The sequence below is a fragment of the Pseudopodoces humilis genome, chromosome 3, assembly GCF_049639895.1.
Source record: "Pseudopodoces humilis isolate 2021_Gansu_Grassland_sample_001 chromosome 3, ASM4963989v1, whole genome shotgun sequence".
Classification (NCBI taxonomy): Eukaryota; Metazoa; Chordata; class Aves; order Passeriformes; family Paridae; genus Pseudopodoces; species Pseudopodoces humilis.
The window spans coordinates 75239405-75311493 of NC_142202.1; the positions used below are offsets into that span (position 1 = coordinate 75239405).

The following is a 72089-nucleotide window of genomic DNA, read 5'->3' on the forward strand; positions in this document are numbered from 1 at the left end:
TAGATAATCCAAAGGGCATTTTTGTTTTGTGAACTGCACCTCTGATTTTTAAGACAAGATTACTTTTCTTTCCACATACATTCCTCCTAGGGAGAGGAAAAAAACCTGTGAATTAGCAAAATTCCTTTTCTTTCTCTTTCAGATGTTATACTTCTATATCATAAACTAAAGACTGAATTTCCAAATCAAGAAAAATTCCTGAGACACTTTTCCAACCATATCTCCTTGAATTCTGTTAGTAGCCAGAAGATATAGCTGAACTGTAGTGCTTCCATTGCATCTACTTCAAAGAATCCATTTTTTTAATCCTTCTTATAACATAGGCTGGAATATAGCAAGTTCAACACATGATGAAGTAAATTCTGTAGTAAGTTCATTATAATAACAGCATAAAACTGTATCAAACAAAAATACAGGAACACTCAGAACAGTGTGTTAAGTCTAACTGTGCATATTACCTATTGCTGTTTGAAAGCTGCAAATTGCAAGATGATCAAACACTGGTGAAGTCAAAAGAATGCTCTTCAAATACTTCATCATTTAATGTTATTAAAATAATTTCTCATTTGCATACAGAATTTCATATAGCATATTATTTACAAGAGAACTCAATGTCATATAAAATTGTTTACATTCATGATAGGAAATTATTAATTATTCTGGCTAAATAACACAAAATCAAACCTAGTCCCTGTATACAAACTATTTTTTAAAGTTCAACAACCTGAATATTTTCCACCTTTTCCTCACTCTCTTTTACTGTCAGCTGTTATAACCTCCCGCCAAGGAAAGAGAAACAACTTTTTTTGCTTGTGCCTTACAATTCCAAACTGTTCTTGCCTTATGGATGATTAAAGATCAGCATTGGCATGAACATTGTTAAACGTGAATTACTGCCTTTTAAATATGTGCAAAACTCAATTGTTTACATTACCTAAATTATCCTAACATTTGTTACTCTGTTACTGGGGTTCCATGCCTGGCCTCTTCAACTTTCAGTAGCTGCAATTTCAGGCTTGGATATGTTTATGATTAATTCATAATATGAACAAATAACAATTCACACATAATATGTGAATTGTTGGAAAACAGAAAAATTTCAATGGAGCAGAATTTGCACAGAATTTGCCCTCTTTGGGCATCAATTTTGGCAAGGATGGGTGAACATTTTTGGTGAAAAGAATGCTTTTCATCTCTTATTAATCAACCTTGATGATATGCAAATACCCTGAAAGTACATGCATGAAATCAATGGGTATTACTGAATAATAGAACTTAGATTATCTATTTCCAGTTTGAAAATTATCTTCTCTTAAAAATAAATTAGAAGCCTATTTTTCAATACAAGAGCTATGGCATTAATAGTGATAGAATTCCATTTTTCACATTTTTGCACTGTCCTGAAGACATGAAGTACTGTTAATTTAAAAACAAGGCTGGCAAAAAACTTGAACAGAAGCAATACTTCTGTCTACGAAGTTTATGTAGAAAGATCATGAACTAATTATTTTCAAGGAACTCAGGATAAATGTTACAGCAAAAGTTCTCTCAAGAGCTGACAGAATGCAAACATGCTTCTATCTGCTATGGGAGCTGGACTAAGCACTCAATAAGGCAGCTGAATGAACAGCTAGCATGTACTATATGGCAAGTGTAACAGGATTTATCTGTTCCCAAAATGCCAATGCAAAAGAGTGTCACCTCTTCTGAATGACAAGCTTTAAATGAACAGCTATTTCAGATATTAGCAGCATACATCAGTAGTATGTGTGTGCTGATGTTCATGAACTTTCACTACATTTTGAAACTTGCATTAGTAGTGGGTCACTTTCTTTAAGTTTGTCAATATCCACTTGTACTCAAAATGCTCTTACTGTTGCTGTCCAGTGAACAGAAACTGTAAACATCCACTAATGATACCAGAACAAAGATAGCCTTCACTGGTGTGTTATTAGGTATCAGAGTATGTTTCAAAATCAGTATATGACATTAAGATAGACAGGCTTATAAACACTTATATGCAATCCTTATCTCACTACAAATCCAAATCAGAGAAGTAAAACTATCAGCCTGTGTGTGTATGGAACAAAATACACTGTTATTTGATGAGTAATTTCTTGAGGTCTCACATGAGGATGCCAATTAAAACCCACTGGTTTCACACCTGAAGTGTCCACAACTGTGTCTGCCACATCTACATTAATGTGTGTAATAAGTACACTGTAGCAGTAACAAAATTCTATTTGCCACCATCACCCAGCAACAGTGTTCCCTGGCTGTGATTTGAAAACAACTAGAGGCCAAATTTAAAGTCTGTCAAGCATTTTCTGTCATCCCTTTTTTTCAGCATAAAAGAAAATAAACTCTGACTCTATCATGGAAGTGGATGCGCCGAGTAACAGTTTTATTCCTCTGTTACAGAAAATTTCCTAGGTCTGAAAATAAGATCTTTGATAGAGGTAGTGATTTCCTGGAGCTCTTTTCGAATGCTTTCTGCTCCTTCCTCCTCTTCCATGTTATCTTTTGTGTCACCATCTCCATGTTCAGTTTTCTTAGTTTGGCCGGTCAATTGTTTCACCACTAGTCCTTGGTACTTGACTATCAGTGAATGCTGATCCTGAAGGCAAAAAATGAGAACAAATCCAGGGGATGTCAATGTTACAGAGAAGGCAGACAGTCCTATAAATTAAGATGTAATTTTTTAAAAGCATTCTCCCATTCTTGGGCAAAAAGATTTAGTGATACAGAAATATATTTCTAATGAAGTATTTGACAACCTAAATTCTGAGAGACATTCAACGAGGCAGAAAACTGAAAGTGCATCCACGCTGCAAAAATAGGAAAATTAACCACTGAAGCATGAAAGCAATGTAGTTAGTAAACATCACCAGTTTTGGCAGTATAAAATACAGAATTTCACTGTATTTGCTTTTGAAGAGGTACATCTTTCTTTAAAACTAGATTAGAAAAATTTAAAAACCAACCATACTTTAGCTCAGAGGAGACATAAAAAAGTTCAGTTTTAAGAATTGTTAACATCCCCCAAGACAGAACTGTCTCTATGGTTAAGTCAAAGGACTAACAATAGATTGATTTTTAATTCTATAAGAAAAGAAAAATTGATGATAGATACCTGAAAAAGTAACTTTGCAATGCAGTACGGATAAGAGAAATTGTATATTCTGCACATAAAGTAATGTTTAGACATGAAACCAAATGGTGCCAGGTTTATGCAGCAAAAATAGTGTAAGGCACACCTTTCTGTCACAGAAAAAAGGTAATTTCCCATTAAAAAGCTATAGAAGAATACCTCTGGGATCTTGCCACTTAGGAAATTAATGATCTGTGGTACTGATCTTCCTGGTGCATGAAGCATGCAGTGAGTTGAAAACTGAAATAACAATACTGATGTCAGGTGCAGAACAAGAGCTGGGTCTTCTGTGACTTTGAGCTGTTCAATCAGAGCTTGTCTATGCTGAAACAGGACTTGCCTAAGGAACAAGAATATATTAAACAAAAATATGATTCGGTAATTCTCTTAAATAGTAGTTGGTCACATATACTAAAACTTATTTAACATCCATTAATTTTAATTTTCTTGTCAAATCATTTATGTGGAATTCCAAAACATTAATTAAAAAACAAAACAAAACAAAAATCCACCCAAAAGCAACCAACCAAACAACAACAACAACAACAACAACAACAATCACTGGCACAGCTCAGATTTTGAGAGACCCCTAGGGAATTTACACACTATATCAGAAAGTAGTGAGCCAACAAAATCAGCTAAATGTGAATTCTCTTCTTTCTCCTTCTCCTATGGATTTAGAACTGCTTGACTTTCTATTTTTAAGTTAAGCAGTTTGGAAAGAAGGACTGCCTCTTACACACTGAGTATGACTGCTCCCATATTAAGCATCCAGCATTTGTGCAGCAATATAGCCACATTTCATTCAATAAATAAAATTGAAGTACCTTTCCTTCTTTTTGTCTCCTTTTTTCACCATAATACCACAAATATCCACTGCAGAATCAAGGCACGAAAGAAAATCTTCTATACTCTATTAAAAAGAATAAAAATATTTAATCTGTGTTTGCAGATTATAAAAAAGTTTAACTACTGTTCACAATTAATCACACAAAAGATGACTGTGAATACACTTGAAATAAACTACACAAAAAAAGAGAAAGTAACATGTATTTAGTAGAAATTACCTTTGTTTGTCCTATAACAGTTCATATACCTAAATACTAACCCAAACTGTGATTCATTAGTCTTGGAAATAAAATGAAAAACGAATACACGTTCTACAATTATTTACAGATACACTTTTTATTGAGAAACACCTCAGTATGGTCATTTGTATAAAAGAATTAATAAATAGCTCTCCTTGTGCCTACACTGCCACAACCTGAAGGTTTGGGGTATTTTTTTAATATCCGCAATTTTACTAGTTAAGAAATACCTTGGAGAACAAGCAAGAACTCTGGGAATAAAATCCAACAAACATCAACCACTTTACACTGGAGCTTTTTGCTTAGTTTTCACTCTTCTCACCTGCCCATGAAAAGCACACTGGATTCCACATGGCAGCAAAGAGCCAAAGGTGACTATCAGAATCATAATGTAAGATCACCTTCTCATCTCTGAAAATTCAGATACAAAAACACACTTTCTCTCACTGCCTTAGACAAATACAGAAGATTATTCTGCCTTCATTCTTCACTGCAGCAGTGGTCATATATTACACTATGTGTAATTAACATTGTATCAGCATTATTAGCATTCTATCAGCAAAACAGAAAATCTGAACTAGATTAACTTTACCTTGCCATTCAGAGAAGTATGCAGTTTAGTTAAAGGACCTTTGGTATCTTCTGGCAGTTTACCTAAAATCTTGATTCTACCCTGTATGGGACAAGAATGGAAATAATCTGTAATATTAATCATCATTTTAGATGCAGGCATATTTCAGGTGAAGCAATTACTTATTGAACAAACATCACTGATCTACTTGAGACTGTTAGAAAGGAACTTTCATTTCTGTACCTCACTTGTGATTGTAGAGTAATTTTCTACTGTCATCATTGACTCAGATGCCAAGAAGTTGAAAACCAGATTTGTAATATCTGTACACAGTGTCTTCAACAGGTGTTTGGCAAGGTTAGTCTGAGTATCATCTGTTAAAAGAAATAAGTGATTAAAGAAACTTATTATAGTTACCTGATCCCTATGATATTATCACATCACCTTCATCACTGTGGACTCTATCAACCATGAGTAGTATGAGTTATCTGGATATGTGAAAAGAAAGTCCCTCATTTGCTGTGACGTTCTTGTGGAACATTGTTCAGTGAAAAATGTGAACTTTCAGGTCTGTAAGAACATTTTAATGCATTACTAGTAATTCAAAGATGTATCTGTATAAGCAGTAAACTACTCCCTGTACAATCCTCCTGAACCACTGCTACTGATCAAGTCAAGAGTATACAGAGGAAAATTCTGCAGGACAAGCAGTTAAATAGAATAACAGCCATGTGACTTTAAGACTGAAATATTGGAATTTGGAAAAATAAAAAGAGGTTACAGAACATATGTTCAAGAACAAAGGCTAATTGGAAGTAATACCATATACTCCAAAATACAGGAATATCAGGTTGTTTTGCTAGTGTTTCCTTCTGCTAAAAGATTTCCACAAGGAAAATTCTAGGAGAAAGCTAAATAAAGCAGAGAATCTTGGAACTTGGAACAGTATTTTCCTAACGCTAACTTTTCTGCCACACCTTACAGAGTAACCCCCTACAAAATGAATCGGACAGACTATCCTCAAGCAGCAGCTACTTTCAGAATTAAACCTATGAGGTTTAAACAGCAGCTTCTTAGAATAAGGTGCCATTCAATTTTTTCATTAGTGGCACAACTGGGAGAATAAAGTGTGCTTATCAATATTTTCCTTTTTTTTTTTTTTTTTACCTAGACAGTGAAAAATTGGAAGGAAGGCAAACACTTGGAAAAGAAAGACAAGAACACAGTTATCTTGACATAAGATAAAACAGAATATAGATATGAAATAAAGAAAATGTATTTCAATTACTATGCAAAGCAATGCATTTCAGCATAAAGGCAGTGCTAGGCATACTAAACACATCTCTAGTTTTCTCTTTTTCAGAATTTCCTTTTTAAACTTTTGCTCCTGTCTGATCTTTAACGTAGATTCTGGAATGAATTTAACATCCTTGAGGGAGCATATTAATTTTTCAAAGTATATATTTTGTACCTGTGAAATGCTTTGCTCCCTTTTCAAATAACCGGATGTTGTTGTACAAGTTTGAGAATTCTTCCTGCAAGTCCTTCATAGCCTGTCTTCTGTTGGCTCCAGAGGAAGACGTTGAAGACGTAAAAACAGAACGCACAACTTCCTGGTAAGTTTTTGTCAAAGGTCTTAGAACAGGAAAGAAGAAAGGGGAAAATATTGAGCAAAGTGTGAAATTGTACTAGGTTTTCCCAAATATATCAGCAATAGAGAAAATGACCTCATTATGTAGTAAATGATAGGGACATGTCTATCAACAAAGCACTCTTTTCTAAGCAAGAAAACAGACTGAAGTGTAGGTTCATGTGAAGTGAATCACAAATTTTCTAACTCCACCTGAATTATTGAAATTACCTTCTTAGATGTTCAGCAATTTCTGTAATAAGCTCTTCAGGGCAATCCTGCATGCGGGTCTTTAAAATATCCTCAATTTCCTCTTGTGACATAAAAGAGAACTCTGGCTTCTTATTCCTACCTGCAGTGGCCATAAAAAACACTCACTGAGAAAACATTCCTTTTAGTATTGCTCTAATTACTCTGTGGCATGAGACACTGGAAAGCTTCAAAGTCCAAATGCCATAGAAGAAATGGATTATCAACAATGGAAAAAAAGGGAGGATTATACATGACAGTTGAATTTTACACATATGAAAAACTGACAAAATTTCTCTTTTGATCACTTAGAAGTTTCTGTAATAGACATCTGAAGTAGTGTATGAGGATATGCGTTTTTGGTGACACTTTTTTTCAGTCTGTTTGGCCGTTTGGTTTAGGAACCATAGTGTCACCAAGACCAAATGGAATTTAAAGTGCCAAAACTGAATAGTGCTCTGACTTGACGGATATCAAAAGGCTGTTGTTTTTATTTTTATAAACTTCATTTAGCAAGGTACACAATCATGTAACAGTGTACTAAACTTGAGGTTACAGCATAAAATCTGAAACATGAGAGATTAAATCAGACAAGGTGTTCCAGTAATAGAAGCAACTTATACACATACAATTTAGTGCATCTCTATTTCGGCTTTGCACAAAACATGAACTTTTCCCAGGTGTAGTAGATTTTTTACATATAAGAATGAGATCAGAATGATGACAGAGAACCAGAAAAGGACATGTTCCAGATGCACCTTAAAACAGGCTTATTGTGCACATAAGTACGGAGATCAATGATGTTCCTTGTTGTGTCACAGTAGTAATGAACATACAGAGTTTACAAACACGTGAAAAGGGAGGCTAAATCAGGTTTTAAAAAGGATCGTATTTACATTTGAATGGTTTCATCTGAGTTTACCTTGAGATCATGGTTCAAGTTATTAATTATAACACAGTAATATATGCAGTAATAAGGGCAAAACAGAAAGCCTACACCAAAACCCTCTGCAAACCACAAAAAGTGAAAGTCACTGAACATTGTTTTACTCAGTAACTGAATAGTCCTGAAAAATAATTCCATTTACATGAGTTATGGTACTCTGTGAGAGCAATATCAAACAAAATTACTACACTGTATTTCACACTTCAAATATCATGTTTAAAAGTATTTTTCAGTCAGTATTGAAAGTCTGGACACTACATATAAAACGGAAGCACACATCTTCTGATTCTCCATCGAACAAAAGAAAGAACACAATTGCTTCATTTACAACTACTATTTGCTCTAAATTTAACAGTGCTGGCTTTTACTTAGAAAGCTGCTCATGCTCCTTCTTGCAATAGTGGAGGTAGAGAAATAGGCACCAATGAGTAGCGATATTGAAACAAAACATTAGTTTTGAGTGTGTATTTTATTCCTATGAAGAAAAAACCTGTTTGACTGCTATGATTTGTTAATTTAGGCCATTCAGTTATCATACACTATGCAGCAGATGTTACAAAAACAAGCGTAAAATTCACCCCAAAATCTACAGTATTTCCTACATAAAATAAAAGATAAATATAAAATGGCTTTGTTTCCTTGACTTCAATTTCTCTTTTAAAGATTAAGTTACACTGTTTGGGGAACAAGTAATGCCCATTTAATTTAAACAGCAACATCAGATCCACTGATACAATTTTACCTACATAGTATTCACATCTTCTTGACATTTTAGCTGACCTTATCTACATAGTGGGGGAAGAACACATATGAAGAAAAAAAGCAAGTAGTAAAACCATGTTGAGTAGATATGAATAGATAGTACCTAAAATAAAATGACAAACCTGTGCCAGTCCCTTGTGACTCTTCATCACTGTCAGCATCCTTTCTTCCTTTTTTCTTGGTTTTCTTAATCTTTATCTCTCTGGCATTCCCACCACCTCCTCCTCTCACGCTTCCACTGCCCTCTGGTGGGGAATTACTTGCTTAGTACACAGGAAAGTTTCAGCACTTAAAAAGTTTACAGTACCATAGCAATTTATAATGCTGGATTGAAAAACACAACCTGATTCTAAACACAACCTAGAACACATATTTCAGAATCTCGGGGCCATAAGTTTCATTCTTAAGAAAAAGAAGCAACTGAGGCAAAGCTTTATTTAAGCTAATGTCATTAATAAACACAAACACTAATATTAAATGCACATATTAAAAAAAAAAAAAAAAAAAAGAGCAGGGTCTTTCTTCAGCTAAAAGCAGATGAGATACCAGAGTCCATAATGTAATGGGGGATTTCCTGTCGGCTGCAAATAGCATCTTAGTAAGCATTTAGCATTTTCATTAGAAGATGCTAAATAACTGAGTTTGTCAAAAATATTCCAGATAATGTAACTTTGTTAATTTTCAGAGAAAGAATCCTACACTATAAGCATTTATCCAAAATGTTCTTGGAAGCACACATTCAGCTAACTAGAGCACTCAATCTTTTTCAACTTTTCCTAGATGACTATAGAGCAATGGGATGTTCCAGTTCTGACACACATAACAAATTACTTTCTTCATAAGTCCTGCAATCAACGTATGCAATGCAGACAGAATCTCAATTTGCTATACAGTCCCTCTTCACAAGGCAAGCTGTTCTTCTCCTTGCTCCCCTTTTCACAGCCTCTTCTGCTATTTTTTCACTTGGAAGAAATATAAACTACATGGTGCCATATACACTATGCCTTGAGAAAGCAGGTGTTTTTTCCATTTAAATATGGTCCAAGATTTCGAGTAACTACATTATGTAACTACTATTGTTTAAGAAGGAGAAACGCAAAGACAAGATGCTATTACTTAAAAAGCTAACTGCGTCTGTTATGTACCATAGATAGATTTTTAAGCATAATTTTGCAGGAACAGCCAAAAAAGTAAAGCTTGTGCTTCCCACAAGCTTATTTGAAATGCGACTGAATTACAGTAATTACATTACATAAAACTGTTATGTCGGTGTGTTCTTAGGTAATGCACATAACAGTCCATAATAAAACATTTCAGCGTAGCGCTTGCTGATGGTGCAGTATGTTACCTGGGGGTATGAATTTGTCTAGACACCTAGTACAGGCTCAGTTGAGTCTCACTCCTCCAAGGGCTGGAAACCGAAGCCATTCTATTATGACAGTTCAATTAAATTCCAAGCTTCTCTACCTTAGCTATGGCCTAGAAAAATCTGCCATCTCTTGTGGTAAAAGTTAGTTTAATTTCCATGTCAACTCAAGCCTACTCATGCTTTTTTTTTTTTGAGAGTAGAGTGTTCTATTTTGGAAATGAGTATATTCAACCAAGCCATATCAGTGAGCATCAGTGCTCTAATTCTCTTACTTTCAGTAGCACAGTAACAATCTGCAAGTCAGTTCAACATAGATTTCTCAGCTGTCTTGCAGCAGCACAAGAGCCACACAAAGTTTTTGAGATTCACAGTCTTCAGACTGAATACTGTTTTAAAAATCAGAAAGATTTCAAAGGGTTAAACCCACACATTTTTATTCTTCCTTCATCTGAAATCTATTCCAAACAGTCACCACACAAATGAATTAAGGTTTGGGATTAAAACAGAATATACCTCAAAGTAAACTGTCTTAATGTCCAAGTAACTGTTACATGTGCAGACAACAGAAAATTCTATGGCATGGTTTTCTCAGAAAAGATGACAAGTATTCTTCAAAAAAAAACCCCAAAACCTCATTCTTGATTTAGACAAAATTATTTTGTAATTAACATCTCAAGACTAATAATAAGAAACATATTCGTTTTCCTGGATCCCTGAAAAATGGAGACTAAAACTGAATCTATACTGTGTAATAAAACATGGCACAGAGTCCCTAACCTAATACTGGTTTTATTCAGTCTGATGTGATCATACTGTATAAAATAACAAATAACAGTATTCCTTGCTTCTAAAAACAGTTACCTTGTGTTGAAATAACTCAAGAGACCTTTATAGTACTTCCTCTACATTTCTAAGTCTGAAATTAGTTCTCATGGGCATAGCTGAGATGTATCAACATCCACAGTATAATGGTAAGTGGTTAGATTATTTCTTAATATCTTAAACAATGGACTGGAAATATTTAATGGACTACAAAGTATACTAACTTTTTATTTGAGTATTTCAGAGATAAAACAAGTTTGTTTTGTTTTTTTTTGCTTTAGCTGAATATTTATGTTTTACCTGTTGCTTTCTTTCTTCTTTCATCCTTTTTGTCTTTTTTATTAGCGTATGAGTTCTCTAAACAAGAAGCCTGTTTTAAATCTTCTTCAGTGATTAAATTAACAGGGTTGTTTTTAATTTCCTAAAATGAAGAACATGCACATCATAGCAAAAAGATATACACAGCAATGGAAGAAACATTTACGCCATTTGGCCATTTTCAAGTACACTAATCAAACATGTTTTCCAAGTGCAACACATGAGACTGGGCTTCCTGAGTGCACCAGAACATAAATTACACCCATTAAATATAGAAACCTGTTGTTCATTTGTTTTGCTTCTTTTCTAGTTGTATTTCAGATGAGATGTGCGGACATTTTAAGTGACTAGAAAGTCTCATGAGTTTTACTCCAAAACTCAACGTGCACTGCACCTTGAGCAATAAAAAAACCTACTGTACCTTTTCCGCTTTCTGTTGCATCAGATCAGAAAACAGGTCAGCACAGCTGCTTAAAAATTTCTCACTGACTGCAATGGTGTCACTGAAGACTAAACCTGAAGAGCTTTTGTTTAAAGATCTCATCACTTGCTGGAGCAAAATCCCAACATCTTCTACTGACAATGAGCTGGGCAGAAGAGTCTAGAGTAAAGAAAATTAAAATACAATAGCCTTCTAAGTGGGTAAACAGAATAGACATAGACCATTTGACATCTGCTAACTAGTTAGAAAGCACGGCACTTTTCAAATTAAGCTAGTAATTTAAGAGTACACTCTATTTAAATTTAGAACAAATCAACATTGATCTAGGAATATGTGTTACCTCTGGGCAAATGCATGGCAACTTCTTCAAAATGAAGCTCAACAGCTACAGAGCAACACCAAACACAGAACAACAGCAGGACTTAAGAGCAACAGTTAGTGCTGTAAGGCCTAAAATTAGGACTTAGCCAGGGATGTGGCTAACATACCTCTGTTCACCAGAAGTGTTGTAAGTATTTAGTTTCGACATTTTCTCAAAAAACAAAAAGAAAAAAAACCAAAAACACACCAACAGAAATATATTGCTGTCTAGCAGAGTACTTTCACAGTAGCTTTGAAATGAAAGTTAGTCTTGGATATCTACAAACTGAATGCCAGTATGTCCTTCCCTTGTTTTTATTCAGATCAACTCAAAGGCAATTAAAGCCCTTTTACTTGTCATTTTAATTAAACTGAATTTTCTTCTCTGACAATGTAAGATTTCATTATACATATATAATATATATTGTTTCAATAAGTATCATTTGACACAGAAATAAGAAAAAATAAATAAATCCAACAACAACAACTGAAAGGACTACTTACTGCTACATCTATCCAGCTTCCAGAGCTGATGGCTTCCTCCACAGAGGCTTCAACTTGATCCACCATTTCTTGACCAACACAAGCTGCTCTCAGAAATAAGAGTTGTGCAGACTTGTATCTTTTTTTAATGTAGCCTACTGGGTCAGGGATGCCAAGTCTATACAACGCATCAAATTCTACAAAATAGATAGATTTCTGTTAAAATTTTGTTCCTTCATGTACATGTAAGAGCTTATGGGATGACTGTATTTTGAAAGAAGGAAATGAAGAGTTACACATATTTTTTATACTAGTAAGTGCTAATGCTGACCTAAAACTTAGGTCAGTACAAGTTATGTCTAAGTGTTGTTAATAGAAGTATGCATATAGATCGAAGTCACATGCATGATTCAGAGTCTAGAAAATTGTTTTTTTCAGATTCTTATACTGTTAAGTTTATATTTGCAGTCATATCTTTCCAAAGTATTCTAATATAGCATGAACGAAATTTACAATACATACTGCGTCCAAGTGTTTTGTTTTCAGCTATTTTGCAGTTTATACTTAAGATGTGGAGAGAACAGACTGACAGACACTCCATCAGTCAACCAGTATTACAGAAACACTTAATACTATCATTTTAAGTTATGGTGTAAGTATGGTCATGGTAAGTTAAGGTATTTTCAATCTGCAAGAATAACTGCTACTTAGGGCCTGACCCTTTGTGACCATAAGGGGACATTCCTCTCCTTGTTCAGATCCCTATTTTCCCACAGCTCATGGTGTCTCAAAACACCATCATCCAGCATCACTCAGCTTGAAGTTAAACAGACTTGTCTGGATTCAAATCAGCACACTGGAGTGCTACTCACTCCAGTTCTACAAATATTATTTTGAAAAAAAATTCTTCCTGAGCACTGCATATTTGGACTATTAGCAGCCAAAGTCTGGTTGTAATCTGGACACCTGGCCTGAAACTCCAGACATGATAATCTGAAAAGTCTACAATAAACAGGCTAATCAATGTCTTCAGAGCAGTAATAAGAAGAGTATTTGTAATTGTTATTGAGAAATAGTTACTGGTTAGCAGTATGGCCCCCTCCACTGAGATACAGTTAATTGTGATAAAGTAACACACATCATAAAGAGCAAGATGGTCTTTCAGCAAAGGAGTATCAGCCACTGCATTGATTTCCACTTCTCCTTGTGAGGCTTCACTCTAAGCACCAGCTATATTAAGGTAAGACCAATTATCTACACTAGTTTTAGAAAGCTATTTTATCTGAAAGAACAAAGATTAATTACCTAAGTAACCATTCTGCTTGAAAAAGGAATCCACCCATTTGTTCTGTGTTCTGGAATAGATGTCTGGAACAAACACAGCCTTATCCTGTCTCCCACCAACCACGGTGCCTTTCAGACGACCAGCATTAACAAGTTCTTCCAGCAAAGCTACAAGAGGAAAATAAATGAAGAGATGTTTCCCAAGTTAGTATATCCATTAATCCAAATATAAATACTTTCCTTGGTTTGTTTCTTCTTTATTTCTTTCCAATTAGTTTGTGCTAGTTCTGGTGAAACATTGCCGACCTCTGTCAATTATTTTTAACATTTATGAGAATTTCTTCACAAAAGCCCTGGAAATCAGAGAATGTTTCTGAAGAGTAAGCCACAATGGCAGGATCAAAATGGTTTTTATTGAACATTTGGAAACCTGGGCAGTTTTAGCTTTTAATTTAAAACATGCAGACATAGAAGAATCTTTCTCTGCCAGAAAAATAAAACTTACTAGCATTTTATTAATAATTTCTCTTTGAATTCATGGCCTGCATGTTAACCAAAATGGAAAAAAAAGAGATCTGAACACAGATCTTTTCTTTCTGAACACAGAAAATGACATGGAAAGTCATTATCTAAACTGCATAACACAGTTGCCAACAATAACCACTTGAGAATACACAAATACTGTTGACAAAGAACATATTGGTAACTGGTAGTACCAAAATATTAAGCACTTTCTCAATGCTAAATAAGATTTTTTAAATCCACTTAAGTTGCATGGGAATATCTGATTTGCCTCCTATGCTCTGCTTCTGCCTTTTTGTAACACAAGAGATATATTTTAAAATATCAGTGACTTCAACTGCTAACTCTGCTAATTTCCGGAGCTTTGCCAGACTTTTTTTATACTCAGTTTATGTTCATTTCTATTTCATTAAAAGACAAGTTTTGCTCTGGAACAAAACATTAAATGGTATCATATGGCAAGGCTTCTTCCTCATTAAATAAAAGCAGCAGTCAGCACTACCACATGCTTAGTACAGCACACAGAGGTTTAGCTCACTTATGCAGGGAAGCTCACCTGAAAGCCCAGTTCCAGAAGAAACAGTGCATAGTGAATCATGATAGTTTTTGTCAGATATGCCCATAGTGTAGGAGAGCTTCTATAAGCTAGCAGCTATTGAACACAACTGCCACTAGGAAAGCTGAACAATACTTACACTGAAAAAATGCAGTGGATGAGAAACTGATTTAAACAAGATATAGCTTTATGTAATTTAAGACAAGAGCCAGAAATCATGTTCTGCCATGGTTCAGTTACATTGAATAAAATGGAACTTGTAAGAAAAATTCTGTAAATAAAATAAGTTTTTTATACTTCCTAAGATTTTAGTTGCCCTAGAAAATAGAGTCAATGTGCCTATTCCACTTAAGCAATCGTCAAAAAATACAGATTGGCTCTCTGTTTGCAATTTCAACTTCTTTTTATTCAAAGTCTTTAGAAAAAAGAATTAGACTTTCTTGGAGCTCCACAAAACGGGTTGAAAAATCTATTCATGAACGACAGTCTTTAGGGAAAGAAGATGTCAGAAGAAAAGAAGTGAAATGAAGATATCAATTAAATTCTGTATTTTATCAAGTGCCAGTTCTAAAACTCCAGGGCAGAGGAGGTGCTCTCAGAGATTTCACAGATCATTGCTCCAATTATTTCTAGACAATATTTTGTTTTAAAACAACAGGATCCCTGTAGAACTACCGTAAATTCTCATTTATTTTTAAGAGTGACCAAGTAGTTTGTACTGTCCTTTTAGGTCTCTGTCAGTCTGAGAGATGTCTCAGTGTCAGTCCTATGTCAGTCCTACACCAGTAAAATAATAATCAGAAATGAATAACATCTGTGATTTCACTGTGCTTTGTAATTAGTGTTTTAATCTGAAGGGTTTCTCATTTCTAAAACTACTTTTTATCCTAACTTTATGAGAGCTTAAGATGAATAGCAGCATATCCATGTGAAAGAATCAAAGAATAGTATTTATCCTGTCTAAACCCAAGTATTGATTAAACAGTTAGCTGCTTGTAAATGATACAAATATTACATTAAACTTACATTTTTATTCTGGAAAAAAATTTGTAATCAGGAAATTTTTATTCAGAAAAGTGACAAAGACCACTTTTAAACACATTGCTAACAGCAACAGACATAAAAAGCTAAAAAGTAACATTATTAAGGTATTTTTCTAATTTCCAGTATTTGTGAAATTGAAATGGTATCTTAGCAAATGAACACAATAAAATCTGGCAGTGAATAAAAAGATAAAAAGGTCTTTGAAAAATAGAAACTGCAGAGGTAATGAAAGACAGTAAGAAAAACTAAAGAAAAAGATGAACAAACTCACTAAAAAATCCCTTGAAAGTACTAGAAGTATGTATTGTGATGATCACTAGTGTCAGGAAAACACCAGAACTCCAATTCACATTAACACTGTACATCATCAAAGCATGACGATGTACTTGAAAGACTTATCTGAAACAGACTCTAACCAAATACTGAAATTTGCTGGGTATCGAGACATTATTATAATACAATTTCACAGATTTTCCCTTTAATCTATGAAAACCTGGATGGTACATGAAAGAAAAAAAAGGTGGAAATTTTAAATTGATTATGTGAAAGTAGTGTTTATATGAATTTACTTAAGTGCTGGGATTTTAATTTTTAATGAATACGCTTGTGGCAGAGAATAGCAGGATAAGCAGAGAGATACTACAGTGGAACTAAAGTGAGCAATGCCCTGAAGGCAAGAAGACCCAATCAAGAGAAGCATTAAGGTTCATGAGAAGAGATAGAAACCATTAAAGGATTTTAAAAGACCAGCAGCACTTGGTCAGCCAGCATAGAAGACTAATGATGCTTGAAGCAGCAATTTTGAGACACAGGAGAGGGCACACAAAGTGACAAGTAGAGCCTAAAGATTTCAGCAGCTGAATAGGGAATCTTTTCTATTTAAAAAAGGAATTGCAGAAAATAAAAGCAGTTTAAGGATATGTTTTATCTCTCAGCACATAAGTCATTTAACTAAGAGTATAACAAAAGCTTAGCCTCCATTATCACAGAAAAAGTCAATAAATAAAATCCTGAGCAATTAATGCCATTTGGCTACATAAAATCTGTCCCCTTTTGTGTGCTTCACTGATAAAACTGCTAGTAGCTAAGGGCAAATAATGAAAGAGATGAATAAATAAGTACTGTACTTCTTGCATCATTGTGCCCCCAGAGGCATTTCGTCAACAAATGTTTTCCTTGCTTCAGATACAGGGAACATCCCTTCAGTTATGGATAGCACAAAGGGTTTAATACTTTCTACACTAAAGAGTAACAGATTGTTCTGTATTTCAGAATTAAGGCTATATGCTAAAAAGCTTCTTTGAAAGCACACTTTTAATAATGAAGAATGGACTTCCTAACAAACACACGAAATATTCTGAATGAAACTCACAGTAAAGCAAATGTTCTTGAAATCCATACCGAGTGATCAAGCTACTTACAGGTGTAGGCCTTGGAAAAAAAGAAAAACAAAACAATATAAATTAATGATACGAAACTGACGTGAAGAATCCAGAAATAAAAGAGGTTACTATAGATGAACAGAACCACATAGTATCCTAGCCTCAGGGTACGACACTGATGTTTAAAATAGCTTACAAGATCTTAATTCTGAATTACTGTGAAGTGATAACACAAAAGCTATGATAATTATTGTAAGCAAACTTCTGCTTTGTTAAGTTTTCCTCTTCCTACAAAGTGACACAAAAATTTATTGATTTAGTAAGAAAAAGTTATTTATAATCACATATAGTTACATCAATATGTAACTGACTAAGAAGCAGTGGAGCTGAGGACAGATTCTACAAAGTAACAAAAGAACTATATAGATTACCATTTCCTTCAGCCAAAACACTACAGTATGTTGTATATTGTTATACTTCCCTTGTTTTTCAAAAGAGAGTTTCTAACAAGTAAGTCTAAGATAACTGAGAACTGGTCCCAGGAACTGAACTACACTGAGGGGAATCTATCCATAGGTCTTTTTTTTCTCTTCCTTTTCAATCACAAGTGAATCTGGCCCATAAAGACCTACGGCAAAAATATTTTAATATGTGGTTGCAGGCATTGCAATTTACCGAGTAATTGCAGTGAAGAGCCCACGAATGCGTGCTCGATGGCGGGACACAAAGGCTTCTGTAAAAATCACCCCACGGTTTTCCTGGTCTAGTTGTCCATGAATAATTCTGCCCAAACGCCTGGATAATGCCTGTAAATAGAAGAATTGAGCTTTTCTAAGCATGCCTTCTTCCATCAGATATATAGGTAGTAACGACAGAAAACATTGCAGAAAACAGAAGCATGATTTACAGATGCACCATGAAAATTAACATTTAATCTTAACATTAAGTTTGTACAAAATAGTGACTTAAAGCCAAAGATAAATGAAGAAGGTGGTCACAACTAATTCTGCATTTGCCAGGTTGGTGGCTTTCATCACCTGTATCAGAAAGTCTCCTGGAAGGTCGTACGTCTTGCAGAGTTCTGATATTGTCACCTGGCCAGTTTCCTGTAGTTTATCATTTATTTCTTCTGCTAATTGATCCAGATAACTCCTTTTGTAAGAATGAGAAAAAGAAAAGACAACACATTAAGTGTGACATTCAAAGTCAGCCTCAAGATCACATAATGAATAACTGACCTCTTTTAATATATCTCCTGTTACATCTTTGCAAAAATAAGATGAAAATTATTTTAAATGAATAAAGTGTATGTGAAAATGTGTGTTTTTTTTAAAAAGCCTGATAAGCAGGTAGTGAGCATTAAGATGGGCCATTTATCTACTTGTATGGAAATTTCAAGCAAGAGAAAGAGGAAAACATGTCAATGAAAATTGGAAAACAGTGTTAGTAAACAAGACAGGTCTTAACTATTTCAGGAGAGCCAGGGACTTCATATTCTTTGACAACAAGAACAGATCCTGAAGCTCAGTCAATAGAAAGGACAACCTCTTTGTTGGGTTGAGTAAGAATAATATTAAGAGTACTACATCAGTGGTTGTTAAGTGTGCTGGAAACCATGAAATAACTAGCTCAAGCATCTTAGGCTTGTGAGGTAGAACAAGAGGTAGAAGGTTTGTCAACAGCTGAGGCAGACAGCAAAGCCAGAGAGCAAATGAGATTTGGCTGCTGTACACAAAGCCACTGGGTAAGAAATGAAGCCTCTTAAAGGCAGGACACTGAACATAGATGATCAGTAGGAGCTTTACATTGCGGATTCACCAGATGCTTTGCTGGGATAGGCCTCACCTGCCTAAAGTAGCACTGATCACCACCAACCAGCTCTAAGACCAACCAAGAAAAATGTATTTCACTTCAGAAGCAACAACAGTTGGACATTATTTTTAGTCTGCATTTTAAGAAATAAATACGGTATGAATTATACATACTGCTCCTGACAGTACTCACTCGTTTATAAGCTGTCCCAGTACAAGCTGAATACCTTTTTCAGATTTAACAATGTCATTAGCTCTGTTTTCGATGTGCAGAAGGTCCACATTTATTACCTAAAAAAACACCTCTTATCAGAACTTTAAATTGAAAATCATTCTCAAACACTGGAATATTAGTTCAACATTCCTACATCTTGAGGAAAGCTGCTTTTATTTTTTTTATACTATTGCACACAAAAACACACTAAATCTGTGTTTTGGAACAAAGCAGCATTGCTTTAGGGAAAAAAGAACAACCTCTCTTTGCAACTGTTACAAGGTTAAAAGAAACATATATAATAAAAAAATACCAGAAAGCAGCAAGAGAAAATAGAAAACTGGCTTTCAGAAACGTTTTCTGTTTCCAAGTAATTTTGCTCAAGCCTGAAGGGAAAATTAGCCACAGAGGAAGAGTACTGTAGGACAAAGATTAGTGGAGACAAGAGAATAAGGAAGGAAGAGGGAAGATTCAAAGAGGCATGCAAAGTTAATTATGCATGCTCCTACAGCTTTAAATTTATATGGGCATCATATTTCTTTTCTGCCTTCCTTAGTTTACAAAGAAAGAGTTCATAAACAAAAACTGTATATATCAGTAGTGATTTCAGAAGTCCTAGATTATCACTTAACAGAGACATTTCAACAAAGCAATAAATGGACAGATTAAGTAATCTGCAGTACGTTGACATGAGCTACCAGCTATTCATAAAATTTGTACTGTTTTAAAAAAATAACTTAGCTGGAGTATAACTAATGAACTCCATATCCACACTATGCATGGTGAAGAAAACAAAGAAGTATAAAGTTTTCATTACAAAGTTACCTGTTGTAAGTCGACAATGTTAACTCGACCTTTGAGAAAAGTTAAAACACACTTTTAGTACATGAAACACATTTCAACAGATTTAGAATATAGTAGAGCTCACTATGCACACAGTATTTAATTACTTTTTCTGTAGACCAAGTAAACTAGTCCATGATTACCCAGAGATTGTTAAAACTCTCTACCTTTGCATGAAGCTACTAACAAAAAGCCCAGAAATTTTAATTCAGTCCAAGCTGTCCCGCTGGTATGATACACAATGGCAAAACACAAACAGAGGCAAACCTGTGGTCACAGTGAGAAAATGGCTAATCTGTATGGACATAATAAGAAGTTAATTTCTCTAAACATATGATGCTGTGAAATTCACCCCTAAGTATAACTTAAAGTACACTGCCTGTTCATTAAAAGCCATTGACAAAAAGCTGTCTGAACAGTACTTGCTTCCTAAGTCACATCTTCCAATACAGGTGGCTCTTCACATTGGTAAAATAAAAGACCTGTCAATGACAATTTACAATTATTATTATTACTATTATTTTTACTATTATTATTATTATTGTTACTATTATTACTAATGGTGACAGAAGAATGACTGAAATTCCAAGACAAGGCCAAACATCTTGGCCATGTACCAAACTATATTAAAATGCCAAATTTCCTTCAAAAGGATTTTTATACAACTTTTGTGGCAGAAATTCTACATGAGTGAAAATAAAGCAATTAACATATCTTATGTAAAAATCCAAAAGCTTGACCCAGATCTGAAATGAAAATAAAAGCAGGTGAATTAATGTGTAGATGAAGCAAACTGACTTTTTCTGAAAGATTAAGGATACTGACAACTTTCAAATTCTTTCTGTAGCCTTCAAAATTAACTTCTAATTCCAAAGGAAGAAGGAAAATGCCACACTTACCACCACAAACATGAAGCTCATCGTGGATCTCCTTACTAATCTGTGCTGGCGTGACATACTCCTTGCCATCAAGTGTGTGCACTACTTCCAACTGTTTTTCTGCGATCAGTTTTGTGACAATTTCTATACAGTTCCGTTCTGACAATCTATCAAAAGCAGGAGTCAGTAGTTATTCTAAGGAAGTACTTCCTAAAACTCCCTTTAAATTGATATTTCAAACATACTAAGCACAAGAAGTACAATGAAGACCGCTCGCAGTTCTTTGAGAATATACTTTTTCGGACAAAGAAATTAATGTCTGCATCCAGCTTATCACCCACCAAATCATCCATATGGCTTCACTTAGGCGGGTCACCTCTCCAAAACTTTTACTCTCCTCATGAAGAGCTATCAGCCCTGTCAGCTGTGAGAACGCACCTGCTGGCGAATATAGGAACGCCTGTAACTAAAGAATTCGTGTCTGTGACACTTCTGTGCGCTTTTATTTTACTTTTACGCTTTTGCGATTCATTTTTCTTTAACAAAAACAAGTTCTGGGCAACGATCTCAACTGGTCAAGCAGACAGAAGGGAGAAACCGAGCACTGGAGCCGCGATGATTTTGAGCAACTCGAACTTAGTTGTGACTACACACTCAGTCGCTTCCGTGGGCCTGCCCGTGCTCTGGGGTCCCAGAAGGGCCCGCGGGGCTCCCTCAGGGAGAGACTCGGGGAAGGCAGAGGGGCCGCGCCTGGCTGGGCCCCGCGGGGCAAGGGGGGCGGCCGGCGCGGGGAGGGGGCTCGGCAGGCGGGCTCGGCGGCGGTGCCGGCGCCGCCCTGCTCACCTGTGGGCCACCTCAGCGAACTGCGCCCGCTGGAAGTCGGCCGCCAGCTGCCGGATCTCCTCCCAGGCCGCCGCCATCGCGCCGCGACACGTCAGCCCCGGCCGGGCGGCGGCGGGCAGCGAGAGGGGCCGGCCTCCGCCCGCAGCGCCGCCCCGCGGCACGGAGGGCACGGAAAACAAGCGGAGCAAAAGCCAACTGCAGAAAAAGGAACAAAAAGCGGTTTCCGCAGTAGGGGCTGAATCCCGGCGAGGCGGGAACGGGAGCAGATCTCTTGTGCTGCCCGCGGCGGCCCGAGAGCGGCTGCTTCGGTCAGGCCAGGGCTATCGCCGCTGGGCCTGGGCAGTGAGCCCAGCTTTCAGCGTGAGCCGCGCTAGGAACTGCCGCTACCTAAACCTGAGGTGAAATTTAGACCACGAGTTGGGTATGACGCCAGTAGTGTCGCCAGTTAACGGGACTGCTGTTACGCAGCGAAAGACAAGCTGAATTTATTTAGCTGTAGGCCAGGGGTGAGCTCCAGGGACTTAAAGGCCTTTTCGGCGCTTCTGTGGAGCGGACTGGCCTGTGGCAATGGAACAAAGCGCTGCACAGGGAGTGCTCCCGCACCACCAGAGCTTGGCACCTCCCAGGCGGGACGGCAGCAGGACACTGAGAGCTGCCCAACACCGGGAACGTGGTCCGTACTGCTGAGGCTCTGTCCTTGTCCTTCCAGATTTCTTGCTGCTTCCTGCATAGCCGCTGGCTTCACGGACCCTCACAGCCGCTCTGTGACTCTGCCTTCCAAAAGTCACAGGGAAATGTCTCTGGCAGGGTTGGTGTCGTGCTGGGTGCAGTTGAAATAACATGAACAAAAGCTTTGCAACTGGCATAGTAAGTTGCAACAGCATCTATAGTGGGATAAGTATGTGGCTTCAGTTTTGCTGGTCGTTCTCTTTGAGATAAAAAATTAGAGGCGGGATTTATTTTGCTTGGGCATCTGAGGTTTGCTCACTTAAGAGCAGCTCTTCCTAAAACACAGATCTAAACCAAGCTCACTAATTCAGCAGGGAGGTGTCTCTGCTCCTCCGCAGGCAAACAAGACAGCAAGGGAGATTACTTAGTCAGGTCCTTGATTTAGGCATATTTCTGTGAATTAATAATGTAGTGGAAGAATAGGGAAAAAAATGTGATAGCAATTTTGGAAGCAGTTTTTATGAAGATTATATAGAAATAGGCTACCATAGGGGAGAGATCAGGAAAAAGAACTAGGGACTTAGAACTGTATTCCTCCTACCTAATCTTAAATGAAGTCCATTAATTATATGTATACTCTACCAAGCAATAGAGAATACCTTTCAGCTAAAATCTGAATCACTGGACTGACCAAACTGGGCGTCATAGTTAAGATCCCAAAGTGATGTGTAATGGCTGGGACCTTCACTTGTCTGAGTATGACTTGAGTTCAAACCACAGTTCCCAGATTTTTGGAAACGGTCATCTGTAAATAGTGCTGAGTTATTGTTCTTATTTGTTTGTTTTTTATTATGCTAAGAGTTATGTTCCACCAGCATGCAAAGGAACAGATGAATCATAAATAACCAATAGTTAACAGCATTTGATATTTCCAAATTGTAAGTTCTGAGTCTGTAATCAAAGAAATTTTATAAGGACCCTTTTCTTCTGAAATGTATGTACACATGCACAACAGATGCATTATTATTTTCTATACCTAATTGCTATTCAAGTAGCAATTCAGACTTTTTTTCTGTAGAAATCAATTTTCTTTAGACAGCTTTTAAGTTAAATTTTGTTTTAAAAATAGAGTAACAAATTCATTTTACTATACTTGCACAAACCTCTTGCAGTTAATTGGGCTCTAATGTTATTAGCATCTATTTTATGCATGGGTATGATGCTGAAAAATTAACTTGATACCATTTATTTTTCTGCAGTTCTTCTGAGTTCGCTGATTCCAGAGCTATCAGAGTAGCAGAAATGTTTTTGCTTCATTATGGTGGGTATATAAAATAGGTGTGAAGGTTATTGTAGCTATAATGATAGTGAAAGTTTAAATAAACTTTTACATTATTGTTATAATATGGATTGATGGCTGTATTCCATTGACACAAAGCAAATAATTTCTTATGAAAGCCATGCACAGTATTGCTTTGATTCACTCTAGAAATATCAATTACCCTGTCTTAATTGGGGACAATAAAAGCAAATGATGAGGTTCTTACTCCTGTCAAAATGAATCAATGCAGTCTGTATGACATAAAGTACATTATGAAGGTTTGCATTCTAGTATTCATGTAATCATATAATAGTGATATAGTGGGTGTTTTTTTGACTACATGAGATATTTTTAGGTGTACATAGAAAATACATAGAAAGGATGAGTAATGCAAAATAGAGAAGAACAAAGTTTCTAAGAGGTGTGGTTTGTCACAAAACTTTTTGCTTGACATAAAAAATTAATTGAAGGAATTCTGATATACACAGTATATTTTCCTTTCCCTCAGAAAGAGCAGAGTTACACCTTTTAATGGAATCTTAGCTGATATTTACAGGGAATTGGATTGTGTGCAGTCTATGTTTTTGATTCAGGGAATTTATTAAGACAAAGACAGTAAATAGCTGTGTAACTACTGTTTTGATGAAAAATTAGAAATTATGCAGGTGGAAATGAATAAATAATTGTGTAATAGGATATCTGAAAATGGTTTGTAAACTGAATAAAATGGAGTATAGTATAAATTAGAATTTTTTTAAATGGTTCTTTCCTTTCGCATATGCCATGATATTATCTTTATAGCTTGCTGGACATCTTTTCCTACCAAACAGGTGAGTGTGTGAATTTGAATGGTTTAGCAGTCATGTTTTGCTCATTAATGTGTTTACTTTGATTTTAGCAATCAAAAAGGTTACTTCTCATCTCATTTGTTTTTTATTGTACTGGTATACAAAATATTAGTAACAATTTTGATGTGGTGATTCATAAGGTTTAGTCTGAAGAAGGAACAGGTGCTTAATGACCCCTTCCTTTATCAGAGAGAGCTGGCAGGATGAAGCACAAGCTTTTTTTAAATGGTAACTGGCTATTGGACTTTGATTAGAAGAAGGGTTTTCACCCTGGCTGTTTGTTCCACGGGTAGCTTTGGCTTTTTTCATTTTCACGGTTCCTTTTTAATGCACAGTTATAAATAGCATTATGTTTTGCTTTTCATTGCACTCTTTTCTCTTTTCCTGTCATTTGCACTGTGGCTGTGCTAATGGGAGGGTGCTTAGCTCAACCTCAGGCAGCCTTTTCTGCATAATTGGTTCAGTTAGGAAACAACACATTTTCAATTAATTAGTGTGATTGCCTACCTAACAGTAGGTAGGGGAAATTTGGTACTCTTTTGGTTCTTTCTCTGCAGTGAATATTCATAGCAATAATAAAATCTTCCCTGAGCAAAATATTTTTAGATATACATTCTAGAAATACATTCTAGACGAACAACACATGTATGTGGAAAATCTCACAAGTAAGAGTACTAAATGCATCAGCAGCTGCCTCATTCATACACTTTATTAATGTGGTTCAGACACGTACATATAAAATTATATTCATATAAGTACTGTGGGTTTTTTACTATTTTAAGTAGCTCTTTCTGTTAATATATGTATAGAGCTAATGAATTTTTCTAAGCTTTCAAGTACTGAATTCAATTTATCTCCTTGTTTGGAAAGCTAGTTTCTCTCTCTTTGGATTAGAAGACTAAGTGTACTGAAGTGTTCAAATGAGCAAATTCCCACATTGTGTTTGACAAAACTGCCTTTGATCTTTTCTGAGGAATGGTTAAACATAATATGCAGAATTTAGAGTAACCATTTTTTTGACCTGATCTGTGAATATAATTCAGGGAAAGAGACATGTATTCCTGCAGTTTTCAGCCATATGGCCAGTTAAAAATTAAATGTTTGTAGAAAAAATTATAAAAAAACAAAACCCACTATAAATACCCATATTTTGTAATTCTTAATGATAAATATGAGCTGAATATTTTGATTAATGCTAAATAGAGGATCAGTTTATCAGTAATAGCATATCATGTCATAGTGAGACACTGCAAACATTAAATATATCTTCCTCTGATTTAGTGAGCTATCATTGAACAAGTAGTATATAAAATTTTTATTCACAGTGTGAATAAAAGTGTGAAATATTGCAAACTATACAAAATATATATTGCTGCATAAATAAACACTTATACTATCAAAAGCAACTGAGAAAATTTTAGGGAGTTTGTTGACAGAAGGTCTCAAAATCCAGTGGAAAGCAAATACTTAAGTAGCACTTAAAACCAGAGAATTAAAATAAAAGCCCTTAAAGATAGAAGGGAAATACAGATTTATTGTTGACATAACTTAAAAATGCAATGTGGACAAATAGGCAAATACAAAGAAAATTAAACATTTTTTGTCCCCAGAGTGCTTTTTTTCCCAGTGGTATATTTTCAAATACCTTAATGTGATGCTTCCTTTGAATGAGGATTATGTTGTAGTTGAACTGTCACTAATCTCCTCCTAATGCAGGAAACTGAGATTTTGCATATTCTTGACAGGCACTGAAACATCAGCAGAGGTGCCAGCTCAGAGCATAGCGTGGGTTCAAGTACTAAAGGTGCTGGAAATCCAATGCCATAAAATGGGAGAGAACTTCATAAAAGCATAGAATTCTGTATTTCACACAGGAGAGGGAATTTTAATGGAAAGGAGAGAACCAGGTTTAAAGGCTACCTGTCCCTCTGTCATGTCTTGACCTCTGAAATTGCCCCTTTGAACCATGTGGTTTCCATCACTTTACAGGAGAGAAGGATTTTGACTGCAGTTTCTCTCACTCTCCCATCCTCTTTGGGATATTTTCAGCCCTGAATGACAATAGAAACTTGAGATCACTGCTTTTGCTCACATCACTTCACAGGACACCACATGTTCCTCATTTCAAGGGATACGTACTAACTGTGTTCTTCCCCGTGCTGTCTTCCATCTGGAAAGCTGTTTTGGAATCAGTCTATCTAGATGATTTAATCTAATTTCCAGATTGACTTAATGAGCATTAGTGTTTGTGTCACTGTAGCACTTTTGTTGAATTATTCTGCAGAATCAGTGTGGCCTAAAAATGTATAACATTAGTGAGAAGGATTATTATGATGCAAGGATGCTTGGGGTCAGATGTTTTTGGTAAAGATGGGAGTGTTAATGCCCTGGTGAAAGACAATGCTTATCAGAATCGTGTACAATTCTAACTGTCCAAGTTAAAAAGGAAAAAACCTGTAAGATGTGTAGGTACAGTTTATGACAAGGGAATGGAGGGTCTGTTTTACAAAGAGGATCTGTCTTTGCTTTTAAAAGCCTGATATATGATTGAGTCTTTTATCAGAAGGTGAAAAACTGATCTATAGGGAAAAGCTATAATTAGGCTAGAGGCAAATTTGGTTTAACAGAACAATGAGGTTCTGTAACTACTTCAAGATGTGAGTTATGAGGCAAGCAACTGAACTGGTTTCCAGCTGGAATTTTCTAAGGGAGATGAGACACAGTTGCCTAAAATATCCAGGGTGTGGATCACTGGAGGAGATCTGTCGTACTGCCAGGTTGCAGTACCCAAATGCTTCTGGTTGTGTTCTTGCATACCATTTGCTAATCCATTTCCTGAGTGCTTTTTCCAAAATCTGTTTACATTTGTAAGTGAAATAAATAATCCTACACCTTGGCTTTTCTTTTGTGAGCTGAACAATAAAATTACTTGAAAAAATTAATTTTAACGTCATTCCAAAAAACTAATAAAACAGATTAAAAGAAGTAGAAGCATTTTTCAGAGAAAATCTTCAAATAGTGATTTTTAATTTTCTTTTCTGTTTTTTTCAACTTAGAGCAGCAACAAACCTCTGAAATTGTAGGCATGCTCAAGCAGATCAACTCTAGTTCAGCTTAACATATTAATTCATGCAGTTCTGTGTTGTTTTGTTTGGGGGTGCATTTGTGTTGCACACACTGCAAATAGGTATTTTAGATGGATCTTTATGAAATACCAGTGCACACTGAATAAGCAAATTCATCCTTCTACTAGAAACAACACAGCTTAAAAAAAAAAATTAAATTCAAACCTCCTGCTAAATGTGCATCTGCAAATATTAGGTTTGAGGGGAAAAAAAGAATCTTCCTGTGCACCTGCAAAAATTGAGTAGAATAATCTTCCCAGTGCTCCAATGATAACCACTGACACTAAGGAGTCAGATATTTAGGGGAAAAATATGCCTTAGATTTTGGCATTCTGCACGATGTATTTATTATTGCAGTGTTTTTTTCAGGACCGATGTAACCATTAAATCTCAGAAAATTAGTTTGTAGAGATTTTCCTCTTCTGTTTTTTCCACATGGCATATTGTCTCATTATTTTGGATAAGTAATTCACACTTTCCCTACAGAAGTCACCATCTTTTAATGTCAGTCTAATGAAAGGGCACAGAGAAACTACTGCTGGTGAATAAGAGGAGAATTGAAAGCCAAAAAGAAAAAGAGGGACAAAAATCATAGTCATGAATTCATCTTACTCACCCCTTCAGTGTGGACTGGGAGATGATGTCAGGATTAGTAGATTGTATAATTGAGATACAATCTACAAAAAAAAAATGTTTATTCATGTTTCTGAGATTGGATTTTTAAATTTAATTTCAAATAGTGAAAAAAGCTTTTATATAAATTTTCCACCTATGAACTTTTAATAGAAATTTTGTTTTCTTACAGGAGTTAACAGATTGCCAGTGTGCAGAGAGCATTTGACACATAAAGATGTGTCATGGTTTCACTGGTCTCTATCTGCTGTGTCTTGTCTTGTTATTAGACTGGAGGTTCCTAGAGCAGAAATCTGCCCTTTTGTTGGCTGTATATAAATCTATCACAAGAAAATGGAGGCTTAGTTTGGGAAGAGTACCTAAACAGGTGTGACAGTACAAAGTAGCAAAACTACGTTCCTCAGTTTTTAGGATGGGTTTTAGAGATTTCATTTGTTAGATTGTTATCTAAGGAAGAGCCAGCAATAACACTGGTGTGCATTTGAAACTCTGTGCATAACATTGGCTCCATAACACAAGTACAAATTTTAGTCTTACTAGTAACAGTCTTCTTGATTAATGCCCTCAACTGAAAGTCCCCAAACATTTTATGCTTTTCGTTTTGTTTGGGTTTTTTTTTAAATTCTCGTCTAGTAACCTCCTCGTCCGTTAACTCTAAATATTAGATAATAAATCTTGCTTGGGATCCAGTCTGAGATTAACGTTTGTCACCTGTGTGGATCCGATAATATAACAAAAGGCCTGAAGGAGTCCTTAGCTTCTGAAAGTCACATGGAAGACTTACACATCTCAGATGGTATTAGGTTCTTATGCTTAGTCAGCTAAAATGAGCATCTAGTCAATATAGTCAGTGGAGCCCAGAGGAAGCTTCAGGTGACCAGCTGACAGGTGGTTGTACAGATATTGAGTGCTGTTTGAGATATTAAAGAGCTACCCTGCTGGCCTCTAGATACCACTCTAGAAGGCCACTGGTCTTCCCCAAATCCTGTGTCATGTTTGGGAGTCATGAGTCTGATCAGAAATAATACTAGGTGTCTACTGATGGGCAATGAAATCAAGCCATCGATATCTACTCAGTAAGCTGATGCTTTCTAGGCTCCTTGGATTATGCTGATTAGATCTTTATTAGTTGTAATGAGACCCTAAGTGAGCAGCATGACTGTAGGCACCCAGCTTTGGGAAGGATTCAGCTGCATCCTTTAGTATTATTTCGGTTTTGTAGGATATTTCTGCTCTCTCACAGTTCCTGTAGAAATATGTGTCTTCCTCAAGGATTGTGTCAGGTTTCCTAGCCCTATGCAGGTGTTTTGAATAGCTGAAAGCATTTTATATGCATTGGATGTCTGTACTTACTCTCCAGCTTTCTTAACCTCATGTGGAATCCCATCCATTATCTTCAGCTTATACACAGAAGAAAAATGTTTCCTAGGATAGCCCCGAATGCTGTGATCAGAAGTGGAATTTCTAATTCCTGCAGAGCCAAAAAGACTGGGGGGGGGGGGGGGGCGGGCAGGGGGTGGTGATCAACCTTTTAACAGAAAGGCTAACACCAGTTAATTGACCATAAGAAGTTAACAGCTTCAATCTGAGGTATTCATGAGCCAAATGCCTCACTGTTTCTGTAGCACCTCTGAGCTCTTTTGTTTTGTTACGTGTTTATTCCCTTCCTAATGACACATACTGCAGTATCAGTACTTTTGGCATTTGCTGAATAAGAAAACTGGACAATTACCATGTCTAATGTAGTGTATGCAGAATTCCAAGCATGATGATTCTAAAATTAATAATACATTTTAAATAGTAAAACCACAAATAATTTGTGCACTTTAAATGCTGACTTTCTGCTTTGTTTAGTTTTTCTAACTACTGTAGCCTTGTCAATACTCTCCTTGGAATTTCAGTTTTCTCGTTTCAGACAGGATATTTGAAAGGTCTGTTAGCAGAATTCTGAAAAGTTGTGGATCTTTTTACTGAAGGTTCATATATATAGTCTAGCACTTTATCATGTCTATAGGTATTAGTAACACCACACTATGTAATGACTGTGTTTTAAGTTCTGAAATATTCAGAAATATTCTGAAATACTCAGAATCTGCCTGTCATTATGGAACCTGTTTTTCTAGGTGTTTCTGGGCATGTATTCCCAACAAAAATGCCTGAAAATGTAGATATCTGATAAAAGAGTTCAGAAAATAGATGTTTTATGCAACCTTTATCCTAGCTAACTTATTATCTTGGAAGTTGTGTAAATTCAAACACCGAGTTTCAAGTCAGTGAAATGAATTACATGTCTGCACAAAGTGATTCATCTTGTCTAAAACACCAGATTTAGGGTGAGATGAATTACCCACTGGAGGCGCCTCATTCATTCTCTTCATACATATAGGGCTTAAGGTTACTCATTTTAAAGTAGTCAACTTTGAGTTGACCGAAGTTGATATTAATTGTCCCTTTTGTAATTGGAATGTGGAATGCTGTGAATGTGCTAACAAGCTTTTGAGTTTTTCGTCAAATCTGCACTGACACTGAACACTGAGATTTAGCTTACAGATAGATGTTTCTCCTGGTCTTTTGGTGTTGCCTCCAAAAGAGTATCACAGGAAATTGTTCAAGTTTGTCCATTACTCAGCTGTGAGAATAACAAACCTACTTAGAATAGCTTAAATGCATTTTGGACAATGAAAATATCTGATGCATTTAATTATTCAGCACTCACTGAGACTGTCACCCCAGGTAAAATTTGGAAATTTCTATTTGATTGGTAACCAATATCTAGTTATGGTTTTACTTGGGTTTGTTCTGAGGTTGGCATGGGCAGAATGAGCGTGTGGCAGTAATGGTGTTACACACACAGCTGTGTGAGCTGTGGCCATGAGGTCATTGGGGAGCATGTTTAGTCTTACAAGAAGGAGCCTTCTGGGGAAAGGCATCTCCCACAAGGTGGGAAATACCTGCGCCTGGCTTCTGTTTGCTTTTTAACTGGCATTTCAGGAAAACAGGCAGGCAGAAGCCACAGAGACCTGGCACTTAACTTCCTTGACAAATGGGTGAGCAATATTTGTCCCTAATGTTCAGCAGGACATGAACTTAACTCCAAAATGGTAAGTTTTACTTTTCTGTCTCTATTTTTAAATTTATTTTTTATTAAGGGAATAATTTTTTGAGTTTTTTCTTTGCCTTCTTGTTTTACAGCTTTTTTGGTTCACTTCTTATGTATTCTCAGAAGCTGTGAAGATTGAAGATATGGAGGATGATATTCTATCAAGAATAGAAATTTAGAATCATGGAATTAAAGTCTGAGTAATATGCCAGTTTTCATGGAAGTTCATCAAGGAATGTCTCCCATGGGAGGGACCCCACACTGGATCAGGGAAGGAGTGTGAGGAATTCCCCCGAGGAGGAAGGAGCAGCAAAGACAACCTGTGATAAATTGACCACAGTCCCATCTCCTGTCCCACCTAACTACTGTGGGGGAGGAGAAAGAGAATTTGGGGTTAAAGTTAAGCCCAGGAAAATGGGGTGCTTAGGTGGAAAGTGTTTAAAAATTTGTTTTTCTTTCTCATTATTCTGTTCTGATTTGTTTGGTAATAAATTAAACTAATTGATTTACCCAAGTCAAGTCTGTCTTGCCCATGTTGGTAATGTCTGAGTGGTCTCTCCCTGTCCTTCTCTTGACCTATGAGCCTTTTGTCAAATTTCCCTGTCCAGCTGTAGAGTGGGGTGACAGACTGGCTCAGTGGGCACCTAGCATTCAGGCAGAGTCAATACACCATAATATGGAGGAAAAATCATCTTGTAGGAATGGAATTTTAAAAAATTGAGAAAAAAGTGAATTTCCAGTCTCATCTAAGGAAATCAGGGATCTAGACCTTTCTTAAGGCAGTCATTCTAATTTCATATAGTAAGAAACCTCATGGCATGAAGTGTGAAATACCTAATGAAAGAAAATGTGTGTGCCAATGGATTAAATATGCTTTTGCAAACTTCTGATTATTCTGCAGTGGGCTATGAGGTGTGTAGGTTTCATACAAAAATGCAGCTTGCAGGTAACTGAGGCAATGACTTTTAAAAGACTGGAAAGCAGAGTGCACAGAAATCAAAGTAATGTTTATAACCATTGAGCCAATAACATCTGAGATGATTTAAAAGTAAGTTCCACTATTTTACTCTTGGATTTTGCACAGAAGAAATCTGTAAAATAAATGCCAATTAATTTGAGTAGCTGAGCTTAACACTGATAGTACAGCTTCTCATTCCCAAACATTTCAGAAACTCGAAGATCTGTCTTACAGAAAATAAATTCACAGTAGTGAAGACTGATCAAAAGTAGAGGAAAATTGACAAATAACTTATACATTTATAAGTTAATTCTGACATCAAAAGAATTACCCACTTAAACATGTTTCTTTTCTGCATGAAGTAACATCCGCAAATTGGAGTCGAAGCTTGGATTCTCACAATCCATGAATCTAAATTGCATTGCTTATTTATATAAAATGAAAGATCCCTGAGGTAGTGAACCTATTCCCTTCTGGGATTTTGTTTGCTGTTTTTAATTTTATTACGTTCTCCATGGCTAACCAGCTGCCTTAGAATGACTCCAGAGGTGAGCAGAATAAATGCCAAATCAAATGGCCTTATAAGGCGAATAGAAAGGGAAATCTGAGACCACAGATGCTGAGCAAAATGATACATGAATACAATGGAAATATTTATATCCCCAGAGAACAGATATTTTAAAATGCAATACCTGTCATAGAAGTTCCTTTGAATCAAAAGTTAGGATTTGTAATTCTTGCAACAGTGTCTTTTGCCCATGCTTCCCAGCGGGACTGAATTGTTATGGATCACGCAGTTTACTGTTAGCCAAGAGATGCTCCACATGCAAGTGCTGTTTGTTCCCTGTTTGTACTGCATTGTCAGCAGTAGTAAAGCTGTGAGTGTTGAGGAGGCACAGCTGGCCTAGAGCAGAAAGTTGGTCATCCTTTTTTATATGCTTCAGTTCTTGACAGAGTGCTTACTGGGAATTTTTACTGATCATCTCAGATCTCCGTATGGCAAGCCCAGAAGGCACTAACATTGTTCTCCTGTTCTTCAGCTCTCAGTTGAATAAAAAATCTAACCAGACAAAAATATAAGAATAAATTTGCTAAAATATTAGAATCTCTGAAATGTATGTCAGGTAATATGTCAGGTAAAGAGCAATTAAAAGATTTTAGTAAGGACACGCTAAGAAAACAGTCCTTTGTGGAGTTAGGTTGTGTGTGAATGTGTGTCCATGTTAAGCACAGTCTTACAGGTGTCAGATTATTGGGGACTAATGGCTCAGTAGACCCAAAATAGTATTTGCCTCTGCTTTTCCAGCCATTTGGGCCGTGAAGACCTTCCTTTGAGGGTAGAGCAGAGGAGTGTATGTCCATGAAATACCCTTACTACATAATGAATTGTCTTTCCAAAGAAAGAACAGTAATGTTTTCATTTGTGTGCCTGCAATCCTGCTGGGATTGCCTTCCCATCCCTTGAAAAATGCTGTCTGCTTCACTCTATTAGCTGAAAGTCAGATGTTTTTCAGCTTCATTGAATCAAGTGTAGGGTGCAAAGTCTGACTGCTGAAAAACCCTAGCTGTGCATCCAGTAAATACCCCACAGTGGCTGTGGGTTTAGTAGTTTTCAGCTGCTGGTGAAAAATATGAGAACACCAGAGGCTTTTAACCACCCAGAGAATTATAGATCAAAACTGTTATCTAGAACAGTGCTAAAAAATGATGTGTTGAAATAAATATGAGCCATCTGAGGTTCCAATGAACTTCATTATACTGCCACATGGAATACAGCAGCTCTGGCATTGCTCAGTGGAAACAGACAAATGTTACTGAGAACACGGACCTGATCCTGTTCTCTGATCCTGTAAGATGAAGGGAAATTAATATTTCTTCCAATATGCAGTCTTGGAAATACTTTCTATTTTCTCTAAACAAGCAAGCAAAACACCCTAACTCCTAAAGACCTCCCAAAACCCTCACCTAAAACTTGACTATATTCCAATTTAAAGCATTAAAACTTGTCTGTGAAAATAATTTATCACTGCTCATGAGCGCTGACATTTAATTCTCCCAGGCAGCTACCTTTTGGATTATACATGTTGATCTTATACCTGTCTGAATCATATTTGTACTTCCCTATTTATTAGTTTTAACTCTGGAGAAAAGAAAAAGAACATTTATATACAGTATAAATTAAAATCTTAGGAAATATGGGTTTGTGGGACTGTGAAAATGAAGACTGAATATGGCTCCACTGACTCTTGTTTTTCCCTGGTAGTACAGCAGTGCTAAGTAAGACAGTTTAGCTGAAATTGAACAGAAGCCATTTAAGGCATTCTTTTTTCAGTCTGCTGATTGCTTGATTTGCCCTGAACTCATTGGCCACCCAACATACCAGTCTTGCTCCTGATCTGTGAGTTTCTGACATCCTTCTCTTGGAGGGTTTCTGTCAGTGACCAGCAGGAAGCAGAGCAGTCTAGAGAAGGGTTAGAAAGTTGGGCAGAATGGAGGATCTGCAGGTCTGGTTTCAATTTCAGACATAAGGGAAACACCTTCTGAAGGAAATATTTTCAGTGATATTGTCTGGTCTAATAACCCTATAACTAATAACTAATAAATAACTAATAATAAATAATAAAATAATAACTAATAACCTTACTAAGACTTGTTTTGCTTATGACCTTTGACAATTGTGTCTAATGCACCTCTAACATCTCATGCTTTGATGATACTGATGATCATGCTTTTGATCCTGGAAGACGGCATAAAGGTGGGTGCTTTTCAGAAACATGCCTATAACTTTTAAATTAATTTCCCCTATGGACTGATTTTCAGGATAACTTAATCTTGGGTCACTGCAATTTGTCAGCAATCTGTCTTCCCATTCTCTTATTTGCTGAAGTTATCAGATATATCTGTAGGATATTGTCACCTCCTTTATGACACAGTTAATGGTAGTTCATCATGTGAGTCTGCTGTAAGGCTTTGGAATTGTTACCTGTGTTTCTTAATTTCTCTTGTTCTTCTTTCCTCAGTTGGTTTTCCATTTCTGTATCTATACTCTAAACTCCAACATGTCTTTTACAATTTTTTTTCTATATATTTCAAAGAATTAAATTACATTCCATCAATTAAAAGATTAAAAAGAAACTGAATAATCAGTCCAGGCTAAGCAAGTGCATATTTTTGTGCTTTTCTTTTAGAAAGAAGTTTTTTTTCTTAGTAGTGCGCTCAGTTCCATGGGTTGGTAATAGCTATCCAGAATACTGGAACTAAAAGGCACCAGATCTTCACCATGCTAAAGGATATAAATTAAATAGTTACTAGTGAGTAGAAATGTGTGAGTGGAATGAATGGGCAGAATTTGTCATATTTACTTTTAAATTCATCTGGTTTGGAAGACAGTTTTCTTTCCCTTGCAGAAGAGAAAGTTGGCCTGAATATTATGGCAGATGCAACAAAATTGCCGATACACTGCCCCATTTGGCAAAATTATAAGTAGTGCATTGCCTGTGAGTCATTTCCATACTGTTTGTGCCAGTGCACAGCAGTGTATGCAAACGGGGTTCCCAGTACAGCACAAACTGATGCAGACTGGTTCTGTAGGTTGGAATAAAATCTGAGCATGTGCAATCCACTGACAGATCATAACACTAACAGGCCAGATATCTATCTAATAATAGCCATCACAAACCACCACAATGATAGATAAGGAATAAAGTTAACTCTGCCCAGTAAGGAAAGGTGAGGCAAGATTTACAAGAGTGGGTAGTGAGAGGACAAGGGGGAATGGCTTCAAATTGAAAGAGAGTAGGTTTAGATTAGATATTGGGAAAAAATTCTTTACTGAGAAGGTGATGAGGCAGTGTGACAGGTTGCCTAGGGAAGCAGTGAATGCCCCATCCCTGGAAGTGTTCAAGGCCAGGTTGGATGGGGCTCTGAGCAACCTGGCCTAGTTGAAGATGTCCCTGCCCATGGCTGGGGGGTTACAGCTAGATGATCTTCAAGGTCCTCTTCCAACCCAAACCATTCGATGGCTCCGTGATTCTATGCTATTGTATGGGACTGAATAGATTTCCTGATGGCGTGCTTGTAAAACATATTAGAACCGTACTCTCTTGCCTATCCTAAGTGATTATTTTTTGTTTCAGTAACAATGCCCTTAGAGGAAACCTGGGAGAATAAGCTGCTTTATCTTGTTTTCACCTTTGCCATTGAACATTCTTATTTTTTCTTAGGAGGATATGGGCACTTACTTAAACCATGGTTAATGAACAGTATTTTGTAAACTGGCATCCTATTCAGAATCAGTTGCACACGTTTTTTCACTGCTGTCTTGAGTTCCTTCTTTCTGGGGACACAGACTGTTCAAGTCCAGGGCACAGATCCAAGTGAAGTCCAGCACTGTTAACTCTTTCTGGCATGATTTTAGCCCATGCCAGGTAATAGCTTTTCAGACTTCCAGGACATAGTCTGGAGAGCAGTAAAGGCCATGTAGCATTTCCATTTTGAATGAGGTCATCTTGTTTGGTGGAAAGAAAATGCAGGTGCATGGTTGTAAGTTGCACTTTGTTCCATGTCTCTGTGACAGTAGTCTCTACTGCAGGCAGCAGAGATATGAGTCCACTCATTGGAAGAGAACTGACCATAAACCATGTTGTAAACCCTTAATTTTACACAAAGAAGCTAAACCAGTCCTGGCTCTAGTGCTTCCTGGAGAAGAGAGAATCCTTGTGTGCATAGCTCTGAAGTAGCACTCTTTCAGATGCAGCCTGACAAAGCAGGTGTAAGTGAGGCTTACTCACCTGTTGAGCAGTAGGTGTTGGGTTTTGGCTCTTTCAGCTGTCACCAGCTGGGAGGATCATGGGGCTCACTGAACAGACACTGTCTTCTCTCAAGCCTGTTCTCCACCATGCAGCACACAAGGTAAGACAGTGCTGGTTTAGTTCAGTCAAGGTGTACCCCTACTAAGATGGAGACAATTGGCTTAACCCTTCTGCATCAGGGATCAAATCCAGTAAAGATCTATTCACTGTCATTCACTAGCAGGTAGAAGAATTGCAGATCAGCCTGTTACTGGGAACATGACCACGTCCAGAACTCAGTGGAACTAGAAGCCATCAATTTGACAACAAGCCAGCAAAGAGAAAGGAAAGAAACGTAACATGAACTTGAGAAAAAACAGTACTAGAGTGTGAAGAAGCAGTAACAATGTCGTGGAGGGAACAAAGACACGAGAGACTTTTCCATCATAGTTCTATTTCTTGCCCCAGTTCTGCTTGCTAAAGTATGCATGACAAAGTATTGCTTTGTAATGATTGTTGCTTTCTCCTAATTGAAATCTATAATCCTGTTACAAATGCATCCAGACACATTTAATCAAACCATATCCTGTTGAGCAAATTGAGATCCAGGTTTGTAGCTCATTTCTAAACAAATAACATGCAGTGTGAAAGTCCAGGCATGGAATTAGGCATCTTGTAACAAATGCTGCCAGGTCGTTCAGGTGAGCTGAGAAACTAGGTTGTTGCTATTTGCAATTTCTAAAGCATAGCAGGATAGCTCATTTTCCAGGCTGCCTTGGATTTCCAGTTAGGCTGCCTCATGGGGATATTTTGTCTTCTGCAATAGTCTACTGATGGAGAGAGAGAGAGAGAGGCTTAAATATGCTTTATCAATGACTTTTTGAGAACGGGCAGGCTTTTTCATCAAAATTGAAGGCAAGGTTGCTCAACTAGAACATATCTTATTCTGCTGACCATTATTTTTCAGACTTGGAAATTGAACTGGAAATAAATCTATTTTAAAAGTATTCTGATAAACGGACAGAATAGCAGCTCCAATTTGCTTTCCCATGCTAAGTTCCACCATTCTACCTTTCAGTGTAAGATCTGATTTTGACCATTACAGAAGGAAAAATTTCAAGGTCTAAATTTTCCTTCTGCTTGCTTGACTACTGTTTCACCTTTTCCTTCTACATACTCTCCCAGAAACCAACACCTCCACCTCCACACAAATTGAATATTCCTGCCTAAAAGTTACTCTGTAATCCTTGTGTTCACGGTGTCATAATGCCGGACTCTAGGTGGCAGCATCTGTGAGTGAATATTAGATGTTTTTCTAAACTGCTTATTTCAAACATGTCTCAGTCGATAACCACTGTAGAATAGTCTTCCTTAAAGCGCTTATTTTTTTTTTCTTCCTGCTCTTTATTTTCATCCTGTAAAACTTAGTAATGTACTTAGTGTACAGGTGTTGAAAGAATTCATATCAGCATGTTAACAGAGCTTCCATGATAGTTCAGTGCTTTATTGAGCTTGAGGCACAGATGGAGAGAAGCACAGGATGCTGAGCCATTAGGGTCTGGAACAGGAAAGACAATATTTTGGTAGAAAATATGCATTTTTGCTGCTGCCGTAGAAGGTCAGGTATGCCTCTGTGTCTTGGCTCTTTTATCAGCTGCTTAAGCTGTAACAGATGATGCCTTATCAGGGTTATAAAAGCCAAGGCTGGGGGCATAGCTCTTTAAGTATTTTTCACCACAAAAAATAATATTCAAGCTGAGTACAACAATGTAGAGAGGGACAGCATTCATTCTAATAGAAGCATAGGTATGGTGGGTGTTACTGCAGTCTAATGATGATCTGAGATACATAAAGCAACAAGCAACCAAGCTGGGGTCAGAGCTGAGCACAAACATACCTACAGCATAATTCAGGCAAGGAGCTTAGCAGCATCTCCTGGACCAGTGGGCATGGATGGAGGTCAAAGCAATTAAAACTTATTGATGTGCTGACGACCATGACAGTTAATTATCTAACTCAGACTGTTAGACTAGTAAAACTTTAAGTGGAATAAAAATACGTTCTTAGCTTCATTTATATGTTGTGTTCTCTTTTGCCCATAACAGGAGTTTAACAGCATCTCTTTTAATCCAGCAGCTACTGCTCTAATTATAGCCCCATTGCCATAGGGCAAGTACATGGACAAGCCTGTGCCCTGATACAGAACGAGCCTGACCACTCTCACTACCTGGGCAAATCTCTTTACAGCTGTTTCCAGTGATATTTTGTAGAGATTAAATAATTTCTTTACATCATTTGTACAGATACTGCCTGAGGCCTGAACAATTGGATCCCCCGAGTGCAATGAGCACAGTCCCAAAATAGTTTTATTTTGTAACGATCTGGTGCTACAATACGGCACAGCACTCCTGTTACTCAGGGAAAATAAAAAACCAAGGATGAGTAGCTAGGTCACCAGTCCAAATTTGTGAACACACATACAGACACATAATTAAAACAGAGGATTAAATTTACTTTCTATGTGCTCCGGAATGGGCACTGAGAAGGGGGTGAGCTTCATATGTAAGCAAAATCAATTAACCTTTGTTTGCCCTCAGGTAACACTCCTGCTCACCTGTCTCCACATCTATGTAAATAGAAAGTTACTCTCTATAACCTACAAAAGATGAAAAATAGCAGCTGCTGAAATTCATATTTATCCTTGAAAATGTCATCTGTCTCAGGAGGTATCTATATGACACATTAATACCAAATAGACAAGGACTTGAAAATAATGGTGCAGTTACTTTTTTCCAGCTGTTAACATGTGTTTAGAATTTCCGTTTGCAATATTCTTGCTTTTTTTGATTAGCACATGCCTGGGTATGCATACATTTACAGAGTAGAATCTTCAGAATTCCTGTGCAGTCAGAAGAACAGAATATACCATTGACGCCAGAATTTTTTTTGCTTTTGTATTTCCTTTATATATGTTCATAGTGCTGTATGGCTGTATAGTTACATAGCTCCTAGCTGACTCAAGTACTTTCCTCCCCTGATAGGCAGAAAGACAAAATACATCCTCCAGAGGCTCCAAGCCTGTGGGTCCAAGACTAAATTCTCTGGGAAGCAAGAATGAACTACTCTCCCCAGACGCTTTCTCATAAGCAAAGTACAACTACAACCAAGGGGGGCAGGGGGGTTGTCCAAAAAGGGTTTAATCAGAATGAGGAATTCCCTCATTACCCATGCTTCTAATTGTGAATACTTGTCAATTATGCGAATTTGCTGAACTTATAAAACTGTATTCACCCTATGTGGACTGAGTATTTTTCCATATCTAACCCTGAAGGTCTCCATTGAATATCAGCTTTCATATTACCTTCTATACTAATATGGCCTCGCAAGTGTGTTGTTTTATTCCTAGGTCTTTAAGGCACCACCACATATCTACATTTGCCTCAGTCTTATGCTCTAGACAACAAGAAAATAATGTGAAGAACTTTTCAATATCATGTAGCTGAATGCTGCTGTCATATTTTCTTGTTCTGTCGTAATTTCATTGTAATGATTAGTGATATGACCAGTTATACTGTGCAGTTCTATAGGATTCATTTTATACACAGAGCACAGTGCATGTATATTATGCTTTCCTTTGAATGTAAACTGCACTGAATATAAGCATGTTAAGAACTTTGTATATGCATATATTTAAATAATAATGAAAATAGGTTAAATCGGGAGACTCAAGAAGATAGTGCCATACAAAATAGCAGTCATTTCATATACAAGCTCCCATGCTTTATTGAAAATTTGGATCTGAAGTTCTAAATATTGTAATGCAGAATGTGAAAGACAATTTTGAGTAATGCCTGATGCAGAAGGCAAAATAGTGATCTGAATTCTGACCTGATTAATGGATGCTCTGCTCATAAAGCAGAAGAAACAGAGATATAAACAGGGTCAGCTTCATGGAAAGTAGTCTCAAGAAGCAAACCAGATATGAGCTGTCACTGCAATACTGTTAGGATTATTCCCATAACCACTGCTGCCATAACCATTCTTATTTATGTCAGAGCCTTTCACAGAGACTCCTTGTTTTGCTTACACTGATTTGCTCATACCTACACAGGAAGGTGTGGTTGGTCTCAATCAGGTCCTGGTATGGATGCACTAATCTTTATGGTCATATTTAGATGCTGGTCTCTCTTGCTCTTAGTCAACTAAACTGAAAAACAGAATCTGAGCTCCCTCAAGTTATAAAAATTAAATTCTGGTTCTTACTGCAGAGAGCCTAAGGCATAAGCATCTCCCTGAGAAAGAAGGGGCTTATTGCAAAAATCTCCTAAACCGGCATGTTCAGGCTAGCATTGTTCAGTCATCCACAATTTGTTTATGGAAGATTATCCATGTAGCCAGAAGCAACAGAGAAGTTATATTTTTCTCTCAAATATAAGCTATGTCATGTGTACTAGATTTACAGTCATAAAGCTGTTGGTTTGATGCTTTGCTTTAGCATATAGCAAACATAAACACATAGATGCCATGATGCTGAATGTAAGTTTTATTAAAAAATAATAATTAAATAGTTAAAAATTAATAAATAAAATTAAATAATTGTGTATAATAATCACATAAAATTTGTTTATTTCCTCAAAAGTCACTGAAAACAAATTCAGTTCATTCTAACCACTACTTATGGTTCTAAGGCTTTGCAGTTACAGATCTTGACAGAAAACTCTGGAGCAGACCTGTGTGTGAACATACATGTAATGCAACAGATACTCAAGAAAACAATATCATACAATACAAGAACATGTAGGTTTTTGGTTGGCAAAATAATGCTAACAAAAGATAAGGGTATTTGTTCCTGTATATTGGAAAATGGGGGGAAAAAGGCCATTCCTTTACAAATGACCTTGTAACTTTGTCCTCCACAAATGTACCTCAATTGTACCATGGCACAATGGTACCTCTTGGTACCATGCAAAACATATCAATCCACCTCTGTTGGTTAAGGCAAGTAAAAATGGAAACATTCTAAATGTTAAAAAAAATTAGTATGTTTCTTTCAACAAAAGCCCAATGCAAGGGGAACCTCAGAAAAAAAGCATTCCAGCCCAGTCATGACAAAAATTTGCTCATGGGAGAATTTCAGGATTCTTTTGCTATCTATTATCAGCTTCCTTTCCAGCTGAGTTCTGAAATTTCTTTCTTGCAGCCCTAGCCTTAGGCAATAACTGTAGTTTGATCTAGGGTAGGGCTAATATTTCAACCAAAAAAAAAAATCAGTATTCCTAAAAAAAAAAAAAAGAAAACAACAAAAAAAACTTACATGTAAGTCTTTACTTAACTGTAAAATATATCTCCAAAGTTTAATTTGATTATTTCTCTTTCTCACAGTAACCAAAGCCCTAATACCAAATCCATATGAGTGTCACAAAAGACCAGATGGACTTTATCTATACTGAAAAGTGGCCAAAAGAATACTTTTTTTGAATTCACAATTCCATCTGGTAGCCCTTTCCAGACTTAGTCTTCTGAAGTTCTGGGCTGCTTCTTCTTCTCAACAAACCTAACATTAACAGAGTGCCCTTAAGCCTAGCTTGAGCATAAGAGAGGAATCCCTCTCCATTCAAACAGATAAATATGACTAAATTCTTCAGCTGTAGTATCAGTTCTTACTTAACAATGAAGGATACATTGCAGCCTCACTATAACTTCATTTCAGATTTCTCTTTGTGTCTAAACCTCCTCTGGCACTAACATAAATGCTTGACTGATGCATAAACCAAAAACAGTGTTCCATGCAAAGATTCAGTGTTCTTCCAAGGAGAATGTTAGAGTCTGCCCATGGGTTTCTTTGTCAGCTGCTGTCCAGATGGGATCAAACTTAGCTGTGGACTTTCAGTCAAAAATAACCTTAAACCAAACCCTGAAATGAGCCTCAGAAAAAAACTGCCAGTGAAGATGAAAAATTCCTAAGGAAACAATTATTTTTGCACCACTCACTTCCTTTTACAACTCTAATGATTGAAAGAAAAAGCCTAGAGCTATAGCTCGAGTGGTGCAGAAGAAGGGCTGTCTGAAAAAAACCAAAAACCCATAGGCTTAATTTCACCCTGGAGTAAATCCTTTTCTGAGTAAAAAGAAGAAGGAAAGTGCCTAGGCTTATTTTATGTTTGGGATTATATTTAGGTATAAAATTGCAGTAAACTGTAGGATAACTGAAAAATCTTCTAAGAAAAGGAACTGTTGAGACTTGAATTTTCCTCTCAGGAATCTGGAGCCTCTGATAGAAGCAGGAACTGGGGCTGGAGCAGTCACCTTATCACTTGGGATTCTTAGGAGTCAAGAAAAAATAACCACAGAAATCCAGTTGAAGGAGAGCTTCAAAGAGGCTGCCACAAGAAAGATACAGGCTGAAGAGAGAAATCTACTCCTCTCTGTGTGGCCCCTTTGCAATGCTACCCCACTTCCAGCTCTAGGTCTCTTTCCTGTCCCTAACTCTCTTCCTTAGTTGAGCCTTCCCCTTGGCTGAACCCTAGCTCAGTGCCAGTGCCACAGCAGGAATGAGCACATTTGGAGGGAGCAATTCTTTTGACAGCCTTGTTTTTCAGCTCCTTTGCAGCCTCTGTCTAAGAACTGCTGTAGATTTAGTCCCTTTCCCAACCAATACCCTAACCCTTAATACTGGTCCTGGCCTTAGCTGAGCCTTTGTTTGAGACCCAGTGGGCCAGATGAACATGTTCTCAGGGGACAATTATTTTTACAGCTTTGCCCTCACTTTCTCAGCCTGTTTTCAGCCAAAATCCAATGGGAGGTCTAGGTTTTCTCTTTCTCCTAATTCTAAGAGAATCATAATCCAAATCCTATGCACATCCATATTCCCATCCCTGCCCTTCACCACCTTTGTTTTAGCTTTGCCTTTGTAGCACTATTGCAATCAGAGCTTTATGCTTTCTCTCTTTCTTAGACCTAACCCCTACCCATTGCATATGGTGCTATCAGCTTTCTCACAAGGTAAAACCACATTCAGACCTTTCTGCCACTGTTTCCACTGACAGACTAGACTATTTCTGTTCGAGAATTGCTGCATCAGCCCATCCTTCTTGGTTTGCTGGAGCTTTTCCAGAGCCCTCAAGGCTGTGTCTCTGGGGTTTCCCTTCCTCTCTTTCCTTACGTACAGAGACACTGTCTCACCTCATGGGTGCTAATATTTGAGTACCATTCTGTCCATCCAGTCTCAGGTCTTTGAAATGTAGGATCTTTTTCTTGTCAATGAAATTTCAAGTTTTCTTTTTGTGTTAACTCTGACTATAACTCTAAGAACAGAAGGAGTTTATAAGCAAGGAAATTCAACCTTTGTCCAGAAAAAATTTCCTCAGTACAGAGGTCTTTTTGCAGTTCACACTTTTCTTTTTTAGCCCCTTGAACCTAGAAGTCTATATGTAGTATTTTTTTAATGTGTACCGGTTTGTTAATCTACCCTACCAGCCAGCCAGTGTGTGTACTCTGTCCCAGTGTGCAGTGTCTCTAAGTGTGGATTTTACATGTATTCATAATTTCTTTCTCCAGCTTTGTCACAGATCATCCTACTGTATTATCTTTTGGTATTGCTTTCTTTCTTTTCTTACTTTCATTTAAAATGTGACTTCTGTTGCACTATGACAATATTGTATGTTGTTAACAAAACTGACTGATAAAGGAACATTTGAGGGAGAAACTTAGGTTTCTGTTTAGGTTTGGCACGTTTGCCCTTCAGGCAAAACTGTCTTTGAATTTCACAATGGGCTTCACTCTGTAAGAAAAACAATAATTCACATGGGAGTTTTGGGAGCCCTCAACAGCTCCAGCCAGCTCCTTAAATCAATCAGTTTTGAGGCCATCTTGTTACAGCACTTGGTTATAAGGACCATCTTTGAGTTAAGTGATACTGTTTTTTGAATAATATTAACACTACTTTCTACATTGATATATGGATAGAGAAGTATGCAAAATATTTTTTCTTACATTAAACCCCAGTTCTTTTTGCTAGATTTGTTATCTGTTTATGAGTAGTTTTCCATTTGTTTTAATGGCGCTTTTTACTTAACTCTTCAGCAAGTTACATGCACATCCATAAGAAAGTCCAGCCTTGTAGGGCTGTCACTACAGAACCAAATTAAGTATTCATGAATTTGAATCTATGATGCTGTTCAATTTGACTTGAGGGGAGGAGCTTTTGATGGAATAAATAACCACATAAATATTTTTGTCTCTTCTGAATTGCATAGAAATAATGGCATATAACTCAGTCTTCTCCAGTTAGGCCATTATTGATGGTATTAGAATTTTTTTTGGCTACATCATGAACTAGAAAATCATATTTTATTTAAATGGCTTGACTACTTTCAAGCTTATAAGAGAATTGTGGTTTGGACTGTGACTATTGAAAGTGATAGATGTTATATTTGAAGAAAATTTCCTTTTAACCATTAGATGAAGTCATTGGCCGGAGTAAAATTCTGTTAAGACTTTACTGAAGGGAGAGTATGATTTAATTTAGGTTTTATCTTCTTTTTTTCAAAACTTTTAAGAGCATATTGGTAATTAAAACAAAGAATATTTCACCTTTTCCTGCCACTCTTCCTTATCTCTTCCGTATCTCTTCAGATTCCTTCACAATACAATCTTGCTGTCTGAAAGTGCACCATTCTGCTGCCGTAGTCATAAGGAAGCCAGAATTTCAGCAATTATGAGGTGACTTATTAATCAGCTGTCATTTCACCCAGCCTATGCTTGCATAACTTGTTCAGATGCCTGCATATTTTCCTGCATGTTATTGCCCCCAGGTGGTATAAATTTCTGGGCAGAGCTGATTATTTTGACCAAGAAGGGTTTTCTTCTGAATTAGGTAGATTCTTGCAAGTACTATACACTGTTCAATTTCTCAGCTATGATGAGACAGTGTTTGTTTTTCTTTATGGACACATGCAGGAAAATAAGGAAAAATACTTTAATGATTAGCTGAGGAAAGCTAGATCAAGGAATACAAGAGAAGCTTGGACTTTTGTTAATGGAAATTGGGAATGCTGTGTACTTTTCCTTGATGTTACATATTGAAATCATCTTAGCTAATGATTCTTCACTGAAAATAAAATCTAACAGAGGACACATGTATCTGTGCCCTTTATTGTCTCAAAGATTATTTATAAAATGGACTGAGCACTTGAGAAACAGACTATCTGAAGCATTCATCAAGAGAATATTTGCTGTGATACTTTCAGTATTAGTTGTGATTTCATCAGAAAATAGATATAACTCAGAGAAAACTTGCTGTATATTGAGTCATTGTTCAGGGAAGCAAATTACCACTGTATATTGTTTCTTGTTGTAAAGTGTTTCAACATTGTAATGAAAGTTCTGTATCATCATGGTACATTCATTCACTTGGTATTAAAGATTTACACTGTGAATTTCATGCAGTGCCTGGAGATGAAAACTTAGGCTGCATTTGATTAGCGGTTGTTTCACCAAGGAAAGATTGCTTCCTTATTTAAACTTTTTGGAGGATAGTAATGAAATACTTTTTACACACATTGCTATTATAATTTTAAGTAAACTGGCAAAAGAGGATTTAGTCTTCTCTACATTTGATCTTGATCCTCAACTTTTCCCAAAGATCAGTACAACTTCATACATTTGAATTATCTATATTCTGTCTCTTCTGGTAATACAAAGTTATCAGTTATCAAAATTAATTTCTATAAGATTATGGAAAACTATAATTGTACTAATTATGTTCATCTAGCAATGTATACAGTGCTATTCATTTCTCATGGTCTGAAATATTAATTAGATCATGTTTGTAGAAGTTCATATATATGATGACCCCAATTCTTAAAAATTTTCAGAAAATAGATCACAGAATCACAGAATATTCTGAGCTGAAAAAGACCCATTAGAATCATCAAAGTCCAACTCCTGGGCCTGCACAGAACCCTCCCCAAAAGTCACACCATGTACGTAGGAGCGTTGTCCAAACACTTCTTGAACTCTGTCAGGTTGGTGCTGTGACCACTTCCCCGGGGAGCCTGTGCCAGTACCCAGCCACCCTCTGGGGAAAGAACCTTTTCCTGATGTCCAACCTAAACCTCCCCTGACACAGCTCCAGGCCATTCCCTTGGGTTCACTAACTGGTCACCACAAAGCAGAGATCAGTGTCTGACCCTCTTTTTCCCCTCATGAGTAAGTTGTAGGCTGACATTAGGTCTCCCTTCAGTCGTCACTTCTCCAGGCTGAACAGACTGAGTGACCTCACCTGCTCCTCATGCAGCTTCCCCTCCAGGCGCTTCACAAGCTCTCTAACCCCAGTGCAATTGGTTTTGCAGCCATATCACATTGCCAAACCCTGTCTCATTCAGTTTTAGATTTTGCCCTTGGGACTTCTATATCGTTAATCTTACCTACACTTCTCTGTTTCTCAACCAGAAGAGTTTTTTTGGCTTTTTTTTTTTTTTTTGGAAGAAGAAACTAATTTTGCTCCTTTTGGTTTTGGCATAGATTTCTAGTATTTCCAGATCTCTTTGTGTCATTTCATCCAACTAATTGCTTTTTACATCTCCATTCAACAGGACTGTTTCCAAATGATTGTCTTGTTCTACTCCAGCCACTTATTCCTGAAGAGCTGACTAGAACCAGCACTAACTGATGTCCAAAGCCAATCAATAGGCCACTACCTTGCACTCCTGTTTAGCACTTAATTAATTAACCCACATAATAACCAGTCTGATTCCTCCAAGCAATCTTTTTTCCCATATTCTATCTTCATTTTTAGCCTATGACCCCAAGTGATGATGAAATTGCTGGTACTAAAATATATTTTGTGTCTGGAATATCCACAATGTGTTTCAGTTATTCATGGATAATTAAAATATAAATGGGGAGGAAATATTCTTATTTGCATAATAACATGTATGACTGCTTGTTTATTTTTGCATATCTGTAAATGGTAATAATTTTTATTTATTTATTATTTAAAAAATATTTTTTCCTGATGTTTAAGTAAGACAAAGCTTGAATTCCAAATGATTCTTATGCTCTTCAGCTGAAACACATACAAGATAAAGAAATTATTAGCAAGAAGAAAAATGTAGAATATTTGATTGAATAAATATTTTTTACATCTGATTAATATTAATTGCTTATGTAATTTTAAATGTCTACATAGAGGTGAATAAAATCAAGTGAGATTTGAAGTAATAAAAGGTGTCCGTCTTGTGAAGTCAAATTTTATTTAATCTGTTAGTGTACCAACCATTTAATGGTTGTATTCTGCACCTTTGGAGTTATTAAATTTATCCTAAAGCTAAATAGGCTGGTTTTCATCTATAAGTGTTTCAAAACTGAAACATGTCACTTGGACCTAGCATTCTCTAGTTTAATTCCCGCACTGGAATGAAAAGTCACAAAATGTCCCATTGTGCTATATAATAATGTGACAATATCAGATGCTATTTTTTTGTTTGTTTGTTAGTTTTGTTTTGTTTTGTTTCCTTCTCATCTTCAAAGGCATGGTTTAGGTTCTGAGCTGCTGCAGGGCTGTGTGATGTCTTGTCATGCAGACAGTGATTGTTGTGATAGGTTGCAGTTAATTGAACTAGGCTGCCCATATTCACTTTTTGTTATTATCTGCCTGTAGAGTGTTCTCATTAACTGTGCGCTGGAAACATCCTGAATGACATAAGCATCTTCTGCTGTTTGATTTGTGCCCATGTATGTGTGTATATGTAGAATGCTGGAATAGCAGGTAGTCAAATGTGAAATTCACCTCAGAGAAACAGTGTACTGTCAGAAACCTCAGTTTCTACAAACCTTTTAATTGCAAAGAAACCATCAAAACATCCATAGCAACCACTGTCAGGGTGGCTGACCAAGTGAAAAAGTCTGCTGTGAGCTCTGTTACTATGGATATGTATGAAATGCATGCAGGAGTTTCTAGTTAAGTTTAATTTCTTTTAAATTCCAGACCTTTGCTATGTGCAGAATGAAGAGACAGATCTTTTCTTGCTGCATCTGTCTCCTTCATCAGTTGCACAAAGACAACAAAAAAGCACTGAAAAAGGAGAGAGGAATTCTCAGTTAGGACATGTTATGGAAATATGGAAGGGAATATGAAAATAATCAAGGGCATGTAACAGGCAGAAACAGCGTCAGACCTCAGATGAAGTAAAAAATGGATAGCTGTATGGCATTGTGGGGGGATTGATATGTGTCCCCCTCAAGCAGGGTACAGGTGTACCCTTCTCACCTATGTGGTACAACACCTTAGAATACTTCTTCAGTTCATACTGTGTATGGAGGAGCAAGCTGGTCTTCTTTTGATAAGCAGGTGGCTTATGAACACTGAAGAATCTGTCCTTTGAGAACTGAAGTTACTAACAGTTCCTCCTACCCCCTGCTGCCTGCTGCAAATAACCTTACATGTGTCTCTCAGCTCTGTAGGATGTGGAGAGTCTCACAATTTTTCTAAGGTACACAGACCTTTCTTTTGTTATGAGGTGACTGGAAAATAGTGGATGTATCACTGATTTATATTTCCTCATCTCTGAGCTCAGTGTGTGAAACACTAATGCGTTAGCAATATTTATGGATGCTATAAAGAAGATTAATTCACTTGTAATGACCACTGATGAGCTGTTTTTCCTTAATGCTTCATTTTTTTAATAAGAAGATTTAAGTACCTAGCACTTTGTAGTACATGGAGAAAATACAAGGATTTTATTCCCTTCTTACATTTTCCAATAGTGGCATGTAAGAAGGCTGATGGCATCCTGTGCTGCAGGAGGCTGAAGACTGTCAGCAGATCAAGGGAAGTGATCCTTTCCTTCGCTGAGCACTGGTGAGGCTGCCTCTATAGTACTGTGTACAGTTCTGGCCTTGCCCCTAGAAGAGAGATATGGGCAGGCTGGAGAATCCAGTGGTGGGCTACAAAGATGGATGTGACAAGAAACAAGGAGTTTTCACAATGTGTGACAAGTCTTGTAGATCCTATTAATTTAGCTAATGTTATTACAACTATTCATTTATCCTGTGTCCTCTCATTAATTTAAACTCTCATGATTACTTCCATTTCAGCAGCCAAGGAATGAAAAGTAAAAACTACTGACAATAGGTCACTGGCTTTCTATCAAAAATAGAATTGGTCATTCACTGCGTACAGCTGATAGAAGTAGCACTCCTCTATGAAGATCTGCCTGTTGTTTCTCTTCCTTAGCAAATCTTGCCCAGAATATTATGCTAGTCAATAACCAGAATAGCTTTATAATCATTCATGTGCTGAAAGCTTTAAAAAGCTAAAAGGCTGCCCAAGTATGGAGGTAGCTCACAATCAGGGGCACACATAGTGGCCAAAACAAAGGACCAGCTGGCTGGAGGACTGTTACTGCTATCCAGTGACAATACAGAAGAGAGCCAACTGTCTATGGCTCCTTGCTAATCTGCCCTGAGAAGCTTGAAAAGGCATATAATTTGTTGAAGGTTACTGGCATGTGTAAAGGTAACTCTGAAGGGTGCTACCTATTGGGTTTCAATAAAAAGTCCTTTCAATTCAGACAGAAAGAAGATACTCCTCAAGACTTCAGGTTTGCAAATGTAGAGATGTGGGTTCTGACAACTTGAATTCCACTTCAGACTCATTGTACAGTGGTTGATAGCTGCTCACCTCTGAGGATCTACTAGTGAGGAACAGAAAATCCTGGGTAGGGGAATTTCAATGTAATTTGCACCACCAGAATCTATGCTAATGAGAAAGTTCTGCTTACCATCAGCTTTCAGGAATCCTAAAAAGACATAAAACACAAAGTCAACAAAGCAGAAGATCAGTCATGGGCAAAGTGCATGGTAGAATCATATTAACTCAGAATAAATACATGCCACACTTGCTAGAAGATAATTTCTGTAGGGGAGAGAATATCAGACAAAAAGTTTACTTCTAAGGGAAAGAAAGAAAGATAGTAACATCCTCAGCAATCTGTGTTTGTGATTTGTGGGTTGTTGGAGGGAAACCACAATATTTTCAAGGAAAGACACATGACTGTGACAATTTTATGATAAAAGATGGAGTAAAGAGAAACAGAACAAACAATAAATCTTGATTTTATTCCAAAACCTGAATCTCAGGCTCTATTTCTGTCACCAGTGCTAATAATTTGGTGGTTGTTGTTGAAGAAATGTCACTGTTGTGGTTTCACTTACAGAACAAAAAATATCTTTGAGCAAACCTAAGAAGAACAGAGATAGAAAGAAAGGAGGCTTTTTTTGCCTTTCCCTCACTGCCTTGATCTTCAGTCAGGGAAGTGTGTAAAGCTCAGGTATGGAAAAGAAACCTAGTATTTTTTAACCTCTGGACATGAAAGTGTTTCAGGGCTTCCAGCCACTAGACGGAAAACAGAAGCACAGAGAAGGACCCTCAGTGGCTTATCTCATCTGAGGAGCTGATGTGCTGGATTGCTATTTCCAAAGTGAACAGTATTGCTGTCTCACAGCTGTACAGCCAAATGAACAGCATCAACCTGAGAAAGAGTACTGGTGTGATGGAGCTGCGATTTGCCCATATGATTGCTTGTTGCATTCAGTAAAACATCACTTACCAAATGGGAATTCTGTGTTCCTCCTAACTGTGAGTACCATTTAATAAACTCAAATTAGATCCTACCTGTGAAAAAACCACCACCGTTCCATGTCAATTCTTCATATTTCACCTTCTTTCACTTCCAACAGGTACTACTGTGGTTTTATGCTATTAATCATTTGTGATTACTATTTATTTTCTTTAGGTATCTGAGCTACCCTTTGTTTTGGCAGCTTGAGACAGGGACTGAGAAAGTACTAAAGGTGCTTTACATTTGTTTGTAGTGCCCTGCAGTACTTTTCACTAGTTAGTTAATGCTATGAATAGTAAAGGTGCAGTGTTGATGATTTCAAATAGTCATATGAGTTTCAAACCCTCATAGAATAGCTAACTACCTTACATGTAAAAGCTTGCTAATGTATAGTGTAATTATAAATCATTGTATTATATTTCTATGACTTTTGAAATTTAGAGTTGTTTTATGAATCAGTCTATGTTATCTGTATCCCAAGTACAGAAATTGCAAGAGAAATTGTAAATCCACTAAATGATACCAAGAGACTGATTTGTAGACAGTCTCTTGTAACAGATCCTTACATAATAAATTTAACATTTTTGGAGATTCAGGCTTCCGAATGAGTTTTTAACACTTGCAGAAAGTTTCAGTGTTTTGTTGTTGTTTTTTTTCCCCTGTCATCTGCTATTCAACTGCTGCTACAGAAAAGAAGTCATGTACTGAGAATTTAAAGGGAATTACTAAATTATTGGTCCATAAGGAGAACAAAAGCTACTGAACACTGTCAGTGCTGCTGCTTGCTTGTTTACCCTCTAGTAAACTTTGCAATAATTACAAATTCTGGAAAGGCATTAGAGAAAGGAGCCATACAGCTTGCAAAAGCAAGCTGTTGGAAAGGGGACAGAGAAGACATGTGCCTAGAATGCTGGCTACTGTTGTAGAATACATCTGAGTCTTAATAAAGATGCAATGGGCCATAAGAAAAATAAATCTTCTTATATATTACTTAACAGGTGATGCAAGAAAAACAGTAGCAATTTTCAGTTGTCTGAGGTTCATGCTTAGGAAGACACTGAAAAACTGCTGAACACTTGAGTAACGAGGGGAAAAAAAAATCACACAGTTTCAAGTTGAATCATAGATATAAATATCTTTGTGTAAAAGCAATGGATGAAAGAGTTGAGTGTGTATACAGAGCTCCCTGTGATAAAGATTTTAAAAAATCGACATAATACCTTTTAAATATTTTGATGAGACAAAAAAAGAAAGCAAGTAAGTGGGACACCATTGTTAGAAATGCTGTATGAACACAGGAGAGAACAATTTGTTGAGTTCTGAGACAAAAAATGCAGATCAAAAAATATTTAAAAATGTGCACGGTTAAGAATTTGTGTATTCCTATATGATATCAGAGAAAGAAATCCCTAATCAAAGACTGAATCTCTTGTGGACTATGTGAATCCAGTTTGCTAGGGAGATTTATGAGGGGAACAGCTTTATCTCTATAAAGATATCTCCTATTGAATTTCAGTGAGAGCACTGAAGTAAAACAGCCATCAGTTTGGAACAAGTGTATCAGGCTAAAGGAAGACAAGAAATAGGACAAAGATAGAATAATGGAGAAAATAACCCTCATAGGCTAGTGTGCTGGAAAGAGCATCAAAAATTCAGGAAGAAAAAGCACTATGCTTTGGGCTATTGCACAGAAGAAAGGGGGAAACAAATCTAAGTCAAATCCTAAACTGCAGGTAGCCCAAGGATAAGAAATTCTCCATGTACACTAAATGAAAATGTGGAGCTATATAATGAACAGAAGTGCATGTCTAGCAGATCTATATGTTCTCAGTGCACAGGCTTTGCTGTCAGCAATTCTTCTGACATATTTAAGACCAGTTCAGTGATCAGTTAGATTCTTGCTGGACAGTTCATCAAGCTGCAATAGCCTCTCAGCAATAATAGTAAATAGTAATATTAGCTTAAAAAATGTGATGAAGCAGTGTTGATATTTCTTTAGCCCTGCTCTTAGACAAATATGTTGATAATAATATCATGTAATAAAAAAAAGGCTAGATGTTGGGAAAACCTTTTTACACAATTTTCATTACAATAGAAATTTGTTCCAAAAATTTGGATGTCAGCTAACTAAAAATACCCTGAAGCTTGTTTTTTAGAGATAAAAATAAAGGAGTAGTTAATAATCAAACATTTTATGCTTTCTATGGAAAGAAATACTTGGGATCATATGATACATTCACGTTTCAATGCTAATACAGACTTCAGGATTCTGCTCTCCTATTGTAATTTTTCATACAGTTGCTGCTGCTGCTGACTACCATTTAACTGAAAACTCATAATGTGTCTATCGTTCCACTCCTAGCAGAGAAGGGTTCTTAAAGTATCTGGCTAAATTCCCTGTACAGAGAAGTAGGTGCTTTAGAGATCTCTCTGAAGAGAGACCTTGATGACTGTAGTTTAGGCATGGAATTAAGCTGGACAATAACTTCTGAAGGCCTTCGTAAACACCTACTGTTTTCCATTCAGTGGTTATTGTGCTAGAGCAGGGAAACAGAATCACTAGTTATCTAAAACTGAGGTTCAAATGACTGCCTTCAATTTGCTTGCCTAAACTGCAGGCTAGTTCTCTAGTTTCGTGAAAACAGCTGGAAATTATATGAACAGTACCTTGCATGTGCAAAACCTGAAGCAAAGTCATCTTTAGGAGCACATCCATTGGAACCACCAGCTAATCCAAATGGGAGGGGGGCTTGAATTTCTAGCTGGAGTTAGCTATTTTTTACTGTTTTTTTTCTTTACACACCAGAAGTCTATGATGCAGCTTAAAAGTTCATGGGAATCCAGGCTTTCTTAGTGCCAGAGGCTACATTTCATTTTGTTGGAAGTGTTGAAGACTAATAACTTTTTCCCATGCTATGGGATTGCAATCAAAGATGAGATTGTTGCCAAAAATAGGTAAAAATAAAACTCCTTAACACCAATGTAAGAAGCAAGCATTCTTTATTTATCTGGATGCACAAGGAGATACGTTCTCCAAAATATCATGCATGCTGAGCACAGAAAAAGCTTCTCTTTTTATACTATATTTTACATACATATTAATTGATTTTCCTGGAATAAACATACATTTGATGATCATTTCCCCAAAATTTTCAACATGTATACCCTCCTCTTTGTGCATGCGTTCTTCTGTCCTGGGGGTCTCTTTCATGGTCCCTGGTGGTCAGAGACCCCGAAGTCGTACTTGGCTGCTTGGTGAACTGGTGAAAATTTGGCACAACTGAGCTGGTTACTTTCCATTCTTCTTCTTGGTTAATGTTTAACTTGATCCTACAGAACAAGCATTGTGTGGTTCCATAGGCCAGTGGTTTTTGAAGAATGAGCATTGTGTTAACCCAGCAAGTGTGCAAACAGTTCTTCATCTGCCAACAAGAGCACAGAAGCTATGTTACTACAAAAACATAGAAAAATATTGGGCTGAAACATTATTTCTCTTGAAGCTATTAAATGCTCACTTGAAGACAGTGAGGGAAGATTAACCCACTTTTACCCCTCTGTTTATATAATTACAAATGTAAGACTTTTTCCAATTGAAATGACTCAATTTTTCTGTTTGATTTGAGAGATCTTTAGTAATTATTATTATCCAGAAACACCCATACAGCCTGAAAGAGTCATCTGCAGTCTGAACAGGCCTACATCCATCCTCAATTGAAGTAGTTAACTCAGTGAGAATCCCAAGCCCTGGTCACAGGTTATGTGGCCACAAAATAGTTCCTCTTCCTGTATTGCGCTTTGTCCATATTTTAGTGTAGTGTATCCTGCCTGAATGGACTCAGTTTACTGAGGAATTTACCAGCCATGATGGGGTTTCATCACCATTATTTAGCCTTCCACTCATCTTTGCATCAGTTGATACAATTTTATCAGCAGCAGGTTTATGTTATTTCCATATCACTGAAGAAGATACTGATTAGTGTCAGTTGTATTGTCATACCCAACCAAATTTCCATAGAAAATTGTCATAGGCAAGTATTTTAAAAGACCTTTCTCAATGGATTATACCAATATGTTGGAATTAAAAGTCCTTCATAATATTGTGCTGATTTTGCTAAGTATTACAGAGAGGTTTCTTAGATTCAGGAATGTGTAATGAAAACTAAAGATGACAGAATTGCATTCCAGAGAATTGATAAATCCACCTCTTAGGAACTGTGAGAATCTACGTGGAGATTTCTCTCTTTTATTCAGGCTAAAAGTTGGATTTCAACCCAGATTACCCATTTCCCAAATGTAATTTCTTACCTTAGTGTAGTAATTTTTAAAATGGTCTCAATACCTGTTTACTGTTTTATGTATAGACTTAAATATTCTCTGAGTGAGAAGGAAAATAAGCTCTGTTGTGAGATGCTCTAATTTTGTAACAGTTTTTGCCACAAAATGCTAATGCTTTTTGCATTGCATTGCATTTGTCATGGACAGGAAAGCCTTTCCTAGTCTGTTTTAGTACAAGTGCTAAGCAATGTTCTCCACTGACTTTTGGAGGTTTATTAGCTGGATGATTAATTTGTTACTCATAAATACAGCTAATTTTTAAATTGGTATTTCAGTTGTCAATATTTAGCTATTCAATTATACTTGTGCAGTTATCTTCATCAATCAAACCTGTAATTTCAACAAAAATGAAATCTTATTTGTTTGACAAGACCTATTTTCATTCTAGCCACACCAAGGGGTATTAATATACCCTTATAATTTAATTCTCTCTTACCTGCATCTTGTTCCAACCTTTCATAACAGCAAAGACAAGGGACATGATTAAGAAGTGATGAGCTACTTTATTACATCAAAAAGGAAATGTGATGCAATAAAGGGTGAAATTGCTTAGAACAGAATGCTGTGTAAGGAAAGAGATATGATTCTTTCATGGTCTAATCCATATTTTGAAAAACAATAAGAAAAGAAAAAAAACAATAGAAAAAAAACCCCACAACAAGCAGGAAAAAGATCCTGTAAAGTATATTCAATTTTGGGAAAGAAATTTGGTCTTCAGAAAGCAACTGCATAGGAAATGTATCAAAGAGCATAAAAAGACCTCTCATCTTCAACATTCATATTGGACTGATTAGAAGATTATCTTTCTTTGCCTTTGTTGTTAAGTGGTGATAAAGCGTAAAGCAACACCTCAGTGACCCGTGGTTCTCAGCATGCTCTCAATTTTATTATGCTTTGATATGTAATAGTTCTTTGCTGATGTGATTCTGTGTAGCTCACATAAATGGCTTGTTCAGATGAATTAGCTGCTTTCAATCAGTTTGTAATCTAGCCTAAAATAGATGACTCCAGTTACAGAGTTATCAAACTTCAGAATACTTCAGTGACATTGCCCAACATCCTGCCATCTGAATTTTTTAAATAGTCCAGCTATTACTGCCTGTCCTGTCTTTCTGAGGAAGAGCCTTATCTAAAGTCTCTACACAACCAAAGAATCAAAGGGGAAAAGTTCTGTCATTCTTTTGAACTATCTCACATTCGCCTGTACTAGTCTAAAATCTTCAACTAGCACCATACCAGGAGATGAACAAGAAAATTTTATTTATTTTAGCTTGAGGAGGCTGACTTCTACACAACAACCATTTTCTATAAAACCATGTTTTTTTGTCGATGATTTAAAAAAAAAGCAAAAACATTAGGAATGCCTAAACACTTATTTTTGTCAAATTTGGAATAGTAGCTTTAGTTCAGCATTAACTTGTGTCTCCTCCTGTCAGTGAAATTTCATAACATCTGTCCATTAGGTGGTTAGAGTCCTGCCTCCAGGCATTCTGTAATCTATGTTGCCCAGATGGATTATACCTCCCATGGTGCCTTATAGTAGCCTTTTGATTGAAACCTGTGAGGAATCATAACTGTCAGTGCACTGTGAAAGATTAAGTCCTGACAGTGAGCACTGCTTATGAAGTAGATTATGAACTGGTGATGGTACAGCTCCTGTGAGACCATGTGGGATGAGAGATAATCCAATTTAATGTCAAACTGACTCATAACACAGTATTTAGCTATTTGTGAATCAGGGATTTTATGAACTTTATGATGAAAAAAATCCTCAATATTTTGACATTGATTTGGAACAAGAAATTTCTTTGCTAAAGGATTAGAAATTCAGACTTTTGCTTATATTATTTTTGCAGTATAATATGATACTTCACAGGCTACAAAACCCTACCAAAAAGACAACCTGGGCCACAGACTACTTTAGATTATCTTATTCCTGCCTTCTCCATCATCCCACTAAGTGTTTAATATTGTCTTCCTCCTACTGCTTAAGGGATGCATTTTGCAGACATTAGGAGTCATGCCTTCCTTCCCTTCCTTCTCACTTTTACAAAAAAGTCTTTGGTCAGTGAAGGCAACACAACCTTATTTGAAACATTGTTAAAGGGAACTCCCAGTCTAGGTGGAGAATATAGTTTTTTACCCTACTTCAAAGATAAGATGGTTGAAACTTCATCCAAAACTACTACATCCCTCTGACTTCCTAACTAATAACTCAGTGGGAAGCTAGGCTTCTGTGGTAATTCCCAATTCAAATGATAAATGAGCCTATTGCTTACAGAAAAAAAATAAAAAATGATACAACATAATCACAGAGAAAGGGTCCAAAAAAGTCTAAAGACCCTTGCTGCAAGATAATGACTGTCAAATAGTGATAACTCATGCTGTCAACAAATAACATTAACAGCTCCTGTTTAATGAATAATAACTTGAGCTGGAGTGTGACATTCTAGAGATTTAAAAGCTTAACATTTGCACAGTCTACAGTTTTGCTTGTGTAAGTGGACTGCAATTTGCAGTTTTGACTTCTGGATCAGTACTTCAGCTAAAAGGACAGAGGTTTCTAACAATGGCAGCTTTCTATGGTTTGGCATAAGAATGGGAAAAAAACCCCCTCCTTTAAAATGAAGCTGCCATTGAGGCTTCACTCAAAAATTTCAAGTATTAAATAAAATAAGTTGTATTTTCATAGGGGAAGTGGAACATTTGTATTTCCCCCTAATTTTATTGTAAAAAAAGTAGAAATTAGGTAATTCCATCATCTAGCATATGTAAAGCTTCATGGTTCCTGAGAGTATTATATATTTTTAGATATTTCTATCCATATTCCACACAGAAAATGCTTAGTTGTCAGCTTCTCTTGGCTTCCCCCGCAAAAAATCTCTGTGGCCAATTTTAACTAAATTTGACAGACAGAGAAAGATGTGAAACATATACCCTATAGCTGTTGTGAAATAGGAAGATACGAAGGAAGTGAACAGAGTAGTTCTCCAGTAAAGGAAAGGGAAAAGCCACAGATGAACTTCATTAAAGACACCAAAGGATCTACATGGGACAAATATGTAGGAACTGCAGGAAAATCCTTTATCAAAATTCATGTTCTCAGAACATGTTGGGTCATCCAAGGATAGGCCATAGACCCATGGGAAACCACCAGGCTCATACCTCTGCTTTCTGGCTTCAGGTTTGTGGTGGCATGGAAAGACATGGAAATGTTTTATTCAGGCTTCTGGGACAACACTTAGGAGTTTTCTGTATTATTTTCCTGGTCAGTTTTGCAGCTCTCCAAGGCCAAGGAGTAAGGCAGGAAGTATTGTGTGTCCTGGTCAATGGCTGGGTATTACTGGGGGAAGGAACAAGAGAAGGATTAGGGGGTGTGCATGGCAGAAGCACCACTCTGCAAGAGGTCCCCATGGTTACAAACAGCTTTTTCCATGCCTGTAATTTTAAAGGGCTGATTAAATGCAAAACTTTTCACACCAAGTGCCTGAAAGGATGACACTTACTCAGCAGCTTCTGTCTCAGGCACTGAGAGTTGAGCTTCCAAGGCTCATTGTAAAAGCATCAAGGTATTTTAACCTGTCTAAATTGTCCTATCTATTATTTTTTCACACTATACATTTCTATGGCTGTTCTATGGCTGGGTATATCTCTCCTGAATGAAGCACCACAGATGGAAACAGAGTTGAAATTAAAGCTCCCTTAAAAAAAAAAAAATAGAAAAAAAGAAAAAAAAAAAGCAAAAAGAAAGCAGTCGGAGAGCATATTCTTATTTTGAAAAAAAAAAACAACCCAAAAACAACAAACCAAACCAACCACCACCCCTATGTGTGATGTTCTGTCAGTCTCCTGTCTGTGTCTTCCCATATGGAAAGCATATTGAGTTAGGCTTTCCTCTAGGGTATTTTACATAAAGCAATTGGGACTCCATCTAGAAGGAAGCTCGTTTTAGTGGCGGTTAAGAGCACTTACCATCTTAGTGAATCAGATCTCTGGTTCTGCTACCATCTTTTATTCTGGAAAAATGGAAGAGTAAAATTGTTTAATAATCTGTTATTTTAGGCCAGTTCAAATGGAAGTCTTGAAAAATGAAAAATAATCTACTTTTTAAAATTAAATTTGCACCTATTCTCACATTTTAACCTGAGTAACTAAGCTGGGATTTTGTCAGGCCTTACTACTTTTTTTTTCACTTAAGGTTTACATTAAGGAAGTAATAGAGCTCAGACTGGACAGAAAATATTTGAGCTATTTCTGAGTTTTCTGTAAGAGGTGAGAAGTCCTAACATAAGAGACATATTTATTTAACAGTATGACAATTACCTGCACATGGTCAGACAGCATCTGCCCTCACAAGTACATAATATTTGGAAGTACATAAAGCAGTCTTATAAATTATTCTCTGTGTTAAATTCTTTTACATTCTAATCCTTAGATGGGATATGTAAAGTTCTGCACCTGGGGAGGAATAACTCCATACCCCAGTGTTGCAGTCCAAAACTGCAGGATCATGTCCAGGGAAGCTACAGTTTCTGGGAACCAGCATGTAATATCAACCAAGATGGACCTCTGTTCATGAAACCATTTATTCAGCATGGGAACAAACTGTCATTCAGAGACAGAGAGCCCCAAACAAAGGTAGGGTGAGGGGTTTTGAGGGACAGAACCCTTGAGGGTCTCCACCTTTGAGGGTGGAGTTTAGTGTTAGGGACTACTAGAAACACAACAAGGGAGAAACCCCCAGGGATTCAAACTCAATCAGAACTCCTGGGTCACTCCTCCCAAGAGGTCTGGGATGGGGTAACTTCATCCAGGGCTCACATTGCCCATCCTCCAAAGCAGGAGGTCAAAATTCACACTTGCTTGGCTTACAGCCATGTCTCTCACGTTAACAACGCTCATCTGAAACTAAACCTTTGCCTTCCTGAGGCACCTCACAACACCCCAGTGTACACTGGTGGCTGACCAGATGGAGATCAGCTCTGCAGGGTAGGGATAAAGATCCTGGTGCATAACAGCTTGAACATGAGACAGGAATGTGTCCTTGTATGGAGGAGGGCCAACAGCCTCTGCACTGCCAGCAGGAGGAGGGAGGCAATCCTGCCCCTCTACTTAGTGCTGGTGAAACACATCTGGAGTGCTGTGTCCAGGTGTTCCTCCACAGTGAAAGAGACAGGCAGGAGAGAGTCCAGAGAAAGGTAGCAAAGATGATTGACATTGCAAGATCTTTCCAATGGGGCTGGTCAGCCCCAAGGAAGGGATGTATCTGGGCAATGTGTGTAAATACCTGATGGGACAGAGTTAGAAGGCAAAGCCAGATTATTCTCAGTGGTGCTCAGAGGCACTGGGGCACAAACTGAAACACAAGTGGTTCTATGTAAATGTAAGGAAAATATCTTTTACATCTCTCTGGGTGTGGCTGGCAATCAAAGTGTACGACTCCTTCATCCCAACCTTGTGACTACAAAGATAGAGCACAAAGGAACTATTAGTTATTGCAGGGACTTCTTAGGGAAAGATCTTGGTTGTACAGGAAAAGAATGAGACATCCTTGAAAAAAAAACTGTGATGGAAAGCAATTATTCTCTGACCATGGTCAGTGGACATGAATACTGCTTAGCATAATTTCTTGGGTACTTAATACTGCCCTTGTACGTTGGACATCCTTCTCCTCTGTTGCACTTAGCCATATTTGATCATGCTCACGGGCAGTGTCTCCACCAGAATTTAAACAGGCCATGGTAGGGATGTCAGGGTCCCATCTTGTGACTGCAGTCATGCAGTTCCCATATTTGCCTCTGGTGCTACTGGTGCTTGGGAAGCTGTAAGGGTTGGGGAGACAACAGGTTGGGGGAATCAGGGGGGCTGCAACTTCCTGATTTAAATCAGCTAGAACTGCACTTGAATACAATGCCCTAACCCTTTAAAGTCGTGTTCAGTTGTATGTCATTCTGAACAATAAAATTTGACAGCAATAAAGACTGAGCAGGCAGGAAAGCTGACACATGATGTAAAGCTAGTCACAGTCCTTCTTATAAACTGTCATTGCATGTGGGTATGAGGAATGAACCTAGTCTTGTTTTCCTTCAGCTGCCTCTGACCTCTCCCTGACTTTCTGCTGAGGCTTTTCTTATCCCTAGTTCTCTCACAGCACCTATATACTTCATAGCTAAGCCATGCTTGCTTATATATAAAAATGAACTACAAATGCAATGCAATATACAATTTTATTACTAATCTCTAAGATAAACTAGTCACAAATATTGAGGGTTTTTTGCATTGTTTGATTAGTATAAAGAGGAAATGTTAACTCTCAAAAGAAGCAATGAACTCACATGTATATCTTCCAGCCACTTTTTTATATTGTAACTTCTGTATCTTCATAAAATAAAATCTCACTTTCTCTAGAGCAGGATGAACTTGAATTTTACTGTAGGGTCCTTGGATTTTGCAGAATTCATGCTCTGAGATTCGCATTGCAGAAGCAGACCAAGGTAAACAAAGGTTTTATTCCCATGGAAAAAAAGGCTAGAGTCTCTTGTCTCTTTTTTTATGCACTCAGAACTAAATCATCACAATCCCTGCTTCACAGTAAGGGAAATTAGTTATATTTTGCTGGTGATAGAAGTTTCCCTCATAAGAATTGAGTCAGGATTTCCTATGGATTTTTTTCTTTGTTTTGACATCTAATACAGGATGAATTGCATTGCACTGGAAATGAGAACTGTCTCCTCTACTTACCTTGTCCTCATCCCAACCCTCAAGCATGTCAGAAGTTAATATCTTTGAACTTTTGCCTCTTTGTTAAGTTTGGTAGAAACTGGCCTCTGAGTTGAGTTTTTTTCAAGTGTAGGTACACAGATGAGCACAAAGAGACAGGATCACAGAAACCTCTTCCTCTGAAAATGAAGCTGAGAAACAGATGAACCTTGATGCAAAGCCCACTCTTAGATGCTGATCATTAAGAATGGAATAATCCTAATGGCAATGTGATAAATATCATGAGAGCTTTGAGAGGAAGGAATTCATAGTACCTACCTAAATAGGAGAAATCTGAGGATGGGCTAGCCCAGGTTGCAAAGCACTCTATGGGAAAAAAGCAAACGAGAAAGTGGCTGAAATTATTTCCTTCATTCTTTAGTAGAGTTTCACAGGAAGACAAAATGTAGTGAGACTTCTGAGGCTGAATCTCTCCCACTCTTTCTTTCTTGTGAAGGAAGTGAAAATGCCACTTTATTTACAGTCTTGTCAAATCACTTCAGATTACCTATATATCTGAGTCTATGTGGCTTTTAGTGTAAGCGATTCCTTCCCACTCATGTCAATATATGCACATGCACAGTCAGTCTTACATATAAGTGTGTGGTAGGTTTTAGTATGCTAGCTATTGTCAGTGACAGATTGCCATTAAAGATTGACAAAGCAAAATGATGATGAAGAGCAACAAAGAATATGTTGGTTCATATTGTGGCTCTCTTTTAAGATAAAGTGTTTGATGTTTTGAAAATTTTCAGTTTGCCTTTTTATTGAATTTTTCTTTAGTAATAACACTAAATTCAATACAGATTTCAGGTATATTTAATGAGATATCCTTGTGATATTCTCACTGTAGTGTCAGGCATGGTATGGAACTACATATCCTTATTTCTTATGATATGCCCAACCATGTGAAATTAGCATTGAAAAAACAAATTTGATTTGTCATTTATGATCACAGGAAATTGAAGGGTGAGATGAATCCTTATCTCCATAACATATTCACCTCAAATTGCCTTCATCTAGATTCTCTTTAAGTTTTCTTAAAAACAGGTCTCCAGATACTTAAACAGATGAGTATCTGTAACTCCAGGGAGATAAAACTCAAATTTTAAAGCTTCATAATGTAACAGTTTAATATAAACTAGAAAGATACACTTAACTTCTTCAATACAAGGTTAACAGGCATTATTCTTCATATGGAATCAGAAGCACTACTGAGACACCATATCATGCCTTCTCTGAAGCTGTAATCAAACTGTGGGAGAGATCTCCTGAGTTATTCTTGACAGATAGCCATCAGCTGGAATTTTGCCAGAGTTTTTACAGTTTACTTACCTGATGGACTCCAGCTTTCAGTTTCCTTCATTTTGGAGCACAATTCCTCCAAAATAATGGACTAATGGAGGATCTATTCCTGCTTCCAGCAAATTTTGAATGTTCTTTCCCATGAGAAGAAAAAAGAATAATTTAAAATACACCTAAATACCTTTTTTTTTTTGCGTACATGTGCTTTTGTCATGTGTATTGAGTCCTTCTCAGACTGATGTCAGCTTGTGCCTTTAATCTTAGAAGTCCCTGTTTTGGACATATAGTAAAATACTGTTCCTGTATTTTGAGTCTGCTTTGCATTGTGAATCAAAGTATGGTGAATGGCTACAATCTGGAGATTTGTTTAAAAAAATGCACTCCTGATTTAAACTAAAATGCTAAAGTAGACCACCCAAATCCCTCTTTAGCTTTCTCCCACTGGAGTTTTATCTCTGTCAATTTCCTCATGTAGGACAATGGATAAGGTTTTGAGCAGAGTCTCTAGTTTCTCTTATCTTCAGATTACCTCTCTTCAAACTTCAGAAATGCCATTGAAATGCACCCAGAGAACTGATGCTTAAGTAACACTAATGCAGTCTCTGAGATCTCTTGTGCTGCTCAGACAATGCTAGGCTGAAAAGCAGTTCCCTTTGGTGTAGATATCTCCAACAGACAAACCAATTAGAAACACAGAGGGAAGTAGAAGTGCTTAACAATGATGCATCAGGAAAAGTCAGAGGGAGACACAAGGGATGTCAATTCCTTGCTAAAGGTCAGAAATTCTACCTCAGACTTCAAACTTAAAGAGTGAAGAGTTGTTCACAAAGACCCTCAGAAGATTTTAAATTCTGTGTCTCCTGAAGCTCATGTTGAACTCCACAGACAGAGGAAGGTAAGGTGTTATCCTGCTTGCTTGGCGTGGCCTGACCTGCAATCCAACAGGGATCCATCTGGGTGGGTTGTTTTGCAGACAAAGTGACTAACTTATCTTTTCCATACTACACAATTTCTCTGAGTCAGAATGAACTTTAACAGTTTGGCCCTGAAACAAGGCAAAGATTTGGGCCAGCTTCTTCCACTGGGGGGGGGGGGGGGGGTGGCTCACCTTTACTCATCTGCAACCTATGAGTTTATTAAGGGATCCAAATATAACCAATGGCCTTCTGTGACAGATGGTGAATCATGTCTTACTTCCAGTGCATAAATTAACATTTTAAAAGGCTTTTCAAAACTCTGTTGACTTTAGCTAGTGAAACATAATAACAAGGATTTTTCTGAAGTCTGATGCTGTAAGTTTGGGTGCATTGAAAATTCATTATCTGAGTAAAAATCTAAAATTACTGTGCCATTAACAAGGACATTGCAAGCTGCCATTTGTTTTAGAATGATGTATAGTTTGTGATGCTGAAAGTGCTACCACAGAGAAGTCACAATGGTTTGCCTTGAAGATGATTTATGGATCATGACTCTAGAGAAAATAATTTCTCTCACATAGCTTGTTGAAAGCCAGTTCTCTTGGCATTTGCTTTTATCAGGAAGGGTATCTCCTAGTTCTCAAAATTTTGATCTGGAACCTCCTAAACACTACCCCTTTGATGTAATAATAGATTAAATAGTCCCATTGTTATTTATGCTGTCTTTCAGCCCGTTTTTTTTCCATATCATGTTCAAGCAACATTACCAAAACATGGTAATGCACAATGCTCTAGGTAAGATGTCAATCACCAAGGGGAGCTTAAGTTACATATCTATCTAAGTATGAGTGTGAATTAGGGGATCCAGTAAATAAATGTAAATGCAAATGTAAATGTAAATGCCTTGCAGCATTTTCTCTCCCCCTGACAAAAAGTTGCATTTGCACAATAAGAACAATACACACAGACTGAGCCCATAGCAGATATTCAAACCACAGGGCACAAGTTATATAGAGCTACTATAGTTTTATTATGTCTTTTCTTCATTCATATCACATGTGGGATAATGCTCATCATTGTAATCTCTCATGCTGGAACAGCAGCCTGCTAAATTTGAACGCCAGCAAGAACAGAGAACAACTGCACATTCTTGCCCTTCCCTCACTTCTTTTCCAGCTGCAGGTGGGAGGATCTTTCTCTTGGACATGGAGAAGTTGCTTGATATTGAGTTTTGGATTCTTTTTCTTCAACTGAATTACTTCTTTGTCTGAGACACTGAGTTACTTCCATGAACTGGTGATATGTGAAGTTTGGAAGAAGCACAGAGAATGTTAAGTATTGTTGTATTTAAATAAAGCAACTCAGGGAAAAAAACGTAGTTGAATGGATGCAAAGCTATTCAGCCCCTCTCTTCATCTTATGTCCAAAAAAACAAAATTCAAATTCTAGCAATGATCTTGGAAATCTCATTACATTGCAGAGCAAAATATCCTAGCAGAACCAGAGTACATTGCACATAGTATATAAGATGTGGAGCACCCAAGAAGTCTGCCTAAATTCCTGCATTCCTTTTCCTCTGTAGAAGAAGTACACCCATGACAAGGTGTCAGGAAACTGAAGAGGAAAAGATGAGATTTGACCTAATGCAGTTGTGTGCTGCTATTAGTAAACAAGAAGTAATGACAGAATATGTACAGACTTTTGTGGATTACAGTGTAATTACACTAAGCAGATCTAAAAGTAATTAACTGGTAAACTGCTGTGCTGTTTGGAAGACAGAAAAGCCATATATTTATCTCATAATCGCACAGATACCATATGAAAATTAATTGCCATGTAATTATATGATCAGCATTTTCCATGTTCAAACAGTATTTGTGCCCCTTTAATTGAAGTGCCACTTCATTATAAAATATTAAATTACTAAACCTCCTGCGACTGTGATCTAAATCTAGAGAAGTAATCGCTCTGTGTGGTAAAGCATGCAAGAAAAAGAAGTCACTGAATGCTGAATGACCCAGTTCACTTTTACATGCAGAAGGAAAATAATAATTCTGGCTGATGGAATTTCACAGTGTCCCTCTTTTGGATTATTTTTTCATGTGCACTTTAAAATATTTCTGTTTTGACTGACCTAGAGGTTTAATCTAGCCTAGCTCAAGACAGCAATTAAGTGTATGCTCAAACCCAGCTAATCTGCTTGAAGACAGGAGGTTTAGAACATACTTTAAGGTCGGGGCAGGATTCAGTGCTGTGTTGCACAGAAGTAAGTCATGGCTTCGAGCTTATGTTTTTTCAGAGGTAGTGCAGTGATTTTCAGCATTATTGGCAAAATTTAATATGCTGCTATAAAAAGGCAGTTCAGGTTTTGACCGACCCCGGATTACTCCTGCCACAGCAGCACGAGAAACAGAAGAAAGGGGACAGAGGTGGATGAAGTGTCAAGGAAGAAATCCTGGGGAAACCAGCTTGCTGTTTCAGCTGAGACAAGAGGGATGGCAATGGCAGAACACAGGTTCTTTATGCAGTTTTGATGCAGGTCGGAGCACCATAAGCAGTGGCCTTCACCTCTCAGCCTCTCCTGGATGGCAGCAGCAAGGAAAGCTGTTTTTTTTCCCAGGGCTCTGGAATAGCTATGCTGAGCAGTGAGCCATATCCAGCTCGCTCTCAGCAGTGTGCTGCCTGGGACACCTGCCTGCGTGGGGTCTCGGGTCTGCTCTGTTTGCATGCAGTGAGAGATATTTTGCTTCACATTGGAACAGTACAATTGCTTTCTATATGAGGTCCTGGGCAGTGGCCTGTTACCCTGAATTAGCATGGGAAAACAGAGGTTGCTGTTGGGATTGAGAGGGAAAACTAGGCTCTGTTGTTTTCTGGTCTCACTATAACCTAGTTGCTGTGAGAATGTGTTTATTATAATAATATCTGCCTTATGGTGATTTCTCAGACCATCAGCTATCATTTATATTTTCAAGTTGATAATAAATAATCTTTTATCTACACTTCAAGTGAAAAGACAAAGACTTTGCCTGCCCTCGAAAAAGCCTTGTAAGTTAGTACAACAGCAGTAGAGCAAATAAAAACTAATGAATTAAAGTGGAAAAGTCTGTAACAATATTATCTTTGAAACTTTATAAGGCTTCCTTCTGCTCACTGTTTTCATGCCTAGTTCAAGTGGCAGGTTCCATCAATGCTTGTCATTTATGAACATTTGTATATTGCTCCATACAGGCGAAATTTTGATGACTTCACGCAATGCAAGGCATCAGAGAATGAAGAGAGTGCCTTTTCACAATCCTGAAGCACAAATACAAAGATTCATCTCTGACTGATTATTCCTTCAAGGCAAGGTTGTTGCTGACCTCTCTTCAAGATCTACATCATTCAGAGCTACTGGAGGTCAAGTATAAGATGTACAGAAAATCCAGGCCAAGATCTCTATGATATGGTTAGCACTCCTGAACTCTATTGATATTTGGGAGCTGAAATTCCAGGTTTTGATCTGAAATCTGCTGCTTTCAGTAACTTAAGATCAAAGGCTAGAGTGGACTTCCCTTTTCCAGAGGCAGCTAGAAGCAGTATCATCCCTGAAGCTCCATCAGGATATAGTTCACTTAACATTTTGCTTTTTTAACTTATATTTTTCTTTATCATCTCTTTTTCTTGGACACATCTTGACCATTATTTTCTAGTTTGGTTGTAGATTATAGAAATGTGAATGGTATTATTCATCATTCTTTGAGGAGCTTATGAAGACATCTATTCAAACACATGGATAGGTCATAATTTTTGTGCTGACAGCATGAAAGGAGGTACAGTGCTGGCAAGAAAGCTAAACTTTGTATGGATATTCATGGTTTTATACTTTTTAAAAAAGAAAGAATGAAAGACATCCCAGACACCACCAAGCAATTCTGAGTATATAAATACAGTGTCTTTTACCCTCTACTTTTTTAACTCAGAGTCTTGCAGTCTCTGCATGCAATGCTCTCCTGTCAAATGAGATTAATTTTTCATGCTGGCAACTAACAAGCATGGAAGATCAAATCCTCAAATAAAATCAATACCTTTACTTAAGTTAGTCCAAAACTAATTGATTTTGCTTACTACTTGTGGTCCCAAACTCTCCTAGCTCTCTGTGGGGGATTTGTTTAAATAAGGCTTGTGTGTCCTCTCCTTTGCCTTCTCACCATTTAAATTATTCTCTGCTCTGAAATTTTAAGTTAAGGAGCTACTAATTTCTTCTGCCTTTATACATTGGACGAAAAAATACTGTGTTTAAAAACCAAAATGCTGCTCATTAATCATCAATAGACTGAGAAAACGGCTTCCAATTAGCTCTAACCATGAGCAATGAGTGGGATTGAAAGAATTCTTTAGAATGACATTGTGGCTTTTAAGTGTAAACACTTGTTTACTCAAAAAGAACTCTGGGACTTATCAGAATGACAGTTTCTTTCTGTGTTCTTACAGCTGGGAAATTATTTGTTTGCTTTGTTCAATTTCTTGCAAGCTCGTCAAGGGGTAGAAGCTGTCCACAGTTTTGTTTTCTGAGTGAAGTTTTAGAGGACCATATGAAATATATTCAATTAGGGTGGCCATATTTGCCATCTAGTCGTACTGATAGAAATCCAAAGAGATTGCCAATGAGGAGTTATGGTAGATTTACAGGAGTACAAAGACCAGAACTGAGTGTATGATGGTGCATCTGTATTTGTATGTCTAGAGAAGGCATTTATTAAATGGTGTACATTATGAACTAGAATATTCACATACTTATAATGAACTAAAATATATGGAGCTACTTTTAAGTCTTTTGATGTTTTAAGTCTTTTTGCTGTTTATCACAGCTAAGCTCAGTTGCTTATCTCTGAATATATAAAAAATGAATAATTTTGAATCATCTATCCCATTTTCAAAATATCAGTTCAAAAATGTGTCATGGTTTAATGCAGCCAACAACCAAGTCCCACACAGCTTCTCTGAGTCCTCTCTCACTTCTCTGACAGTGGGATGAGGGCAGAATCAGAAGAGTAAAAGCAAGAGAACTTGGGGAATGAGATACAGAGAGTTTAACAGCTAAAGCAAAAGCTGCACAATCAAGCAAATCAAAACAGGGAATTCATTCATCACTTTGCATGGGCAGGCAGCTGTTCAGCCATCCCCAGGAAAGCAAGACTCCATCACTTACAACAGTTACTTGGGAAGACAAATGCCATCGCTCTAGAGGTCACACCCATCTTCCTTTTTCCTTTTTCAGCTTTATTTGCTGAGGATGACAACCTATGGTACCCTATGCTACCCACTGTGAAATAAATTCACTCCACTCCAGGCAAAATTAGCAGGAAATGAAACCTGATTAAGCATATAGGTTGGGATAAGATAAAAATGAAAAGAAGCATGCATTTTGGTATTCTTGATTGATTAAATCCATACTTGGGGAGGTGAAACAATCTGATATGATCTGTTATTCATACATTAAAATGACCATAATGTATACAATTGATGTGGGATGCTGAAAGCCCTTGCTGGAACTCAGCCTTATAAAAAGTGAGCAGCAGGAAGTGGTGTGTTTTTCCAGGATCTTATACAGGCTTTCTTTGCAAACAACACTTGTTCCCTTGAAGTTTTTCTGCCCAAGTCACTAATACTTGGCAGGGCACCTACATAAATGGACAGGATTTCCACATAAAGCTGTATTTAAAGGACAATTACTATTACTGTGTATCTCTGAAAACAGAACATTTAGTCACATAATTCTTAATGTTAAGGCTATTATTAAGATTGAAAAACTTTGGTTACTGTCTTTTAAAATGCAAAATGAGAATTATATTCCCAATTTTGCTGGGTTTCTATTTTCTCCTCTAGACTTGCTGAGCATAGGATAGGAACTGTGGGTCATAAAAATACCATCTGCTGAGACAAAGACACAGACTACATAATTTCTGAGAAGGTGGTGCAGCTGCCAATACTTCCACTGTGTAATGTGCTGCAATTAAGGATATGTGGTTGAAAATGCTATATAGCCTTCTGGCGTTTTTTCCACAGAAAGGATAAGAGACAACTTTCACTTACAATTACAGAAAGTTTTTCACTTAAAATTGTTTTGAAGACTTCTGTTTCTGGAGCTGAAAGATGTCAGAATTCATATACATTCATGATATGTTCCTGACACTGGTTTTATGAAATCCTGTTCTGATGCTTCCTAAAACTTTAAATAAAAACAAAGCAACAGAATTACATCAGACAGGAAGGTAATATTAATACTAGGGAGATATGTATATATACAGTGACACTCAGGATAATATTGTTTCCAAAGATTGTGCTCTAATTTGTCACAGCAGCTTCACATAGTTGTTAACCTAATAATCATATTAAGGACTGTATCTGTAGAGCACTTTGACACTCAAAGCTTTGTCCTTTTGTGACATATGCTCCACAGAAAGGAAATGTAAGACACTTTTTTGGCACAACGGAAGGAGTCAGTGTGAAACTGAACCTTTCATCTCCAAATCACTTCGTAAAAAAATCCAGACACTATAAAATATCACTACCCTCATTTCAATAGATGAAGAGAATATAATTTACTTTCACACTGTCATGAGTCATTCTGAGCAATTTCAGGACTGCTCAGTTTGAATTTCTTTGCTCTTGACAAAAATAACAGTGATGAGCAGACTACTATTACAGCCTCTTGTCCATAATTATTTCAACCTACAGTCTATTTACATTGGACAATGCGTATGTGTATACAAAAAACCTGTGAAAGTAGGACAGCACATGTATTATGTGGCATTCATGCACATGTGAATCTGAGGGAGAATTAATTAGATATATAAATTATTTGTTGGAAGCTTAAACTTTTACAGTCACAATGTTAGTTACTTAATCTAGATGGTTAGTGCTATGGTTGTACAAACTGATAATTTTAACTTTGTGTATATTTATATAATTGTCATTAAAAATAATTATGATATGAGGCATATAGGATTTTAAATCTGGGGGCAATAGCATAACTGCCATAATAAAAATGCACAGATGATATCACTGCAGAAAAAATGACCCATACAGAAGAGGTTAATAGTTTTCTTTATTACTTATTGACACACATACTCAGGTTCTTTAACCTCATTGTCT

General features: G+C 37.0%; 1 protein-coding gene and 1 long non-coding RNA gene across 2 annotated transcripts; one reads left to right on the top strand and one right to left on the bottom strand.

Moving 5' to 3' along the window:
* Positions 1 to 518: 518 nt before the first annotated feature.
* UFL1 (UFM1 specific ligase 1) lies at positions 519 to 21667 on the bottom strand. The gene is made up of 19 exons (XM_005518218.3): positions 21569 to 21667; positions 20747 to 20892; positions 19830 to 19858; positions 18984 to 19081; positions 18017 to 18131; positions 17655 to 17785; positions 16970 to 17028; positions 13497 to 13643; positions 12213 to 12388; positions 11328 to 11507; positions 10889 to 11009; positions 8520 to 8642; positions 6672 to 6792; positions 6282 to 6445; positions 5054 to 5184; positions 4832 to 4912; positions 3979 to 4064; positions 3311 to 3491; positions 519 to 2617 (listed from the first exon to the last, which is right to left on the bottom strand). Exons 1-19 carry the CDS (start codon positions 21643 to 21645, stop codon positions 2405 to 2407), a joined length of 2379 nt encoding a protein of 792 aa, XP_005518275.2. The 5' UTR covers positions 21646 to 21667; the 3' UTR covers positions 519 to 2404.
* Positions 21668 to 21736: 69 nt separating this feature from the next.
* LOC106629150 (uncharacterized) lies at positions 21737 to 31589 on the top strand. Its single transcript, XR_001332307.2, has 3 exons — positions 21737 to 22435; positions 23497 to 23558; positions 31357 to 31589. It is a non-coding gene; the product is annotated as an uncharacterized LOC106629150 (long non-coding RNA).
* The last annotated feature ends 40500 nt before the right edge of the window (positions 31590 to 72089 follow it).

Coding starts and splice junctions, on each gene's coding strand:
- UFL1 (XM_005518218.3), bottom strand. CDS start 21,645: ATGGCGGCGGCCTGGGAGGAGATCCGGCAGCTGGCGGCCGACTTCCAG. Junction 17,786..18,016: donor CAGGAGACTTTCTGATACAG/GTGATGAAAGCC, acceptor TTCTATTTACAG/GCATTATCCAGGCGTTTGGG. Junction 6,793..8,519: donor GTCACAAGGGACTGGCACAG/GTTTGTCATTTT, acceptor TGGCCACTGCAG/GTAGGAATAAGAAGCCAGAG.